The 70,061-nt window shown below is 53.4% G+C and overlaps 2 protein-coding genes, 1 long non-coding RNA gene and 1 pseudogene across 3 annotated transcripts; 1 reads left to right on the forward strand and 3 right to left on the reverse strand.

The window, feature by feature from the left end:
- The first annotated feature begins 6,318 nt into the window (after positions 1 to 6,318).
- Positions 6,319 to 7,423, forward strand: LOC132335050 (olfactory receptor 14J1-like). The gene has a single exon (XM_059861171.1). The coding sequence runs from the start codon at positions 6,334 to 6,336 to the stop codon at positions 7,264 to 7,266; it is 933 nt and encodes a 310-aa protein (XP_059717154.1). The 5' UTR covers positions 6,319 to 6,333; the 3' UTR covers positions 7,267 to 7,423.
- A 19,726-nt stretch (positions 7,424 to 27,149) lies between these two features.
- Positions 27,150 to 30,800, reverse strand: LOC132334578 (olfactory receptor 14J1-like). Its single transcript, XM_059860684.1, has 2 exons — positions 30,652 to 30,800; positions 27,150 to 28,117 (listed from the first exon to the last, which is right to left on the reverse strand). Exon 2 carries the CDS (start codon positions 28,092 to 28,094, stop codon positions 27,150 to 27,152), a length of 945 nt encoding a protein of 314 aa, XP_059716667.1. The 5' UTR covers positions 28,095 to 28,117; positions 30,652 to 30,800.
- A 7,148-nt stretch (positions 30,801 to 37,948) lies between these two features.
- Positions 37,949 to 45,524, reverse strand: LOC132334579 (olfactory receptor 14J1-like; annotated as a pseudogene).
- A 7,574-nt stretch (positions 45,525 to 53,098) lies between these two features.
- LOC132334940 (uncharacterized) lies at positions 53,099 to 53,866 on the reverse strand. The gene is made up of 2 exons (XR_009488572.1): positions 53,714 to 53,866; positions 53,099 to 53,423 (listed from the first exon to the last, which is right to left on the reverse strand). It is a non-coding gene; the product is annotated as an uncharacterized LOC132334940 (long non-coding RNA).
- Positions 53,867 to 70,061: the final 16,195 nt, after the last annotated feature.

Below are 70,061 nucleotides of genomic sequence, written 5' to 3' on the forward strand. Positions count from 1 at the left end.
TACTGTTCTACCTTAAGAAAACATGATGGGCTACCAGGAATTATTAGGGAATGCAAACCTGACTGAATGCAGAGAAAGAATCTCCAGAGCCTGCAGCCAGAAATGGAGAGCTGTGGGATAATCATTCCAAGATGCCTGTGGACATACGGAAAGTGAGCTAGAAGATGAAAATGGGCTGACAGAGGGAGTTTGTCTCAGTGTTCAGTTCAGATGCTTCTACATCTCATGCATTGATATGAATCAAGAGTACAGTCAGTTCATGAAAAGTACCAGAACATGCTGGACCTGTCAGGAGATGACTGGAAGAATTTGAAAAGGAGAAATGCATGGAATGACTTTGCGAACTTTGTCTCTAAGAAGGGTCATTTTTTTCCTAATAATTTCTGATCAATTCCCTCTGCTTTTGTGCTTCCTAACAAGTCCATTTTCATCCCAGATTGCCCATGAAATGGCAGCCTTGAGCTTGTGGAAGTGCCTGAAAGATGCCCTGTTCCTCTGCAGGGACCCTGAGGCTGAAGCAGGAGCCTGAGCCCTCTCTGGGGAAGCCTCCTCCGAGCTGGAATTTGTGCCGTGCTGGGAGAGGAGGAGGAGGGGGAGAGCGCTGGCGCTGTGTGGCAGGAGCAGGAGGTTTGGGCCGCAGGACATTCCGTCTGCGCCGCTGCCCCGCAATGGGCGGCCGTGCCCGGGGCTCTGGGCCTGGCCCCGCGTGCGCTGAGCTCCCGACACTGCGGGAGCTCCCCGGGCTGGGCTCAGCTTCCCGCTGGGACTGGGCAGCAGGCTGGGCTCCAGCTGGGATCAGCAGCAGCTGGAAATACCTCTGCGCATCTCCACTTGCTGCTGCTGCTGCTCAGAAGGAGAAACAATGAAGTGAGTCGAGAAGTTCTGGTTTCTCTTTCTCCTGGTGGATTTTTTCATTTGATTTGACACTTGAGAGGCAATTTCTGTGATTTCATTTCAGCAGCAGCAGCAACAGGGCCGTGTTTGAGCACTGCAAATGTGGTCTGTGTGGCTTTAATTCTCCTTGACTTAGTGCTCAGGGACTTTAGAGGATTTCAAGATCTGCTAATCATGATGCCTGTGACCAAAAGCCTGAGTTCACCTATTGCCGGCCGGGGGTCTATGTACAAAATCACAAACAGGACGGGACTGCTGAGGAATGTGTCTTGAGGTGTTTATTTTCCATCATCAGTCTCATTACATGGTTATGACAATGGGAAGATGCCGGCAGTTTGTCTCCTCGGCAGCAGACAAAGAACTCAATGTTACAACTTACTTTAAAAGTTTTTTGACCAATCACGCAAAGCAAAAGCATATTGACAGTAGTTCTATCCAACCATTATAAGCACACGTACCTTTGGTTAAAACAATGCCTGATTATTTCGAATACAATACCTGCTTGTGAGCCACAATGCTCAGAGCTCATTTATTAAGCTCAGTACTTCCTAATATCAGGCTAGATATACTTTTCTGCAGCTTAGGGAGTTTTTCTAGCCAAGCCTTAGTACACAAACTATTGTTCTATTTGTCCTTACTTTCCCACTTCTTATTTAACTTTTCTGCTGCCGTATCTCATGGTTACAGCTCAGCTCTAATCACAGTTCTGCTGTCTCTGAAGCCTGCCTTTTTCAGCTTTCCCAAAACCCTCTGATTTTAAGAATTCCCACATTCACCATCACGAAAAAAGCACTCTGGGTAGCACTGATCAAAAAAGGCAATTGCAGTTTTACAGATAAATTTCAGGTGGCAAGAGCAGCCATGATCTCCAATTGCCAAGGCAAAGGCAGCAGCAGCCTCCTGCTGTCACCTCAGGGTGAGTAAAGCAGTGCTGAAAACAGCGCTGGAACCCGATCCTTTCTTTCTCTGCGGGCTGGGTCAGGGCAGCACAGGCGGGCCCTGCGCAGTCAGGGCTGTGTGTGGGTGATTGCTGCTCTACTCCAGAACTGAGCTGGAAAAAGCCCTCGGGAGCCGAGGCAGGAGCAGGCGGGAAGGGGCCGGCGCTGCTGCTGCTCCTGGCCGGGAGCCCCGGCTGGGCCGGGCCGGCGCCCCCTGCGCTGCGGCTGCTGCTGCTGCCAGAGCCGGGCGGGACTCGGGGACAGGGAACGGACACGGGGGGACAGCAAAGGCCTGGCGGCTGCAGGGATGGTGGCGCTCGGGCCAGCGCCAGCACAGAGCTTCAGCCCGCAATGAACCCCGAGGGAAACGCTGGGGAAAGGCTCCATTTCAGCCTTTCTTCACTCGTGGCTGTGAGGGGACTGAAATAAAAGGAGAACAAGCAGGGCCCGACCCCTTCTCCTTTGGGAGGAGCCCCAGGCCTGGGGCTGAGAGGGGCCGTGAGGGGCTGTGAGGGGCTGAGAGGGGCCGTGAGGGGGAGAAGGGTCTCTGAGAGGCTGTGGGAGGCCTGGCACCTCATGGAACCAAGGGTTGGTTATGACACTGCAGAACCAAGGTGATTCCTGCTGACAGTTCAGAACCTCATGGAACCAAGGGGCAATTCTGGACAGCAGGGCCATGGAACCAAGGAGTCCATTGGGACATTACAGAACCTCATGGAATCAAGGTGTCCATCTCACTCTACTGAACCTCATGGAACAAAGGGTCCCTTGTGACACTGTGGAGCCAAGGACACTGCTGTTGGCTGTACGAAAGCTCATGGAACCAAAAGTCCATTGTGACATTCTGGGGCCTCGTGGAACCATGGAGACCATTATGACACTTCAGGACTCACGGGAACCAAGGGGCCATTTAACCTAAGGGTCATTGTAGCACGGCGGGGCCTCATGGAATCAAGGGGATCTTAGTGGGGCTCCGTGAGACCACCGAGAGATTCTGACTCTGTGGAACCAAGGAGACCATTGTGACACTACAGGGTGTGGTGGAACTAAGAACTCGTGTGACAGGGAGGAGCCCAATGGAATCAAGGGGCCATTCCCTATTTCAGGGTTTCATGGAGCCAAGGTGTCCTTGTGACACTGTGGGTCATCATGGAGTCCTGGAGACCATTCTGGCACTTTGAGGCCTTGTTGAATCAAGGAGCTCTGCAGGGCCTTGAGGAACCAAGGAGCTCTTTGTGACACTGCAGGGACTCATGGAAGCAATGAGACCATTCTGGCACTCTGAGTCCCCATGGCACCAAGGGGCCATTGTGACACTATGGGTCCCCATGGAAGCAAGGGGCCAGTGTGACACTATGGGTCCCCATGGCACCAAGGGGCCAGTGTGACACAGCCATGCCTGTGGAACCAAGGGTCCATTGTGATTTTGGGGAGCTCAATAGAACCAAGGGGCCATTGTGGCACTCTGCACAGTTCCATGGAACCAAGGAAACCATTTTGGCACAGCATGGCCTCATGGAAGCAAGGGGCCATTGTGCCACTGCAGAGCCAAGGAGACCACTGTGGTATCGCTGGGCCTTCTGGAAACAAAGTTCTGCTGCAGGGCCCCCAGGATCCAAGAACATGGAACAAGTCTTGCTGGCTTAGCCTGACTGGTCCGGCTGACCTTGGCATGTGGAGGGTTGCTATTCATCCGGCCCTGAAGCCATGGAGCTCCATGTTTTCCTTCCTCTGGGAAAGAACTCTCCTTCTCCTCCAGGGGTTCAGGGCTGAAATTGGGATTCTACCTCCATATTTGATTATATCAAAGGATTTTTCCTATATGAAATCTGCCAGAACAGACAGCTCTAGATGGTCTTGGCATCTGGGGGGGCAACCTCTCATCTGCCGTCAAAACACTGGGGGGGCTGTGCTTTTCTTTCCATGGAAAGAAACATCTCTCATGTGCAGGCATCCATAGCCAAAACTGGGAATCTGCCTCCAAAATTCCTTATATCCAAGAGAGCTCCCAGATAAAAGCTGCCAGGACTGTCTAGGTTCCCTTGGATTCCTGAAGACCAGCTCTCATCTGCCTGTGAAACACTGGGGCTCTGCCCTTTCCTTCCTGTGCAGAAGAGCTGTCATTCTGCTCCAGGCACCCATGGCTATAGAAATACACTGCTACATATGGCTGAAATGGAATTGCACCTCCAAAACTCCCCAAATATCCAAGGGTTGCTTTCAGACAAAAGCTGCAAGGACAGACAGGTCTGGCTTACCTTGGCCTCCAGTGCCTGCCTCTCATCTGCCTTCAAAACCCTGGGGCTCTGTGGTTTCCTTCCTGTAGAAAAGAACCGTCCTTCTTGTCCAGGCGCCCATGTCCTCAAGCACATGAGCACTGTATAGGGACAGAGGAGCTCTGTGCTCAGTGGGGTGCAGACTGAGGACAGAAGGGGAGAGCCCTGGGAGGGACTGAAGGGTGGATTCAGAGATGGTGGATCCTTTTGACATCGTAGAGTACAGCCAGAGAAAGAAAGAGTTAATGCAAAGGGCAGCTTGGGAGGCCCAGACTGGGAAAAAAGAGCAAGGAATTTCCCTGCCAGGGCAGGGCTGAGGTGCAACACATCCCTCAGAAGGAGCCTGGGTCAGCCCAAGGCTTTGTGTGGGCAGGCAGAGGCAGGCAGGAGGCAGAGCTGTCAGCAAAGGAAGGGGCCAGCCAGGTGGGGCAGCCGGGGGATGAGCACAGCCTGCAGGGACAGAGGCGCAGGGCAGGGACACCGTAGCACAGCCTGGGCTGCACAGGGCACAGGCATGGGCAGCAGCTGCCAGGCCCTGACAGAGCCACCTTGGGCAGCACTTTGGCCATGGCTGCTGGGCCTGGGCCTGAGCCAGGAGCAGGAGACAAGTGACCCTTGCAGGCCTGGGGCCTCATGGCCTCCTTGTCCCTGCTCAGCAGCCTGGCAGGGGCCGCCCCATGCTCCTGCCCTTGGCACTGCACATCCCCACATGCCAGTGCCCATCCCGGGAAGAGCCCTGAGCAAGGAGGGAGGGACAGGATCTGCCTGGCCAGGGGTTGGGGCTCAGGCCTTGGCCCTTTGCATTCCTGAAACACATCCAGCTTTGCTCAGCACCAGAGACACCTTTGCCTTGTTTGTCCCCAGCTGTCATCACTGCCTCCAGTGTTCTGCTCTAACTGGAACCTGGGGACGCTTTCTCAATTGTGTCCCTCAGTGGGACCCATTAAATCTTCAAGAAACTTTGGAGATTGATTGTGACTTTGAATTCTTGAGATATTTCTTCTACTCCCTCTCAGGGAGTGATGTTCAGGGCCTGAGCACCCAACCCACAAGAGAAGTCCTTGTGCTGTGTCTGTTCTGCTGAGCTGGGCTGGGCTCCTGGAACAGAAGGAACTCCTGGCAATCAAGAAGATCTTCAAAATAACACATCCTCAGGAGCAGCTCCTCTCCCAACCCAGCAGGGCTGAGGGCACTGTCTGCGGCCACCCTGGGCACAGCACAGAGACAGAGATATTTTCAATCAGTCAGGGCTGTGAAGATGCTGAGAAGTGACTGGGGGAGAATCACTGCCAGCCCTTGGCACAGGAACCTCTGACTGCAGGACAAGGCAGCTGCAGCTCCTGGAGCCATCTCCTAAAGCTGGAACATCCCAATGCCTCCAGACGCTGTGAGTACATTCTCTGATTGTCTCTTGTGCAGAGCAGCCAGGGGTGCCCAGGGCTGTCCTGCAGAGCAGGGTCCTGCAGCCCAGGGCACTTTGCTGGGGCAGGGACTCTGCTGCCTGCCAGGGACAGCTCTCAGCCAGCCCTGGCAGCTGCTCCAAGCACTGTGGGACCAGATCTGGGTGGGAGGAGACAGCTGGTAAGGCTTGGAAGAGTTTCTGTTGTGTGGTGAGGATGCTGCATTGTTAAGGGATGCTCCCAGCATGACACTGATCTCCAGGGTATTTCCTGGTAGATTAAATGATAAGCACAGCAAGGCAGGGTCTGCATAAAACAAAAAAATCCTGCTTTATTAATCCATTTCTCTGGGATGCCTGGATAGAAAAATGCACTTAGATATTCCTGACTCACTTTCGACAGAGAAAAATTATTTAAAAAAAAAAAAAATTCTCTGAGATCTGAATATACCAGGCAGTGCCAGAAATCAGCACAGGGTTCCTTAGGGCAGCATCAGCATCGCTTTTCCAGTCCTTTTCAGGATTGCTCTGACATTCCCATCAGAGCCTGCAGAGCCAGAGCTGCCCTTGGGCAGTGCCAGAGCTGGGAGGGGTCTGCAGGGCAGAGCTGAGCCCCCAGGGCTGAGCTGCGCTCAGGCAGCACTGACATGGCCCAGTCCTGGGCACAGGGAGCAGCTGCTGGCAGGGACAGCTCCAGGTAGCAGAGCCCTGGGCAGGCAGTGGAGGGAAAGTGCCCCCAGGCTGTGCTGGGATATTTGAAATTCTCCACAAACTGAAGTATTGCATGATTACTTATTCTACAGACCCCCATGCCAAGACAGAGCAAATGTCCAACAGCAGCTCCATCAGCCACTTCCTCCTGCTGGCACTGGCAGACACGCGGCAGCTGCAGCTCCTGCACTTCTGCCTCTTGCTGGGCATCTCCCTGGCTGCCCTCCTGGGCAACGGCCTCATCATCAGCGCCGTAGCCTGCGGCCACCACCTGCACACGCCCATGTTCTTCTTCCTGCTCAACCTGGCCCTCAGCGACTTGGGCTCCATCTGCACCACTGTGCCCAAAGCCATGCACAATTCCCTCTGGGACACCAGGACCATCTCCTACTCAGGATGTGCTGCACAGGTGTTTCTGTTTGTCCTTTTCTATTCAGCAGAAATTTCCCTGCTGACCATCATGTGCTACGACCGCTACGTGTCCATCTGCAAACCCCTGCACTACGGGACCCTCCTGGGCAGCAGAGCTTGTGCCCACATGGCAGCAGCTGCCTGGGCCAGTGCCTTTCTCAATGCTCTGCTGCACACAGCCAATACATTTCCCCTGCCCCTGTGCCACGGCAATGCCCTGGGCCAGTTCTTCTGTGAAATCCCATACATCCTCAAGCTCTCCATCTCACACTCCCAGCTCAGGGAACTTGGATTTCTTGCTATTGGTTCCTGTTTAGCATTTGGTTCTTTTGTGTTCATTGTTTTCTCCTATGTGCAGATCTTTAGGACTGTGCTGAGGATCCCCTCTGAGCAGGGATGGCACAAAGCCTTTTCCACCTGCCTCCCTCACCTGGCTGTGGTCTCCCTGTTCCTCAGCACTGTCATTTTTGCCTACCTGAAGCCCCCCTCCATCTCCTCCCCATCCCTGGATCTGGCAGTGTCAGTTCTGTACTCGGTGGTGCCTCCAGCCCTGAACCCCCTCATCTACAGCCTGAGGAACCAGGAGGTCAGGAATAGCCTGAAGAAAATGATATCAATTGGTTTTCAGAAGCAATAAACTCTCATTCTTCTGCATATCTCTTATGATGTTACTCTTTAATTCTCACTCTGTGTCCTGTATTTTTTGCCGTTTACATAGGCGTTAAACTTTTGTGAATTTGTTCACAGAACAATGTTTGACTCCAGTATTTTTATTTTAATATTTATCTTTCTTTTTGCACCCAGATACTGGAAAACCAGCATATGTATACTACATATATGCTAACACAAAATAAAGAACTCTGTATTGCCATGTGTGCCTGACATCTTTCCTCCCTGATTTCTAGAGCTGCAGGGTCCGTGCCTCTGGGCAGAGCTGGAGGAGAAAAAGGAACCCCAGTGTTCCTCACTTCCAGGGAGCCCCAGGGCTTCTCCTCCATAGCCTCCCCTGCCTTCACTGCCACACTCCCCTTCAGAACCCCTGTGCTGGTTTAGGGCCTCAGGGCTCTGCCAGCTCAGTCCCTGTCATGCTGTGTGCCTGTCAAGGGAATGCAGGCAGGGACAGGTTGTGGGCACTGCTGGGACAGAGCTGGGCTCTGCAGCAGCATTTCCATCATGCAAGGGCATCTCCCCAGTGCAGGGCCTGAAAGCTTCAATCTCCTTCCCAGTTACTCTCAGGGATGTGCCCAGCACAGTGGCCTGGAGAGGAAACCAGCAGTGACCAGCAGAAGTGTGGCAGTGATCAGGGTGGGGGCTGTCCCAGCAGTGCAAAGCCAGCACTGCTACAGCAGTGGCCTCTCACCCCAGGTCACAGAGGTTCTTCTTCTCTCCATGGAGGGACATCAAGTGCCCGGGTCAGGAGTCTGTGTCTGCAGTGCACGGACACTCCACAGCCCTGAACATCCTGTGTGTGTGAGGGGACATAAACCCAGTGAGCACAAACTCCTTCAGCTGCTCCTGGACTTTCCAGAGAGTAACATCCCCTGGGAACCCCTGAGTGCAGGGCTGGGACGAGCTCCTGAGCACAGAGCTCCCTGTGTCCATCCCTCTGGCCGTGGGGCACCTCAGGCAGGGCAGAGCAGGGCAGGGTGACACCCGCAGGGCTGAGGTCCCTGCCAGGCTCTGGCAGTGGCAGCAGAGCCCAGGGAGCCCCTGCCCGTGCTGCAATGAACTCTGTGTGTGTGTGCAAGGGAAGGACTCGTGTCCCTGGGCAGCCCTGGGGCTGGGAGGAGGGCATGAGCCCAGCTCAGGGGTGGGCACCTGGCAGAGCCCTGACGTTTCTGGCTGTGTCCATAAGAGAAAAGTTGGGCAGGGTGACTGTGGTTAAACCCCTCTGGCCATCAAGTGACAACCAGGTGTCTCTGTCACTGTCCCTCCTTCATCAGAAGACAGGAGAAAATAAGGTGAAAACATTGGGGGTCATCATAAAGAGAGATTAATACTGGAGGGACCAAAAAGCAAAGGCCAAATGCAGAAGCAAGGAAAACCATGGGAAAACAAGAGTTCAGCACCTGTAGTGGTTGCTTTGGAAGACAAATGTATTAATACAGAAAATCCAGAGACCTTCTTGTCCCCCTCATTTCCTTGCTGATCTGGACATCACATGGAATGGAAGAGCCCTTGGGTCAGTCCAGCCAAGCTGTCCCATCCCTGCGCCCCCAGGAACACCTGCCCACCCCCAGCCCACTGGGGGAGCAGGTTGCAGAAAAGCCTCATGTGGGGCGAGCCCTGCTCAGGGACAGCCAAAGCCTTGGGCTGGGACCAGCCCTGCTGCAGCCACAAGAGCCAAGCACAGCAGGACAGGGGTGCTCTGGGCAAAGGGAACTCCATCCCAGCCACACCCAGGCCAAGGGGGCTCAGGGGGCTCTTCCCACCTCTGCTATTCCACAATTGAATGAATCTTTTCCTTGGAGAGCTCTTTGAAGAGACAATTGCCAGAGAGGCAGAAGCAGAGCTATAAAATGCTCCAGTACAAACACAGCAGCTCCTGTGAGGAATGAACCCTCCCAGGGCAGTGCTGTGGCAGGAGCAGCACCCAGAAGGAGGGGGATGAGCTCAGTGCATGTATGTGTGTCCCCAGACACAGAGGGTGAGGGTGGGCAGAGGTCAGGGCAGGGCTGGCAGTGGCAGGGCAGAGCCTGGAGCAGTGAGATCGGAGTGTGCAGCCTGCAGGGACACAGCAGCAGCTGTGGGACAGCGCAGGACAAGCTGTGCTGGACATGGCCAAGGGCCCTGGCGGGGCTTGCAGTGCCCAGGAGAAGCCACATCTTGGTGCCCTGGGCACAGCAGGGTCTGTGCCACCAAGGGCTGGGAGGAGACACCTTGTCCTGAGGCACTGGGGCCTCCTGGCACAGCCCCAGCCAGGCTGGGCACTGTCAGCCCCTTGTCCTGCCCTCAGCATCCCCCCTGCCCTACATCCCAGTGGCCTCAGGGATCTGCTGGAAGGAGTCCCTGGGGAGCCTTGCTCAGGAATGGCCCTGGGGGCTCCTGAATGCTCCCAGGGACTTTGGGTTTTGCTTTTGCCGGGGAGTCTCTGAGAGGTTTGTGCAATCGTGGCCTCCGGTTCTCTTCTCTAAAGAGTCCAGAAAGAGCCTGTGTTGGTGATGGACCTCACTGGACTGACACTGAAACTGCATGAAAAACAGAAACTCCAACAACACCTTACAGAATTTAGGCATTACTTTATTCTTGCCAGGATGTCATTGCGGCCATCACATGCAACAGAAATTATTCCATCCACACGTGTCCGGATTCCACAGTGAAAATCATTCCATCACACATTGTTCTTTACTACGCTTCTCACATATTTATACAGAAAAAACCCAAAGAAATTAATGTTCTTTGCTCTTAAATTATCCAATTCTTAGTATTCCATCTGCTATTGCTGATTGATCCGTTCGCCTTTGATGTCAATTAAGTCCTCATTCTTTGATTCCCTTCTCAATCTTTTCCCAGACCAGGTGTCTCTGCACACTGGGGGTGATGTTCATTAATGTTCATTTACCTCCTGTTCATCTTCTGGCCACTCCCAATCTGTAGATGTTAAGCTCATCAGGCCTCACCCAGCCTTGGTGAGCAGAGTCTTTTGAAGAGAAACTTCAATTCCCCTCTACCTGGGCAAACAAACCCCTGACTGAAGTTACGTTAAAAGAAACCAGAAGTTGTATCGTTTCTGATAATTCCATTAGGTTCCATAGTGTCACAGTGCTCTCCTTGGCTCCATGAAGCCACGCAGTGTCACATTGAACCTGGGTTCCACCAAGCCCTGTGGTGTCACCCTTGACCCTTGGTTCCATGAGGCCACACAGTGTCACCGTGGCTCCTTGGTTCCATGAGGCCCCACAGTGTCACCGTGGCTCCTTGGTTCCATGCGGCCCCACAGTGTCACCATGGCTCCTTGGTTCCATGAGGCCCCACAGTGTCACCGTGGCTCCTTGGTTCCATGAGGCCCCACAGTGTCACTGTGGCTCCTTGGTTCCAGTGGTCCCACAGTGTCACCATGGCCCCTTGGTTCCATGAGGCCCCACAGTGTCACTGTGGCTCCTTGGTTCCATGAGGCCCCACAGTGCCACCCTTGCCCCTTGGTTCCATGTGGCCCCACAGTGTCACTGTGGCTCCTTGGTTCCATGAGGCCCCACAGTGTCACAATGGCTCCTTGGTTCCATGAGGCCCCACAGTGTCACCCTTGCCCCTTGGTTCCATGAGGCCCCACAGTGTCACAATGGCTCCTTGGTTCCAGTGGCCCCACAGTGTCACCATGGCTCCTTGGTTCCATGAGGCCCCACAGTGTCACCGTGGCTCCTTGGTTCCAGTGGCCCCACAGTGTCACCGTGGCTCCTTGGTTCCATGAGGCCCCACAGTGCCACCCTTGCCCCTTGGTTCCATGTGGGCCCCCAGAGTCACAACAGCCCCTTGGTACCATGGCCTAGTTTTTGGCAGTGGTGGGGCACAGGGATGGCTCCTGTGAGAAGCTGCTGGAAGCTTCCACCGTGCCTGGCACAGCCAATCCCTGATGGCTTCAAGGATGAACCTGCTGCTGGCCAAGGCTGGGCCAGTTACAAACGGTGGTAGCGCCTCAGTGATAAAAGATTTAAAAAGAAACTAAAATAGAGATTGTTGTGCAGTTTTAATTCCAGTCAGAAAAGAGCAGAGGGAAGACATGTGAGAAGAACAACTCTGCAGACATCAAGGTCAGTGCAGAAGGAGGGGGAGGAGGTGTTTCAGGCACTGGAGACCCAGACACCCTGTAGGAGAGCCATGGAGAGAGGGCCCCTGCTCCCAGGCTGGAGCAGCTTGTCCTTGGAGGAATGCACCCCATGGAAGAGTGACCCATGCTGCAGCAGTTTGGGAAGGACTGCTGTCCCTGGGATGGACTCACACTGCAGCAGTTTGCAGAGGGCTGTTGCCCCTGAAATGGACTCACATTGGAGAAGTTCCTGCAGAACTGCCTCCCTCGGGAGGGACCCACAGTGCAGCAGGGGAACCCCCCCTCTCCGTGAGCAAGGGCAGAAGCCATGGGTGATGAACTGACCATAACCCCCTTTCCCTGTCTCCCTGCACTGCTGGGGTAGGAGGTAGAGCTGGAAGGAGGGAGGAGAGGGGCTTATTTTATTTCCCCTTTTCCTGTTCTGAGTTTGTTAGTAATAAATGAATTTCATATCTCTAAGCTAAGCCTGTTTTTCCCAGGACAGTATTTGATGAGTGATCTCTCCCAGTCCTTATCTCAACCCATGAGCCCTTTATTAAATTTTCTCTGTCCTGCAGAGGGGAGTGAGCGAGCAGCTCTCATGGATGCCTGGCATCTGGCCTGGGTCAACCCACGACACCTTGGTACCACAGGGTCACAATGGACCCTTGGTTCTAAGGGGTCTCACTGGTTCCATGAGGACCTGCAGGGCCACTTAATTCAACAAGGCCTCAAAGTTTCACAGTGGTCTCCAGGATTCCATGAGGCCCTGCAATGTCAAACTGGACCTTTGGATCCATGGGGGCCCACAGTGTCACAATGGGGCCTTTTGGTTCTACAGCATCACAATGTCCCCTCGATTCCATGTGTCCTGCACTGTTCCATGGATCCTTAGTGCCATGGGTTCCTGTAGTGTCACAAGGGTCTCCTTGGTTTCATGGTGCCACTTATTGCCATAATTTCCATGGTATCACAACTGCCCCTGGGCCCCAAGAGGCCCCATAGTGTGACAGTGGCCCCTTGCTTCCATGATGCCTTGTAGTGTCACAATGGTGTCCAAGATTTCATCAGGCCCTGCAGTGTCACCATGGACAGCTGGTTCAATGACGCTCCCCAATGTCACCGTGGCCCCTTGGTTCCACAGAGCCCCACTGTGTCACTATGGTCCCTTTGGTTCCAAGGCTCAGAAGTGCCAGAATGACCCTTTGCTTCCATCAGGCCTTGAAGTTTCAAAATGGTCTCCATGGTTTCATGAGTACCCCCCGTGTCACAAGCGACTCTTGGTTCCCTGAAGTTCTTCAGTGTCACAATGGGCCCTTGGTTCCATGAGGTTTGGTAGAGTCGCAGTTGACTCTTGGTTCCATGAAGCCTTGCTGTGTCACAATGCCCACGGTTCCATGAGTTTCCATGGTGTCACCACGGTCTCTTGGATCCCCAGTATCACCGTGGTCTCCTTGGTACCATCCAGGCCTTGTAACAAGAGACAGTGAGCCATTTTGTGCCTTGCTAATGAAAGGCTGCAGAACTCATGGTTGTGAGGCTGTTTCACTGATAAGAAACAATGAATACCTGAGTCTGAAATATCATCTCAAGTACCTTCAATCCCAACCTCAACAGAGGCAGAAAATACAAACACAGATTCCACAGTAAATCAAAAACAGGGACCATATTTTGAATGCAGGCAAAATGCATTCAAGTGCATTCAAATGCACTCGATATGATGGGGAGCTGATATTCCCCTATTCCAAGAGTGAACTTAATAAGGGCTGACTAATTAAGGAATTACAGAGAACCACAGTATGAGAAAAGCAGGTGGCATAGGTAATTCTGGGATAGGGAGACCGGAAAGCAAGACCAGATGAACCACTGTAGCCGCCACCAAGAAGATCACGTTCACGTGCTGTGGGCAGCAACCCCATCAGGCCGTGTCACGATCCGCTGGGACAAGGGGGGTCCTGATGGTTCGTTTTACCGATCTCAGAGTGCAAACACACAGCAGGGGACTTTCAGTATTAACCAAAACAAATGCACCTTTTATTGAGTGCCCAGAGCAGATGTGATAGAAGGATTAGAAAGGAGATAAAGGACAGAGAGAGAGAGAAAGGGGGGGGAGGTGAATAGCTACCAATATAGACACGAAATCCTCGTGGTCCGGCCAACAGATCCATCTTGAAACCTCGGGGAGAATCTCAAAGTCTTTGGTTAACTTGGGGTCTTTTATAATCTACCGCCGGGAGGGGAGCAGGACGGCACATCGAGGGAACAGGTACAGGACAGTGGAGAATGAGTCCCTTGAGAACAGGTTGTCACGATCCGTCCCTATGAATGGGTTTCATGATGGTTCGTAAGGGATCTCAGGGTGCAAAAAGAACCAACACGGTACAGGGGGGTGTTGCAGCAATAATCCAAACAAATGCACCTTTATTGAATGACCACAGCAAAATGCGATGGAGGGATTAAGGGAGAGAAAGACAGAGAAAGAGAGAGAGAAAGAAAAAGGGGAATATAGCTACCAAACGTAGAGACAAAGTCCTTAGGTCCAGGCCAGGTGAGGATCTGCCTGTTACGTTGGGGAGATCTCCGAGATGCAGTCCATCTGGACTCCAATTATACACTTTTTGTTGAGGGGGGAGGGGGATTATTTCAAAACTGAATCTATTGTATCATCTGGTAAAATAATGGTATTTGGAAAAGGGGTACACACAGTTTATATCAGTGGGCAAGGGCCATTGTTTTCGTGGTCCAATGCCCACACCTGCAACATCCATCTTGCTTTGGTCAGCTCGCCTCCCCCGCGCACCTCCCCGGGCTGGGGGCTTCAGTCCCAGTCCTTGGGGAGTGTAGGAGCGGCCTTTCTCACGTGGGGATTTCTCAGGTTTTTCTCTGGTGGAGAGGCTTCTGTCATCTCAGCTTGTCTGTCACAGTGCTTGCAGATGAACGAGAGGGGTCTTCTGTGGGAGACCACTCAAAAGCTCAGGAGAAGTTCAGCCAGGCCAAGAGGTGGGACAGCTTCCAAGGCTATTGTTGCAAAAAGGGCTCAGTGCCCCCTTCTTCTCATTGGGCTCAGTGTAGCATGCAGAAAAATGCACCTGTGGAAACAGTAACTTAGCAATTCCTTCAGGTCTTAGAGCCCCTGGCTTGGCGGGGAACTTTCCACTGTAGGGCCAGGAATGGGACAAAGGGGGGCTTCTGAGCGATCTCTCAGTGACAGTTGTGAGGCAGATTGGAGGATATTTCAGACAGACTCTCTCACAGGTACAGACAGTCCAGTTCTGAACAGGACAAACCGGTGCCAGCAGTGAGCGGGGCCCGTTGTTTCAGGACTGGTTCCTATGGGAAACATCCCGCTCCCAATGGCAGACATCCCGCTTCAGTCAGCCCAGCCCCCCTGTTAGAATTTTAAGGATCTCAGTCTCAGTTCTTGGGAAGGGCTTCAATCTCCGTCCTCGATGGTGGTTGTGAGGCAAATGAGGGATCTTTGGACTCTCTTACAGACTGACATCCCAAAGCATAAAAAAATTATACATTTTGCCTTAAAAAAATGCATTGAATTACTAAAATTATAATTATTTTTTATTTATATTAGTATTATTCTATGTCTCTATTACCAAATTTCAATATTTATATTTAAAAATCCATACATTTTTAGCAACCAAAAATTTATTGGTCATTGTGTGGTGGAACCTGGTATGTTTTGTTCATGTTCTGTTCACTAAAGTGCTAAAGATAGAGGGAATAAAACACTTAGACCTAAAACCACGTGTAACCAAAACCGCATACAATCACAAGTATATTTTTGCTTAATAAATGCTTGCTTAAAATATTTTTTGCTTAATAAATGCTCAATAAACCATAACTTCTAGAATTTTAGGTATGACCACTAGATGAGGAGGAGTCGACCGGAGGACGACCGAGGAAGACTAGCAGCCTTCATCAGACAACGACCAGCAGAGGAGGACCCCTTAGCACAAAGAAGACACGTGCGCAGAGAACTTTCTGGACACGTCCCCAGTGAGAAGAGATACAGTATAAAAGTTAGACTGTATCAAACAGTGGGTACGGCAGTCCTTGGCGAGCGGAGGCTCCCTGGTCACCCAGCGCTGATTTTGCTTATGCCTTGCTTGCTGTAATTAATAAATTCCAATTGGACTAAGCTTATTGGAGTTTGCTTCAATTCATAACAATTGTTTATAAGTAACACAATTTCTTTAATTAATTCATGTCTATTGGCTATATATTTCTTCCTCTTTATGGAAACTAGTAATATTTGTAGTCCTTTTGGCATCATTTTTATCATCTTTTTCTCTGATAGTGTCAAGGGGAGGAACTTTGGGGTGCCTGGAGACATTTCTGGGGCACATTTGGGGCTGTTTTAAGTCTGGGGAGGGAATTCAGAGAGAACTTGAGGGTCTGGAGGACACTTGGGGGAGCCGGGTGAGAACTTGGAGGGGCACTCAGGGATTCTGAGGGACACTTTGGGGTGCGGGGCAGCACTTGGGGGTCCAGGGGAGCCCTTGGAGGTCAGGGAGGAGAATTTGGGGCCCTTCGGGGTCCGGGCGGGCCCTTGGGGAGCTCGAACGGGGCTCTCTGGGGCGCGGGGGGTGATGGGAGTTGTAGGCGTGGGTATCATTCGGTTTAATGGGGCCGCGGAGCATCACGGGAGTTCGAGACGCAGCTGCAATGGCTCTCGCCGGGGCACGGTGCATGACGGGAGATAAAGTCCCTGCTGGGCAGGTGGAGCATGACGGGAGCTGTAGTCCCGGAAGTGGTCCGGGAAGGCTCTTGGGGGACACTTTTGCGTCCGAGCCGCGACTTGAGGTCCTCGGGGGAGCTTAAGCGGCTCGGGACCTCTTGGGGGGGAGCTCAGGGAGCTCTATCCGTGCTCCTATGGGCGCGGCGCGCGGCAGGAGTTTTAGCCGCGGGACTGTGTTCTGAGGGGCTCTGGGGCCGCGGGAGATGAGATGAGATGAATTCCCAGAAATGGCTGTGCCGGGCATCTGTGGGTGCGAGTGCACTCAGGGGGTCCGGTGACGCTTTCGGGGCGTCCCGAATGGGCGCTGAGGGGGCAGTGAGGGATCCTGGAGTGTCTGGGGGACACTTACGGGACAGATGGGGGCGGACCCCGGGGTGGGGTGGGGGGGGGGGGGGGGGTATGTCTTTGGAGCGCGGGGCATGACAGGCGTTGTAGTCCCGGCTCCAATGGGGCTCAATTGAGCCGCGCGGCATGACGGGAGTGGTAGTTAGAAATAGAAGACGGCGGCCATGCTAGGCACCGCCCCCGAGACACCGATCTCTGGTGCTGATTGGCTGCGCGAGGTGATAGGCGGGAGCCTCGGCAAATGGGAGGCGGTGGAGGCGGGAAGAGCCCATTCACCCCCTCCAGTCCCTCCCACTACAACCCAGTTCACCCCCAGTACAGACCAGTACAACCTCATTACAGACCAGTTCATCCCAAGCAGAACCCAGTACAACCCCAGTGCCCCTCCAGTCCTTCCCAATACACCTGAGTTTATTCCCAGTCCCTTCCAGTTCCCCCCCTGTGTCATCCACAGGATGCCCCAGTGTCCCCAGTCTTCCCCACAGTGTTCCCAGTGTCCCCAGTTTGTCCCAGTCCTCCCCAGCGTCACTCCCAGTATGTCCCAGTGTCACCCACAGCTCAAGGCACAGCTTCTGTGATCAGGCCAGAGCTCCTGAGGAGAGACCCTGGGTCAATATCAGTCACAGAATGCTGCAATCACCACTGCTCTAAAGAGAAATAAAATTAAATACATCCTTTAAAATAGGAATGTGTATTTCTTACAAGGTCTTTAAAATCTTTCTCCATAACTGGACTGGGAAAACTTTAATGACCCTCTCATGGCTTTGGTGTTGTTTACAACAGACTCAGTCCCTGAGAGAGTCTTCAAAAAGCTACTCAACAACTCAAAGTTAAATTGAAACTCTGAAGTTTCTTGAAGTTTTAATGGGTCCCACTGAGGGACACGACTGAGAAAGCGTCCCCAGGTTCCAGGTAGAGCAGAACACTGGAGGCAGTGACGACAGCTGGGGACAGACAAGGCCAAGGTGTCTCTGGGGCTGAACAAAGCTGGATGTGTTTCAGGAATGCAAAGGGCCAAGGCCTGAGCCCCAGCCCCTGGCCAGGCAGATCCTGTCCCTCCCTCCTTGCTCAGGGCTCTTCCCGGGATGGGCACTGGCATGTGGGAATGTGCAGTGCCAAGGGCAGGAGCATGGGGCGGCCCCTGCCAGGCTGCTGAGCAGGGACAAGGAGGCCATGAGGCCCCAGGCCTGCAAGGGTCACTTGTCTCCTGCTCCTGGCTCAGGCCCAGGCCCAGCAGCCATGGCCAAAGTGCTGCCCAAGTTGGCTCTGTCAGGGCCTGGCAGCTGCTGCCCATGCCTGTGCCCTGTGCAGCCCAGGCTGTGCTACGGTGTCCCTGCCCTGCGCCTCTGTCCCTGCAGGCTGTGCTCATCCCCCGGCTGCCCCACCTGGCTGGCCCCTTCCTTTGCTGACAGCTCTGCCTCCTGCCTGCCTCTGCCTGCCCACACAAAGCCTTGGGCTGACCCAGGCTCCTTCTGGGGGATGTGTTGCACCACAGCCCTGCTCTGGTGCCTGGTTCCTCTCTTCTGTCCTCTCTGGGCCTCCCCAGCTGCATTTGTGGTATCATTTCTCTATTTGGCTCTTTCCCACTATGGAGAAAAAGCTCCACCACTTCTGAATCCACCCTTCAAGCCCTGCCAGGCCACTCCTGTTCTGTCCTCAGTCTCTTCTCAACTGGGACCAGGCACATCAACCTCCATGGGTTATGTTCTTGAGGCCTGCAAACCCCAGCTTGGGAGATCTTTGGGCCCTCTCCAATGTGTTTGCAAATGAAAACATTCTGCTCATAGTCTAAGAACAGCACCAGAGGCCAAGGCCAGGCAGAGGTGTCTGTCTTGGCAGCTTTTGTCTGGGAGTAATCCTGGGATAGATGGAATTTTGGCAACCAAATTCCAATTTCTGCAATGGCCCCAGGACAAGAAGGCTGGTTCTTTTCTATAGGAAGGAAGGCACAGAGCCCTGTCGCTTCTGCAGCAGATGAGATGTGACCACCAGAGGCCAAGGCCAGACAGAGGTGACAGGTTTTTGTCTGCAACAGGAAATTTTTGTCTGCATACAGGAAATTTTTTAGGGCGAGTACCAATTTTCTCCATGGGTGTCTGAGAAGAGAGGAAATTCTTTTACACAGGAAGGAAAGCATGGAACCCCAGTGGTTCATGGGCAGATGAGAGGCAGCCCTTGACATTCCAAGATCAGCCAGACCTGTCAGGTGGCCCCTGGGAGGCCAAATCAGCCAGAGCTGTTCCATGTTCCCCTGATTCCACAGGGCCCCACAATGTCCCAGTGGTGCCCTTGCTTCCATGAGGCCCTGAGGTGTCACAGTGGCCCCTTGGTGACACAAGGCCCTGAAGGGTCTTAATGGTCTCCATGGTTCCATGAGGCCCCACAGTGTCACGGTGGTCTCTTGGTTCCGTGAAGCCCCACGGTGTCACCATGGTCCCAAAGTGTCACAATGGTGTCCATGGTTCCACGTGGTCCTCACAGTGTCACAGTGGTCTCCAGAGGAAGGAAACAACCGAGCCCCAGTGTTCCAGGGGCAGATGAGGGGCATCCACCAGAGGCCATGGGCAGCCAGATTAGACAGAAGCTTTTTTCTGGGAGCAATTTCTGGATATAGGGAATTTTAGAGGTGGAATACCAGTTTCAGCCATGGATGCCTGGAGGAGAAGGACGGTTCTTTTCCATAGGAAGGAAAGCATGGAACACCAGTGTTTCAGGGCCAGATGAAAGGCAGCAATCACAGGCCAAGGGCAGCCAAACCTCTCTGTCCTGGCAACTTTTGTCTGAAAGCAGCCCTTGGATACAGGGAATTTTGCAGATGGAATCCAAATTTTGGCCATTTCTGCGTTGATAAGGACAATTCTTTTCCATAGGTAGCAAAGCACAGAGCCCAAGAGTTTCAGGGGCTGAAGTGGTGAGAGAAGGCTCCTGAGAGGCCAAACCAGCCAGACCTGTTTGTCCTGGCAGCTTTTGTCACGGAGGAATCCTTGGACATATGGAATTTGGGAGGTGGAATCTCAGTTTTGACCATGGGCACCTGGTCAAGCTGGATGGTTTTTCCCATAGGAAAGAAAAGTGCAAAGTCCAAGTTTCTTGGAAAAATATGAGAGGTGACCACCCACGGTCTAAGAGAGCCAGACCTGTGTCTCCTGGCAGCTTTCATCTGGGGGAAATTTTTGGACATAGTGAATTTTGGAGGTGGAATCTCAGTTTTTGTTGTGGGCACCTGGCCAGGAAGGAGAGTTCTTTTCATTAGGAAGGAAAGCACAGAGCCCCAGTGTTTCAAAGGCAGAGGAGAGCCAGGTCTTCAGAAACCAAGGCCAGCCAGACCTGTCTCTCCTGGCAGCTTTTGTCTGGGAGAAATCCCTGGATATAGGGAATTCTGGAGGTGGATTCCTAACTTTGGCCATGAGTGCCTGGATGTGAAAGGTGCTTTTTCCCCATAAGAAAGAGAAGCATTTGGTCCCAGTGTTTCAAAGGCAGATGAGAGGTGGCCCCTAGGTGGCCAAGCCAGCCAGATCTGTCTGTTCTTGCAGATTTCATCTGGGAACAATCTTTGCATATATGGAAAGTTGGAGGAAGGATCCTGATTTTGGCCATGGACACCTGGAGGAGAAGGAGAGTTCTTTCCACAGGAAGGAGAGCCCAGAGCCCCAGTGTTCCAGGGGCTGATGAGCAGCAGCCCTTGACATGCCAGGCTCAGCTAGACCTGTCAAGTGGCCCCAGGTGGCCCAGCCAGCCAGGCCTTGATGCCTTGAGAGGCTGCCTAGAACAGAGGTTGGGCAGTGTTACAGGAATAAAGTAGGGATTTATTAAAAAGGCCTTCAAAGGGTACACCTGGGGCAGTACAAGAGCCCAGCTGAGGGTACACCCAAGATGGATGATGGGTCACACATTTTCACACTTTTATAAGTTTTGGTCCATTTACATATTGGGGTAAGTTGTCCAATTACAGCTTCAGGTTATGAAGTCCCATCCTCCTGGTCTGCTCTCCTCTGTTTCCTGTTTGCACTTTTTGGGCCTGAAGTTGCCACAGTGTCCTTGGCTCTCCCAGGTTTCTAGGTTTCCTACTCCAGTTATGGAGAAATATTTCAAAGAGCTTCTAAAAAATATGTGCTCCTGTTTTAAAAGGTGTATTTTATTACTCTTCTCTTTGGAGCAGAGACCATTGCAGCATTCTGTGATTGATATTGACCCAGGATCAGGATCAGCTGCTCCCCTCAGCAGCTCTGGCCTGCTCACAGAAGCTGTACCTTGAGCTCTGACCCAGTGTGGACAACCTTGCTCCACATTCCCCAGCACATCCTGTCTGTCCTCACTCCCCTGGAACCTGCTGTGCTTGGAGAGCTGGCTGCACCCAGGCTAAGAGGGGTTTTCATTTTTTGTAGTTTTTGAAGCAATCTAAAACTCCTGAGTTTCCCCACTGAAAACAGGCACACTGCTCAGGTGTGTGCCGAGACCAAGCTGCCACCAATAATGTTCCCCTTACCCAAGGCAGAACTGTGCAGGAAATGTCTTAGACCTTTGGACTCCATGGTTCCAAGGGCCTTGCTCTTTGTCAATGGACTTTTGGTTCCATGAGGTTCTGTACTCCACAGTGGTATTCTTAGTTCCAAGTGTCACCATGGCCCCTTGGTTCCATGGGGCCCACTGTGTCACAATGGGCTCCATGATTCCATGATTAATGCAAAAGCTTTCCATGAACAATGAACAACACCATGGTCTCCTTGGGTCCACATTGTTGCAATGAACAATGGGTTCCATGAGATCCCAAACTGTCATAAGGGATATTTGGCTCCATGTTGGCCCCTCTGTGTCACAAAGGACCCTTGGTTCCATCAGGCCCCACAGTGCCACAGGGGTTTCCTTGGTTCCATGTGCCCCAAAATGTCACAGGGTTTTCCCTTTTCCTGCAGCAACCAGCAGCAAACCCCCGTGCCAGGGTCAAATGTCTGGCAAGAAGGAGCAAGGGGGAACATTTGGAGTGATGGATTTTGCCTTCCCAGGTCACAGTGAGGTGGGATGGGGCCCTGCTGTCCTGGAGATGGCTGAACACCAGCCTGCCCATGGCAGGGGGTAAGAGACAACAGCCTCTGTCCATGGAACTGCAACAGCAGAGAGGTCAGGAGAAGGCGGGGTCTAAAAGACTCTCACCAGCACAGGAAACCTCAACCTAGGACATTTTATTGGAAGCTGACATTTTAGAGCATTCTTTTATACAGACATGCACCACCAAATACCAAGTTAAACTGTTTTGGCTTTCTCTCTGCCCTGAGACCAGGTGGAATCTTTTCCGCAGTCTGTGCTGTTCCAACCCTTGCTTAGGGCGAGGATGTCAGATCCTTCAGCAGCCTCTGCTCTCCTGGGAGGCTTCTCTTCACAGGCAGGCTCTAAAAGCCGAATAAAACAAAACAGGGTGTAAGGCACAGCACAGGGGAAGCACCAGGCTGATCAACACCACCCTTGCAGTGACATTTCCTGAGTGCTCCTCAGTGTGAAATACAAAGCTGTGTTTCGTGTCAGGTACATAGAGGCAACGTGTGTATTTGTGATTGTGATATGTGTGGAGGCCAACAATGGGACAGTTGCGAATTTTAATAATAACTGAGGAAAGTAAAGCAGGGAAGAAGGCCTTTGAACCTATCTTGTGTTTGCAATTAACCTTGGTTGATTTAGGAGCATTTGAATTAAAGCATTAAGGATGTTGCTCTTTGCTTGTAGTTAGGCCTTAAAGAGTGCTGCAAAAATAACCCTTTTGAAGTATAATTTTAGAATATTGCTTGTATCCTTGAAACTAGAGCTTTGGAATCTATATAAAGGAAATATGCTTATCTCACGCCTTAACAAAACAGAGAAAAACAGCTTGAGAAAGGAAGATGAGCATCATCTCAAGGATTTATAATTTTGACCAAGGGAAGCTGGACATCACTGTTATGAGATTTATAGTCATTGCAATTAAAAAGGTGGAGCCACATCTGGGGAGCTGGACTTCACCAGATGGGATTCGTCTTTATTCTTGTGGAAACCAGGACCAGTATTTTGGAAACTACTACTGCTGTCTGGGGGCTACTCTTGTTTGGGATGCATCCTGAGAAAAACTAAGTCACAATAGTGTATAGAATTGTGATGTAAAAATTGGAAAATAGAAACTGCTGATGAGTAAAATTTGGAATAGAAACTGCTGAGAAAGCTTATGAGTACCCCTATAAATACCTGTAAGCCCCAACTATTGGCGTGCAGTTGGAGGGAAACTGCCCCCACTGTACCCAGCGCTGTGTTGCTCATTCTTTTACCATAATTATTAAGAAATTGATTGCTGCTTGAATATTGGCATAGTCAAGCTTCTTATTTATAACAGATTTGGTGCATTGGCTGGGAATTTCCAAATCCATTGAGGGAGACTCCTGATCTCAGGGAGGCGCCCCACCTTGGAGGCTTCTGCCTCAGGTGGCCCTGAGTGACTGGGGAATCTCTCAGGGAAGAGGAAATCCTTAAGGTAATTTATGAGCAAAGAATTTTGAGCTCCCGGAGTAGACTGCAGTAAATTCAACTGTAATAACTCGTGTACGAAGACCCAGCCGAGAAAAGGAGGCTGTAAGTATTGCTTGGTTAGGTGGGATAAGAACGGGTGTAGGTGTGTAAGAGTGTGAGTGGTGTGTGTGAGACATGACCCAGTCACAAAGCGATCGTGGAGTTCTTCTAACCTCGGTTTCGTCTCCCTGTGAGGGGAATGGCAGGTGAAGGAACAAAGCGAGTGAAGTAGGATTTCCTGTATATAGAAGGTTGAGGGTGAGAAGAAATAATAGTTAAGGGGGATTTATTTTTCTTAGGAATTGGAGGCGGGTAGCGGTACTGGTAGAAGGGACTTTTTATCAGAAAAATCCTTGACAAAAAGGGACCAAGGTCTGAACAAGTGTGGTCGAGGCGAGTGAGGGAACACCTGTTAGGATAAAATGGGTAAATGCCAAAGCAAAAACCCAAGAGCTGGTATACACCAGCAAGAAAATAGAGGTACTGAAGGTACTGGAAAAAGAGGGAGCATTTTACCAGAGATACCCCAGGACAGCCCCCTTGGGGTAATGTTAAAATTGTGGAATAAATGTGAAACCAGGAGAGGAAAAAGCAGAGAGAATATAATACAATATTGTATGGTAGAATGGATTAAGGAAATGATGTGACCTGATAATTTATATTGGCCAAATGTACGGGTCATCTGAAGGGTGGATCTGTCAGGCCTTGAATGCCTGTGTAAATAAAAAGGACCTTATTAACCAAGAAGAAAGCGATAATGCAGCTTGATGGCACGGGTCCTGGCCTACTCCCCTGTATGCATTTAAAACTAAAAAGGAAAAGAATCAGTGGGACCCCTTAGATAACGTTCAGCCCCCTTCTCTACCACAGCCAGCTGCTCTGCCAGAGGTGCCTCATCCAGTACCCAATCCACCCCTTGCACCTAATCCTGCACCCTTTGCACCTAATCCTGCACCCCTTGCACCTAATCCTGCACCCTTTGCACCTAATCCTGCACCCCTTGCACCACAAGCTCCGATGGCTCCACTCCCGGTACCAGATTCACCACCAGCACACAGAACTAGGAGCCAGGAAAAGGCACGAGCAGAAAGCAGTGGGGATAGCAATAAAGAAGTGAAGGGGGCCACTTGTACCCATTAAGGGAAGTACCATTAGTAGGAAATCAAGGGAGACCAGTCATTGGGTATGTGTCATCCCCCCTGAGCACTGGGGATGTGAGAGCTTTTTTAAAAAAAGGGGAGGGTTACTTGAAGATCCGCTGGGGGTGTCTGAAAGGTTAGATCAGTTCCTAGGACCCAGCATTTACACCTGGAGCTGGACTCCACCAGATGGGATTCGTCTTTATTCTTGCGGAAACCAGGACCAGTATTTTGGAAACTACTACTACCATCTGGGGGTTACTCCTTTTTGGGATGCATCCTGAGAAAAACTAAATCACAATAGTGTATAGAATTGTGATATAAAAACTGGAAAATAAAAGCTGCTGATGAGTAAAAATTGGAATAGAAAATGCTGAGAAAGCTTATGAGTACCCCTATAAATACCTGTAAGCCCCAACTATAGGTGTACAGTTGGAGGGAAAACTTTCCCTGCTGAACTCAGCGCTGTGTTGCTCATAGTTTACCATATTAATTAATAAATTGATTGCTACTTGAATATTGGCATAGTCAAGCTTCTTATTTGCAACAAAAGGCTGCCCAGGGAGTGCTGAGAGCAGATCCTTGAGGCCAGGAGTGCAGGGAGCCCAAGGCTCTGGGCAGGGAACTGCAATGCTGAGCAAGGCCTGGCTTGGCTGCAGGAAGCAGAAAGGCCAAGCCCTGAGCCCAGCCTGGGCCAGCAGGGCCTGTCCCTCACGGCTGGCTCGGGGCTCTTTGTGGGGCAGGGGGATGTGAGGGGCAGCAAGGACAAACGCCATCCACCTGCAGCCCCTGCCAGCCTCCCCAGGAGGCCGAGGGAGAACCAAAGTGCAGCCCCTGCCAGGAAAGTTCCTCCTGTGGGGCCTCCGGAGGCGCTGCCCGAGCCCAGGGCACAAAGGCCTGGGTGCCTGTGGCCCTGCCAGCCCTGCCCAGCCTTTGGCCGTCTGTCCTGCAGGCTGTGCCCCCTGGGCGTGCTGCTCCTCTGCCCTGGCCGGCTGCACTCGCCCATCTCGCTGTGCCCCAGCATTTCTCACCCAGCATTTCTGGGCCCTCCCTGGGCTCCCTGCACCCAGCGCTGCCGGCTCCTGGCACACAGAGCCCGGCCATGGCCCAGCCTCACGCTGGGACACCTCCAGCACCAACATTCTGCCCTGGGAGGGACTTTTCTTTCTCCTCAGCTCCAGGCTGAGCCTTCCAAGCTGCTCTTTGAGGAGGTTTCCTGCAATTCCCATTGCCAAGGAAAGCTCTGTCTCCTGCTGGTCACAAACAGAGAAGGGCTGGAGGGAGATGTGGTGGTCAGAGGCTGTTTGGGGCACAGTGACCATGAAATTATTGAGTCTTTAAACATTCTGTGAAGGGAGGACATCAACAAGTCTTCTGCAATAGACTTCTAAGAGGAGAGTTTGGCCTATTTGCAGATTTGGCAAGTGCCAAATCAGGTAATGATTTATTAAAGGGAATCAGCACCTAAAACAAAGGATACCAGGAAGGATGGACACCCTTCAAGAAAGAAATTTTGAAGGAGCAGCAACAGCCTGTTCCTCTGTGCCCAAAAGTGACCTAGGAAGGAAAACAACTGGTCTGGCAAGGCATGAAGGTTTTTCCAGGAACTCAGGGGAAAAATTAGGGTGCATGACCTTTGGACAGAGGGGCAGGAAACTCAGGACATGTTTAAGAATGTTATTAGGTCATGCAGAAAGAAAATTAGAGAGGTGAAAGCTCAATTAGGATTTAACCTGGCCACTTCTTTGAAGGATAATAAAAATGATTTAATAAATAAATTAATGGCAAAAGGAGTGGAAAGGAGAACCTCCATTCCTTATTGGGGGGGATATGGTTCCTCAAAGACAAGGAAAAGGCTGAGGTACTGAACCCCTTCTTAGCTTCACTTTTCAAGAGGAAGTCAAGTTGTCTTGACTTACCTGAGCTGGTAGATGGGCACAGGGAGCAGAACAGCCCCCCTGTAATCCAGGAGGAAGCAGCTGGTGACCTGCTGAGGCACTCCAATGCTCACAGGTGTCTCTGGGATCAGATGGGATCCATCCCAGGGGAATGAGGGAGCTGGTGGACGAGCTCCCCAAGCTGCTCTCCATCATTTACTATCAGTCCTGGCTCAGCAGGGAGGTCCCAGAGGACTGGAGGTGCCAATGTGAGCCCCTCCCCAAGAAGGGCTGGAAAGAGGAGCTGGGGAGCTCCAGGCCTGTCAGCCTGACCTGAGTGCCTGGCAAGGTTATGGAACAGATCACCCTGAGTGCCATCCCAGGGCACCCACAGGATGGCCGAGGGATCAGAGCCAGCCAGCGTGGATTTCAATATCTGCATTGATGATCTGCATGAGGGGACTGAGTCCAGCATCAGCAAATCTGCAGATGACACCAAGCTGGGTGTGAGTGTGGATCTGCTGGAGGGTAGGAGGGCTCTGCAGAGGGACCTGGACAGGCTGGATCCAGGGCCCAAATCCAACAAGGTGAGGTTGAACAAGACCAAGGGCTGAGTCCTGCACTTTGGCCACAACAACCCCTGCAGTGCTACAGGCTGGGGACAGAGTGGCTGGACAGTGACCAGGCAGAAAGGGGCCTGGGGGTACTGATGGACAGCAGGCTGGACATGAGCCAGCAGTGTGCCCAGGTGGGCAAGGAGGCCAATGGTACCTGGCTTGGATCAGGAATGGTGTGGCCAGCAGGAGCGGAGCTGCTGTGCTGCCCCTAACCTGCCCCCAGCTCTGCACACAGACATTGCTGCTGCAGCTCCATAGAAGGCAACAAAAGTGGGATCTCCAGTGGAAACTCTGCTGGGAGATCCTTTAGTTCATTTAAAGACACTGAGAGCACAGCTCCTCACTGACTCAGTCTGTGGCCACAGTAAAGGTGGAGAGAAACAAAATGAGAAATGGCAGAAACAGTGGCATTTCATTGTGGACAATATTAAAAAACTAAAACAAAGGAATGAAAAGAACAAACCATCAAACCCAAGTACTATCAAAGATGACTTTTATTACAAGTGACTTCCAGAACCTACCAAGCAGCTTGATGTTTCTGAAACCATCCAGTCATCAATGTCCGCACTGCAGCCTTGAGCTCCTGGTTCCTCAGGCTGTAGATGAGGAGGTTCAGGGCTGGAGGCACCACCGAGTACAGAACTGACAGGGCCAGATCCAGGGATGGGGAGGAGATGGAGGGGGGCTTCAGGTGAGCAAACATGATAGTGCTGAGGAACAGGGAGACCACGGCCAGGTGAGGGAGGCAGGTGGAAAAGGCTTTGTGCCGTCCCTGCTCAGAGGGGATCCTCAGCACGGCCCTGAAGATCTGCATATAGGAGAAAACAATGAACACAAAACAACCAAAAGCTATACAGACAGTGAAAACAGAAACCTTAAGATCCCTGAGGTAGGATTTGGAGCAGGAGAACTTGAGGATCTGAGGAATTTCACAGAAGAACTGGCCCAGGGCATTGCCGTGGCACAGGGGCAGGGAAAATGTATTGGCTGTGTGCAGCAGAGCATTGAGAAAGGCACTGGCCCAGGCAGCTGCTGCCGTGTGGGCACAAGCTCTGCTGCCCAGGAGGGTCCCGTGGTGCAGGGGTTTGCAGATGGACACGTAGCGGTTGTAGCACATGATGGTCAGGAGGGAAGACTCTGCTGAAATGAAGAAGAGGAACAGAAAGAGCTGTGCTGCACATCCTGAGTAGGAGATGGTCCTGGTGTCCCAGAGGGAATAGTGCATGGCTTTGGGGACAGTGGTGCAGATGGAGCCCAGGTCGCTGAGGGCCAGGTTGAGCAGGAAGAAGAACATGGGCGTGTGCAGGTGGTGGCCGCAGGCTACGGTGCTGATGATGAGGCCGTTGCCCAGGAGGGCAGCCAGGGAGATGGCCAGCAAGAGGCAGAAGTGCAGGAGCTGCAGCTGCCGCGTGTCTGCCAGTGCCAGCAGGAGGAAGTGGCTGATGGAGCTGCTGTTGGACATTTCTTCACTCTGGGCATGGTGGACTGTTGAAAGAAGACATTGACAAAGTGCAACCAATTTCTTTGAGTCAATCCTATGTATTTTATGTGGAATCTCAGCAAAATCACTTCTCTTCCTGTGAGTGAAATTTTGCTAGACTCTTTTTGATTTTGAGTTTGTGCTGCTGAGGCCCTGCCTCATCTTTACCAATTCTCACAGCCTGAACACTGGGGAGGCCTGAGGGAAAACAGATCTCTCTGTGCCCCAATGCAGTTGATGCTAGTCCCAACACAGGAGCCCTTTGAATATTACAATTCCTCTGTTTCATGGTGCCAGCACTTTAACATTTCTTGAAAAATAAAGCAGACATTCTGAACTCTACGGTTTAAAAATAATTTTCTCCAAACCCTTCTCTCTTTCCCTGTGCAGCTGGACAGGAAGGAATACAAAGGGTTGGTCTGGTTCTCTGCTGCCTGGAGTTGAGCCTACTGGGCACTCTCTATCCAAGCCTTGTTCCTGCCAGTGCTGCCAGAGCCCAGCCCAGCCCTGGGGGCTCAGCTCTGCCCTGCAGACCCCTCCCAGCACAGGGCACTGCCCAGGGGCATCTCCCTGGCAGCAGGGCCTTAAAGGCAGGGCAGACAAACAGACATGCTGCAAGCCAAGGTGCTGCTGCTGCTGTCTGTAGGGAGAGGAGGCTGAGGAGGCACTTTCTGAGGGAGATCTGGGGCACATCTGCTAATGCCCAGGGTGACAGTGCAGGAGTCTCAGTGACACAGCCAAAGCTGACAGCCCCTTTCCCTTCCCTTTAGGAGAAAGGTGAGAGCAGCCCTGGCCATGCAGCACCATCTCCACAGCAGAAAGAATCTGCCCTGATGGGGGTCGCTCCTTCCACCTCCAACTTCTCCCCTGCACCATCCATGGGGAGGTGCCAGGCAGGCTGAGAGCTGCCCCTGGCAGGTGGCACATGCCCTGGGCTGGCCAGGAGCCCTGAGGGCTGCAGGACCTGCTCTGCAGGACAGCCCTGGGCAGCCCTGGCTGCAGCCCCAGCTTCACCCCCTGCAGCCATCCCTGGCAGCAGGAGCCGTCCTGCCCTGTCCCTCTGACAGTGCCCAGGGCAGCCCTGCTCTGCAGCACATCCTCCCCCAAAGCAGAAACATCAGCAGAGCCATCCTTACAGTCACATCAGTCCTGTCCTGGGTCAGCTTCAGGAGATCCCTGCAGCCAGAGACTGACTGTGTCAGAAGTGCTGAAGATTTCTCCATGAATGAGCTCAGAATTGTCCTTCCAGCTGCTTTGAGCCTCTGTCTGCTTCACTGCTGACAGGTACTTGCAGGCAGTGCCCTCAGCCCTGCTGGGCTGGGAGAGGAGCTGCTCCTCAGGAGAAATGTCTTTTTGAAGCTCTTCTTGTTTTCCCACGAGCTATCTCTGTGCCAGGAGCCTGGCCCAGCTCAGCAGCACAGACAGAGCACAAGGACTTCAATGACCCTCTCTAATTTTTTGGTGTTGTTTACATAAGACTCAGTCCCTGAGGGAGTCTTCAAAAAACTTCTCAACAACTCAAATTTAAAGTCCAAAGTTTCGTTAAGTTTAATAAGTCCCTCTGAGAAAGTGTCCCCAGGTTCCAGTTAGAGCAGAACACTGGAGGCAGTGATGACAGCTGGGGACAGTAGAAGGCAAAGGTGTCTCTGGGGCTGAGCAAAGCTAGATGTGTTTCAGGAATTCAAAGGGCCAAGGCCTGAGCCCCAGCCCCTGGCCAGGCAGATCCTGTCCCTCCCTCCTTGCTCAGGGCTCTTCCCGGGATGGGCACTGGCATGTGGGGATGTGCAGTGCCAAGGGCAGGAGCATGGTGCGGCCCCTGCCAGGCTGCTGAGCAGGGACAAGGAGGCCATGAGGCCCCAGGCCTGCAAGGGTCACTTGTCTCCTGCTCCTGGCTCAGGCCCAGGCCCAGCAGCCATGGCCAAAGTGCTGCCCAAGTTGGCTCTGTCAGGGCCTGGCAGCTGCTGCCCATGCCTGTGCCCTGTGCAGCCCAGGCTGTGCTACGGTGTCCCTGCCCTGCGCCTCTGTCCCTGCAGGCTGTGCTCATCCCCCGGCTGCCCCACCTGGCTGGCCCCTTCCTTTGCTGACAGCTCTGCCTCCTGCCTGCCTCTGCCTGCCCACACAAAGCCTTGGGCTGATACCAAAAGGGTTCATTCCATTTTTACCCTGCCTGGGAACTTTGAGCACAGGAACAAGGCATGCAGGGGCTGCTTTCCCAGCAAGGATGATTGGAAGAGAAGAAGAAGACATCTGGCTCAAGGGTGCAGGGATAGAGAAAACAAGCACTGAATCTGGGAACTTGGGGTGGTTTCTTGGTTTGGAAAGACAGGTGCCTGCTAAAGAACGCAGAAGCCTCCCCTGAAATGGAGAATGCAAACCCTCCCCACCCCTCCTAATTACTATGAATTTTAAATTAAGGGGCTCTCTGGGAAAAGCATAGAGGAGCAGGAAATAACCGTTCTTTAATAGGGAAGGAAAAAAAAAAAGAATAAAAGAAAACAACGCAATACACTAGAACAACACTGACAGAGTCAGAACCCACCCTGACACCCTGTCTGTCAGGGTGTTGGTAGCAGTCCAATTGGAAAAGTGGCTGCAGTTCTCCTGAAGTGTCAGGTGTGGTTCTGTTGGAGCAGGGGGGGTCCTGTAGCAAAAGGGTGTATTCTTCCTCTGCAGTTCTGTGGAAGTAGAAGCAACTGCTGCTCCTCTGGAGAATCCAGTGGGAAGCTGTTCTGGTGTGTCAGAACTTCCAGATTATATCTGGGTAGCAATGCTTGGCTCCTCCCTCTGGGCGGAGCATCTTACAATGGGAAGTTATAGCTCTTATCAGCCATGCAGTGACATTCAATAGCCTGTTATCAGCACATGTCCTGGGGTGACTGTTACCCCCGTTTGTGTGTGTGAAATTTATGCTGGATATTATGTTCTGTGCCTTTAAGACTGGCAGAGTGAAAGTTTTGTTTTGGGCCTCTTAGCCACCCGGCGGGACATCCAGATAGCACCAGTACATACTGCTGCTTTTTTGCTTTTTGCCCTGCTTTTTGCCTTTGCTCTTGCTTCTGCTTCGCCTCTGCTTTGCTTGCTCTTGCTTTTTCCCCCCTTCTCATTAGTTAATTTAGCTAAACAGTCCAAATTCCTTCCTGGACTGTCTCCCCTTCCTGTTTGGACCTGCCAACCTGCTCCGGACTGGGACCTGGGAAACACCGAGAGAGAGTTTGCATCTTGTGGCTGCAGCAGCTGCCCCACTGCCGGAGGGACTGATAACAGCGACCACCCCCAGGAGAGACTTTCTGAATTTGTCATCTTTTTCAGAGCAGTGAAAGAGCGGTGTCATCCGGTATTGTTCATTTTGGGTGTTGGGGGTGCAGTGCTTGTCAAATAAACAGGAGCTTTCCACTTCTCTCCGAGGAATTCTTCCTGAACCGGTTGTGGGGAGGGGCCGTGTGGGTTTGTTTTTTGGAGAAGCCCTTTTGGGGATTCTCTCCCAAATTTGCCCTAAACCAGGACAGTGTGTCAGAACCTCCAGATTATACCTGGGTAGCAATGCTTGGCTCCTCCCTCTGGGCGGAGCATCTCACAATGGGATGTTATAGTTCTTATCAGCCTTGCAGTGACATACAATAGCCTGTTATCAGCACATGTCCCCTGCCAAGGGAGGAGTGATTATGATCACTCAGGGAGAGAGATAGGAAGAATTCCCCACTTGGCACCAGACAACTGCCATACAGATGGTAATAGAATATATCTTGCCTTGCAATCTGGAACAGGTGGGTTTTATGGAAATGAGTAAATTATAATTCACATTTAGTGACTGTATATAAGCAACACACTGGTAGAGTCACGTGTCCATGTAAGGTTAGAAGTTATCCCATGTTGGACCTTAGGCCTGAATAAGTGATGCTTTCTTACACACCAAATTAGTTTTAAGGTGTCTTATTCTGATATTTTGGACATTTGGTGACAGCAGAGGCTCACAAAACCAAGGAGTCAGCTGTGACACTGTGGAACCCCATGGAACCAAAAGTCCATTGTATCAGAGCAAGGCCTCAGGAAACCAAGGAGACCATTGCTGACAGTGTGGAAGCTTATGGAGCCATGGGGTCATTGTGACACACTATGGGGCTGCATGGAACCAACGGTCCATTGGGACACTGCAGAACCTTCTGGAATCAAGGGGATTGTTTTATGCTATAGAACCTCATGGAACAAAGGATCCATGGTGACACTGCAGTGCTCAGACCATTGGTGACAGTGTGAAAGCTCCTGGAACCAAAAGTCGATTGTGACACAGCAAGGCCTCCTGGAACCAAGGGTCCGTTGTGGCTCTGTAGGGCTTCCCAGAACCAAGCAGACCATTTGGACACTGTGGGGCCTCATGGAACCACCTGGCACTGTGACACAGCAGGGCCACATGGAGCCAAGGGGCCACTGAGACCCTGAGGAACCTCATGGAACCAAAGGTCCATTGTTCCACTGCGGGGCCCTGTGGAACCAATGGGACCATGGTGACACCGTGGTGCTCCATGGAACCAAGGGGCCATCATGGTTCTGCTTTGCCTCATGGAGCCAAGGGGCCACTAGGACCCTGCAGGGCCTGGTGGAACTAAGGCAGCCTTGTGATACTGCCGGGCCCTTGGAACCAAGGGTCCATTGGGAGATTGCAGGGCCTGATGGAACCATGGAGACCATTATGGCCCTTCAGAACCCACTGGAACCAAGGGGCCATTGTGACACTGCAGGGCCTCGTGGAATCAAGGGGACCCCAGTGACACTGTGGGGCTCCATGGGACAAAGGGGGCATTGTGACACCGTGGAACCAAGGAGATCATTGCGCTGCTATGGGACATCATGGAACCAAGGAGGCCATTGTGACACAGCAAGGCCTCATGGAACCATGGAGACCATCATGGACCTTCAGAACCCAAGGGAACCAAGGGGCCATTGTGACACTGCAGGGCCTTGTGGAATCAAGGGGACCCCAGTGACACTGTGGGGTTCCATGGGACAGAGGGGCCATTCTGACACCATGGAACCAAGGAGGCCATTGTGACACATGGGGCCTCGTGGAACCATGGAGACCATTATGACACATGGGGCCTCATGGAACCAAAGGAGCATTGTGACATTGCAAGTCCTTATGGAACCAAGGGCACCACAGAGACACTGTGGGGCTGTGAGTGACCAAGGAGAGATTCTAATAGTGCAGAATCAATGAGACCATTGTGACATTCTCGGGCATCATGGAACCACAGGTGACATTGTGACACAGCATAGCTGCATGAAACCATGGAGGCCATTTTCACACTTGGAGGCCCTGTGAAACCAAAGGGCCATTGTGGCACTTTGTGTCCCCATGGAACCAAGGAGTCCATTGTGACACTATGAGGCCCTGTTGGGCCAAAGGGCAATTGTGGCACTGTGTGGCACCAGGGAACCAAGGGACCATTGTGACACTGCAGGGCCCCATGGAACTAAGGATTCATGGATCAGTGTGGGACTCATGGAACCAAAGGCCCATTGTGACCTTGAGGGGCCTCATGGAACTAAGGGGGGACAATTGTGACACTGTGGGGCCCCATGGAAGCAAGGGGCTGGTGTGACACAGCTGGGCCTCATGCAGCCAAGGGGCCACTGTGATCCTGAGGAGCCCAAAAGAACCAAGGGGCCATTTTGACACTCTGCAGCTGTGGAGACCCTGAGAGGCATTCCCTGGGTTAGGGAGACACAAGAAGCTTCCCTCAAAAGCTGTTTGACCCCATTGGCTCCTTCCCCTTGTCCTATGTCCCTCAGCCACTCCCTCCATATTCCCCCCTTGTCCCCCATCTTTGTACTGCCCCGATGGCACTGATCAGCCCCCACCTCTGGAGATACAGGAACCTGGACTCCCCCCAGGAGCCCTGCCTTGTGACCCGGAACATCTCACCGCACGGCTGAATTGAACATCTGTGGATGCCATGCAAAGGCCCTTTTTGCTTCCCTATCCTGGCCTTTATTAGCAGCTATTTCAGCTGCAACAATGGTGCATTCCGGCAGTGTGGACCCAAGGAGACCATGGTGACACTATAGGAAATCATGGATCCAAGGGGCCATTGTGACACTGGAGAACTTCATGGAACCCAGGGTCCATTGTGACACAGCAGGGCCTCATTGGAACAAAGGAACCATTGCTGACAGTACAGAAACTCATGGAACCAAGGGGCCGTGGTGACACAGCAGGGCCACAAGGAACCCAGGAGACCAGTGACATTTAGGGACCTCATGGAACCGAGGGTCCATTATGACACTGCAGAAACAAGGAGGCCATTGTTGGTGCTATGGAAGCTCATGGAACCAAGCAGCCATTGTGACACTCCAGGGCCTCGTTGAACCAGGCAGAGCATTGTGACACCACAGAACCTCATGGCACTAAGGGTTTATTGGGACACAGCAGGGCCCATGGAGCCAATTGTCCATTGTGACAATGTGGATCTGAGGAGACCATGGTGACACCATGGCAGCTCATGGAGCCATGGTTCCATTGTGACACAGCAAGGCCTTGAGGAACCAGAGACCATTGTGACATCATGGAACCTCATGAACCAAGGGATACATTGTCACAGTCCAGCACCAAGGAGACCATTGTGACAAGTACAGAACCTCACGGGACCAAGATTCCATTGTTATGCAGTGGGGCTTCATGGAACCAAGGAACCACTGTGACACAGCAGGGACAGATGAAACCAATGGTCCATAGAGATACTGCGGATCCAAGGAGACCATGGTGATGCTGTGGAACCTCGTGGAACCAAGGGGCCGTTGTGACACTGTGGGGCCCCATGGAACCAAATATTCATGGTGACACAGCAGGGCTGCTTGTGACCAATTGTCCATTGTGACACTGCAGATCCAAGAGACCAGGGTGACACTCTGGCAGTTCATGGAACCAAGGGGCTGTTGTGACACACCAAGGCCCTGTGGAACCAAGGAGAGCATTGTGGCACTGCAGAACCAAGGAGGCCATTTTGACAGAACAGAACCCAAGGGAACCAAGGGTCCATCGTTATACAGCAGGGCCTCATGGAACCAAGGGGCCATTGTGAAACTGTGGGGCATAATGGAGTCAAGGACACCACTGATACTGAAATCTGCTGGATACAAACTTCTGAACAGAGTTTTGAGTATTTGAAAGCAGGTATTCTTTATTACAACGTGGTGGTCACTTGGGCCATCCTTCCTCCATTCAGGTGCACTGAGCCTCAAATGCCCAGAGTTTTTGTCACACACACTGATTATCCATTAGTTATCCCCACTTCATTTAAGTTTCTTTGACATAGTTGCATCCCTTATCACAAATCCTTCCATGGTTCTTTGGGTTTTGTCTGCAACATCCAGTGTCCTTTTTAGGTGGCTGTTCTTTGACCCCCCCTTTTGAGTAAGAGCAGTATTGTTGTTCTGCATAACTTCTGTTTTGTCAGCCTTGCAGAGCTGAGCGTGCATCCTGCTTGCATTTTGTGTCACTTCTGTTTGCCAGAGGTACATCCTTAATCAGTTTCTCCAAGGCTGTGCTGTTCTGTTCTGCTGTCCTTGACAAGAGTAAATGTTGTTCTGTTCTCCTGTCCTTGTCTCAGTGCTCGCCCCGCATGAGGCATCTGCAACCCCCCAACCCATGGGCCTGGGGTGGGCAAGTGTTCCTGGGGAACAGGGATGGGACAGCTGAGCTGGACTGACCCAAGGGATGTTCCATTCCATGTCACACCATGATCAGCAATCCACTGAGAGAAGTGGGGGGAGAAGGGGGGTAGGGGATTCATTTCTTTTTTAAGACATTTTTCTTTCAAAACAGCACCTACACATACAGAACCCTCTCCTGCCACAAGGTGGTCAAACATTTTCTGCTGGTAGGAGATTTCCTGTGGATTTGCTTTTCTTCTGTTTGTGACCTTTTCTTTTTGTGGTTTGTTTTTTTGGTGGGGGTTTTGTGCTGTTGTGGGTGGGTGTTGCTGTGGGTTTTTTGATTGGATTTTATTTGGGTTTTTTTTTTTTTTTTTTTTTTTTGATTGGGTTTGGGTTTTTCCCTATTGAACTGCCTTTCCTCTGATGCATAAGTTTTTTCTGCCCTTTCTTGTGGCTTGCTTGGCACCTGATGGCAAGACAAATTTACCCAACCCAGTCATCTTGCCGAATTATGTTTTGCAGTCACCATTAACCAGATGAGTTCAATCAGAGACTCCCTGCAATTTGGCAGCATCCACAAAGGAATTGAAAGTGCATTTCATGCCGTTGTAGACATAATAGAAATATTCCACAGTGGTGGTCAAGAGCTGGTCACTGAGGGCTGTCACCAGGGCCTGGCTGCCAAGAGGACTCTGTACCATGGATGACATTTGACCCTCATTGTTCAGCCAAATTCCCACCCACCCCATGTTCCACTCCTTCAGCCCAGCTCTCTCCAGTCTGGCTCTGAGGAGACCACAGCAGACCCTGTCCCTGGCCTGGCTGAAGTCTGGGCACACAACATCCCCTTCTTTTCCCTCCCACGGGGGTTCTGCAGTCCCTGCCCTGTCCTGCCAGTGCCTGGAATGGCTGCAGGAGGATTTGCCACATCCCCTTCCCTGCTGAGCCTGACCAGGCTGTGGCTCTCCCAGTCCCCCTCCCTGCCCTGTCTGCAGACTGGTCCCATGTCTGACCTTCCCAAGGGCCCAGGACCCTCTGGCATGGCTCTGGCCTTTCCAAGGGGTCTGAGATAGGTCCCACAGTGACAGTGCCCAGCCTTCTCAACAGCCCTGACACCAGAGGCCTTTTCCACATCCCTCAGTTCCAGGTCAGTGCCCAGAACACAGCACAGCCCTGTCCAGGTCCTCAGGGTGGTTCAAAAGGGAGGCAGCTCTGGTTTCTTCCCACTGACCCAGCCTCCAGTGGTGTCTCTGTGCAGTCATTGGCTGCCCTGATGTCCTGATTTAGGTCAAGTTTAGGGAGGAAACCTCCAAAGGGGTCCCTCTAGAAAACAAATTCAAGCAGCCCCTCCCCCCACTTGTTGAGGAGACAAAAATCTCCTTTGAGAAAAGTGGAAAAAACTGTTTATTTAACAAGCAAAGTACTCACAAACATGAAAAAAAATGAATAATATTAAAAAAATTAAATCTCTCGCTTTTCTGAAGAGATGGCAAATTCAGAAAGTCCTTCTGGGGTTCACAGAGCCCTTCCCTGGGCTGTGGTTTGGCTCCCTCAGTCTCTGTCAGTCCCTCTGGCACTGGAATGTCGCCTCCCCGGCCCTGGACGGCCACAGGCGTGAGCTCCCAGGGTTCTTCTGGGTTTTCGGTCCAGACCATGGCTGAACAGTTCCAAGGAAAGGAAAAACCACAGTCCAGAGACTTTCTCTGCCGCAGCTAGCTAAAATAAACTAACTAAAAGCAAAGGAGAGCTCTTTCCTGCTTGCTGCCTGTGCTGCAGATCAACACACAGAGAGAGAAAGAATTCCAGGGCAGGGAAAATGAAGCTTCTGCACACACAAACTGCACACTGTGACTTCCCTGCCTTTGTTCTTGGGACCAGTCTTAAAGGTGCAGAACTTATTTCTGGGCTAAACAGACACATGGGGATACAATTCAGCATCATAAAGCCACCCCAGGACACCTGAGCACTTTCTCTGGAGCCTCCCTGCCCTGAATATTTCTCTCTATGCAATCCTCACCACAACCCAGCAAAGAATTCAGGTGTTTTCCCAGAGGACGTTACTCTCAGAGTGAAATGGCCTCAAGGCACTGTTTGTGCCACTGGAATTGTGCCACCCCCGGGTGCTGCTGATGGTGTCTGTGCTCACTGGGGTTCATCTCCCCACACACACACGATGCACTGCTGAGATCTCCTCAGTACAGAGCAGACATGGCCAGCTGGCCTGGTCACTTGGTGTCCCTCTGTGCAGGGACAAACAACCTCCTGCAGGTGGGGAGAGGCCAGTGCTGGCAATGGTGGTTGCAGGGGCTGCTGTGGGACAATTGTCCCGGGGCACCTTCCCAGGCTGTCCCCAGAACAAAGACACAGCCCAGGCCCTGCTCTGCTGCTCCCTCAGGTCCATGCCAGGAGCTCTGGCTGTGCCAGGACACTGCTGTCAGCCCCCCCTGCACACTCCCCTCTGCCCCAGGCACTGGGCTTTGCTGTGCCAGGGCATTCCTGGGGCACATTGCTGACAGCAGCTCTGGAGGAGAGCAAAGCCTCCCTGCCCTGCCTCAGGAGATGCCCTTGGCTGATGGAGCTGCTGTGCTGGAGCCCAGCTGTGTCCCAGCAGTGCCCATGGCCTGTCCCTGCCTGTGGCCACAGCAGGGACACACAGCAGGACAGTGACCAAGCTGCCAGAGCACTCCGGCCTTACAGCCACAGCAGGGATGGGAAGGAGAGGCTGGAGTTGGGCAGGGCAGCTCTGAAAGGACCAACCCCTGCTGCTCCCTGGCCGTGCTGCTCTGCTGGGACTCTTTTCCCCTTCTCCCCTCTAACTTCATGCAGGTCTCTGAGCTGGGATCCCAGATAAAACAGGCACTGCAAGGTAGTTTCTTTTCTTCAAATGCAGCGATAGCACAAACCCTGGTTTACAGAGCTTCTGGGTCAAGATCAAGAGGCAATCAGTGAATTTGATGGGGGGATTAAAGAGTTTCATTGAGGATATTTTTATGAGAGAAAAACCCACTGAACATTACCAAAGCCCTCGGAAGGCCTGTTGGGCCTTTCATGAGTTCCATTCTGAAAGCTATGCAGAAGAAAATGGGAAATTGGTTGCTTCAGAAATCATCCAGTCATCATTTTCCTCAGGGCATCCTTGAGCTCCTGGTTCCTCAGGCTGTAGATGAGGGGGTTCAGGGCTGGAGGCACCACCGAGTACAGAACTGACACTCCCCGATCCAGGGATGGGGAAGAGATGGAGGGGGGATTCAGGTAGGCAAAGGCTGCAGTGCTGAGGAACAGGGAGACCACGGCCAGGTGAGTGAGGCAGGTGGAAAAGGCTTTGTGCCATCCCTGCTCAGAGGGGATCCTCAGCACGGCCCTGAAGATCTGCACATAGGAGTAAACCATGAACACAAAACAGGCAAATGATAAGAAGGCACTAACAGAAAGGAGCCCAAGTTCCCTGAGGTAGAAGTGTGAGCAGGAGACTTTGAGGATCTGGGGAATATCACAGAAGAACTGGCCCAGGGCATTGCCATGGCACAGTGGCAGGGAAAATGTATTGTGTGCAGCAGAGCATTGAGAAAGGCACTGGCCCAGGCAGCTGCTGCCATGTGGGCACAAGCTCTGCTGCCCAGGAAGGTCCCGTAGTGCAGGGGTTTGCAGATGGAAACGTAGTGGTTGTAGCACATGATGGTCAGGAGGGAAAATGCGGTAATCCGAGGTTTTCCTGGGCCTTATATGAGTCCAATCCGGCTAGCTTAAGACTCTAGCCCACACGGACCTACATAGACGAAAGTAAAAGACGAGAGGCGCTCTTCTCCACGTGGGTGCAAGTATCTTGTTTATTGGCTTGGTGCAAGACACAGGTGATGGGGCCACCCAGGTAGAAAAAGAGCGCGTGGAACTCTCACACAGGAGATTTTATACCCTAGGGGATGGGGGCGGGGGAGAGAGGACTGGAGCCAATGGGATGCCATTGGGGAGGGGTGAAGTACCTATGGGACAGACCAGGTGTGTATAACAGGGGGTGAGTGTGAGGGGGAGACCATGATGAGGGAGGGGGAAAACCCATCTACTTGACCCAACATGCTCAGTAGAAATTTCCCATCACCAGTGCAACAACAACAACTAAATAAACTATTTAGTGCAATACAACAGGAAAACTCTGTTGAAATGAAAAAGACAAAGAGAAAGATCTGTGCAGCACATCCTGAGTAGGAGATGTCTCTGGTGTCCCAGAGGGAATTGTGCATGGCTTTGGGGACAGTGGTGCAGATGGAGCCCAGGTCGCTGAGGGCCAGGTTGAGCAGGAAGAAGAACATGGGCGTGTGCAGGTGGTGGCCGCAGGCTACAGCGATGATGATGAGGCCGTTGCCCAGGAGGACAGCCAGGGAGATGCCCAGCAAGAGGCAGAAGTGCAGGAGCTGCAGCTGCCGCGTGTCTGCCAGTGCCAGCAGGAGGAAGTGGCTGATGGAGCTGCTGTTGGACATTTGTGGCCTCAGGAAATTATTTTCTCCTGAGAAGGAAAAGGCAGGACAGAGCTGAGACAGACTTAGAGCAAGATATATTGCATATCCCATAGCAATTCAACATTCAGGGTCTCTCTTTTAGGAACACTTCTCTGCATTCCCCTCACCTGGGCTCTGGGTTTTTCAGGCCTTGAGAGTAGGGACTCACACAAATGGGCTCCAGAAGATTCCTTCTTCTTGTGCAGAGAGAGGCAACTGAGAATGCTGGGTGATCACCAATTAAACAGATTAGTGAAACACCAAAAAAGCTTTTCAGCTCTTCTCTTTGCAATTTGCTCGTCTGAAAAACTGAGCTGAGAGAATTCCTTGTATTTGTTCATCCAGCTGCACCTGCCACAGTTAGGAGTGGTTGTGGGTGTCTGAAATCCCTGACATTTCTAAAGCACTGCAGGTGAAATCGTGTGGGGCTGAGAGGAACAGGGATGGTCTCTCAGTGCAGGGACAAGAGAGCAGCTCTGCCCAGCAGGGCTGTTCTCAGCTGACCCTTGCTGGCAGTTTCGAGCTGAAGGAGGGGCACCCAGGGGATTTCCCCTACAGACAAACCGGGCAGTGCTTAGGGCAGGTTTCATATAAGAACAATCTTTGGATATAATCAAATATGGAGGTAAAATCCCAATTTCAGCCATGAACACCAGGAGGAGTAGAAGAGTTCTTTCCCACAGGAAAGAAAGCACAGAACTCCAGAGTTTTAGGGGCAGATGAGAAGCAACCTTCAACATTCCAAGGTCAGCTGGACCAGTCAGGCCAAGCCAACCAGACCTGTTCAATGTTCTTGGATCCTTGGGGCCCTGCAGCATCATAACTGCCCCTTGGTTCCATGAGGCCCCATAGCATCACAACAGATCTTTGTTTCCAGACGGCCCAGCAACATCACAATGGTCTCCGTGGCTCTGCAGTGGCACAATGGCCCTTGCATCCATGAAGTCCTGCAGTGTAAAAATGGTTTTTCTTGGTTGCATGGAACTGTGCAGAGTGCCACAATGGCCTCTTGGTTCTATAGGGCTCTGCAGGATCACAATGGACTCTTGGTTTCTCAGGGCAAGGCTATGGCACACTGGCCCCTTGCTTCCATGGGCACCCATAGTGTCACAATGGCCCCTTGGTTCCATGAGGACTCAGAGTGCCAGAATGGTCTCATTGCTTCCATGAGGCCCTGCAGTGTCACAAAGAGCTCCTTGGTTCCACAAGGCCCTGCAGAGCCCCTTGATTCAACAAGGCCTCAAAGTGCCAGAATGGTCTCCAGGATTCCATGATGCCCCACAGTGTCACAAGGACACCTTGGCTCCATGAAACCCTGAAATAGCGAATGGCCCCTTGATTCCATTGCGCTCCTCCCTGTCACCCAAGTTCTTAGTTCCACCGCACCCTGTAGTGTCACAATGGTCTCCTTGGTTCCACAGAGTCAGAATCCCTCGGTGGTCTCACGGAGCCCCACTAAGATCCCCTTGATTCCATGAGGCCCCGCCGTGCTACAATGACCCTTAGGTTAAATGGCCCCTTGGTTCCAGTGAGTCCTGAAGTGTCATAATGGTCTCCATGGTTCCATGACGCTCCAGAATGTCACAGCGCACTTTTGACTCCATAAGTTTCTATACTGCAAACAACAGTCTCCTTGGTTCCACAGTGTCATAACCAACCCTTGGTTCCATGAGGTGCCTGGCCTCCCACAGCCTCTCAGAGACCCTTCTCCCCCTCAAGGTCCCCGACAGCCCTTCATGGCCTCTCAGAGACTCTCATGGCCCGCTCAAAACTCCTCATGGCCCCTCAGGAGCCCTCACAGCTCATGGCCCCTCATGACCCATCTGAGCCCCTCTCAGCCCCTCTCAGCCCCTCACAGACCCCCACGGCCCCTCACAGCCCCAGGCCTGGGGCTCCTCCCAAAGGAGAAGGGGTCGGGCCCTGCTTGTTCTCCATTTATTTCAGTCCCTTCACAGCCACGAGTGAAGAAAGGCTGAAATGGAGCCTTTCCCCAGCGTTTCCCTCAGGGTTCATTGCGGGCTGAAGCTCTGTGCTGGCGCTGGCCCGAGCGCCACCATCCCTGCAGCCGCCAGGCCTTTGCTGTCCCCCCGTGTCCGTTCCCTGTCCCCGAGTCCCGCCCGGCTCTGGCAGCAGCAGCAGCCGCAGCGCAGGGGGCGCCGGCCCGGCCCAGCCGGGGCTCCCGGCCAGGAGCAGCAGCAGCGCCGGCCCCTTCCCGCCTGCTCCTGCCTCGGCTCCCGAGGGCTTTTTCCAGCTCAGTTCTGGAGTAGAGCAGCAATCACCCACACCCAGCCCTGACTGCGCAGGGCCCGCCTGTGCTGCCCTGACCCAGCCCGCAGAGAAAGAAAGGATCGGGTTCCAGCGCTGTTTTCAGCACTGCTTTACTCACCCTGAGGTGACAGCAGGAGGCTGCTGCTGCCTTTGCCTTGGCAATTGGAGATCATGGCTGCTCTTGCCACTTGAAATTTATCTGTAAAACTGCAATTGCCTTTTTTGATCAGTGCTACCCAGAGTGCTTTCGTGACGGTGAATGTGGGAATCCTTAAAATCAGAGGGTTTTGGGAAAGCTGCAAAAGGCAGGCCTCAGAGAAAGCAGAACTGTGATTAGAGCTGAGCTGTAACCATGAGATAGGGCAGCAGAAAAGTTAAATAAGAAGTGGGAAAGTAAGGACAAATAGAACAATAGTTTGTGTATTAACGCTTGGCTAGAAAAACTGCCTAAGCTGCAGAAAAGTATATCTAGCCTGATATTAGGTAGTACTGAGTTTAATAAATGAGCTCTGAACATTGTGGCTCACAAGCAGGTATTGTATTCGAAATAAGCAGGCATTGTTTTAACCGAAGGTACGTGTGCTTATAATGGTTGGATAGAACTACTGTCAATATGCTTTTGCTTTGTGTGATTGGTCAAAAAACTCTTTAAGTAAGTTGTAACATTGAGTTCTTTGTCTGCTGCCGAGGAGACAAACTGCCGGCATCTTCCCATTGTCATAACCATGTAATGAGACTGATGCTGGAAAATAAACACCTCAAGACACATTCCTCAGCAGTCCCGTCCTGTTTGTGATTTTGTACATAGACCCCCGGCCGGCAATAGGTGAACTCAGGCTTTTGGTCACAGGCATCATGATTAGCAGATCTTGAAATCCTCTAAAGTCCCTGAGCACTAAGTCAAGGAGAATTAAAGCCACACAGACCACATTTGCAGTGCTCAAACACGGCCCTGTTGCTGCTGCTGCTGAAATGAAATCACAGAAATTGCCTCTCAAGTGTCAAATCAAATGAAAAAATCCACCAGGAGGAACAGAAACCAGAACTTCTCGACTCACTTCATTGTTTCTCCTTCTGAGCAGCAGCAGCAGCAGCAAGTGGAGATGCGCAGAGGTATTTCCAGCTGCTGCTGATCCCAGCTGGAGCCCAGCCTGCTGCCCAGTCCCAGCGGGAAGCTGAGCCCAGCCCGGGGAGCTCCCGCAGTGTCGGGAGCTCAGCGCACGCGGGGCCAGGCCCAGAGCCCCGGGCACGGCCGCCCATTGCGGGGCAGCGGCGCAGACGGAATGTCCTGCGGCCCAAACCTCCTGCTGCTGCCACACAGCGCCAGCGCTCTCCCCCTCCTCCTCCTCTCCCAGCACGGCACAAATTCCAGCTCGGAGGAGGCTTCCCCAGAGAGGGCTCAGGCTCCTGCTTCAGCCTCAGGGTCCCTGCAGAGGAACAGGGCATCTTTCAGGCACTTCCACAAGCTCTGGGTTCCCATTTCATGGGCAATCTGGGATGAAAATGGACTTGTTAGGAAGCACAAAAGCAGAGGGAATTGATCAGAAATTATTAGGAAAAAATGACCCTTCTTAGAGAAAAAGTTCGCAAAGTCATTCCCTGCATTTTTCCTTTTCAAATTCTTCCAGTCATCTCCTGACAGGTCCAGCATGTTCTGGTACTTTTCATGAACTGACTGTACTCTTGATTCATATCAATGCATGAGATGTAGAAGCATCTGAACTGAACACTGAAACAAACTCCCTCTGTCAGCCCATTTTCATCTTCTAGATCACTTTCAGTATGTCCATGGGCATGTTGGAATGATTATCCCACAGCTCTCCATTTCTGGCTGCAGGCTCTGGAGATTCTTTCTCTGCATTCAGTCAGGTTTGCATTCCCTAACAATTCCTGGTAGCCCATCATGTTTTCTGAGGGTAGAACAGTAACATTGAAAACCTTACCAATGGCACAACTGCCCAGCCCACAAGGAAAAGAAAGAACAAGCTGTCAAGTTCTTCAAATATTTGTCCTGCTTTGCTGCAAGAGTCGTGCTGCATGCACGGTGTGGAAAGCCAAGAGGAGCTGCAGTTGGTGGCACATCTTGTGACAGAAGCTGCACCTCGTTCTCCAGGAAAGATTCTTGGAAAGAGCAAAGAGGACTGTGGAGCAGATGATGGGAAAACTGAAAGAGCTTTTAAGAAATTCAAAGAAAACAGAAAGAAACCATCTGAGATGTTTTACTCGATTTATTTTTATGCTCCCCTTTTCCATCTTGCACTACTTCTCCTTCCCATTAATTCCAAATGGATCTCACCTCGAAGATCCATGACTTGGCAAGTTGTAGACACTGTCAAATACCATGAGCTACACCCAGTTTGCCTTCCCCTGGTTTTCTTTGGAAAGCAATGCTGGAGAGGTAAGTGCAGTGCCTGGGTCACGTACAAATTCAGCACTCAGGGAATGCGCTCCGATAGTGTTTGACCCTCAGCAGGGACAATGCACAGCAGGGACCGAGGGGATTCCTGTGCCGCTGTGCGGGAGTGCAGACTCTGGGTCTTGGCTGAACAAGGCCAAGTTCCCGTGTTTGGACAGGCTCAGGGGCTGCCCCGGGGAGCACGGGGCTCGGCGCGAGGGCGAGTGGGCAACGGGCAAACGGACACGGGGACAAACGGCCCCGGCGCTTCATTTGCAGCGGCAGCAGCAGCAGCGAAAGCAGCAGCGAAAGCAGCGACTTTGCCGAGTCCCTCTTGCTTGTCCTCTCCCTCTCCCGCAGTCCCGCTTGTCCCGCAGTCCCGCTTGTCTCTCCCTCTCCCGGACTCCCTTTCCCGGGGTCCCCTCCTCTCCCAGTCTCTCTCCCCATGCCCGGTCGGGCCATGCCCCACGCCTGCCCCTGGCCCCGGGCGGGGCTGCATCGTGCCCGGACCCGGGCGTCCCGCCGCGGTCTCGCCTCCGGCCGGCTCTGGTCGTACTGGCGGTGGCGCTGCTGGGCGGGCATCAGTGCCTGGGGCTGGGGCGGCATCGCCTCTCTTTGGCTCCGCCTGGCCCGAGCCCGGCCCCGGGCCCGGCCCCGGCCCCGGCCCCGGCCCCAGCCCCTCCCGGGGGCCGCGGAGGACACAGGCGGCGCGGCCGCTCCCGCCGCCTCCGCTGCCGCTTGCCCGGCCCGAGCTCCGCCGCTCGGCAGCGCGGCCGCCGGCCCCGAGCCGCCGCTGTCCCGCTGCAGGGAGCGAACGCCTGGGGATGGCCGGCCCGGGGCGCTTGAGGGGCGCTCGGGGGCCGTTGCCGGCCCCGGGCCGAGCGCTGACAGCCGCGTCCCGCCGGCAGGGAAGGCGCAGCAGGGCCTGAAGGAGCAGTACCGGCTGGGCTCGCTGCTGGGGCGCGGCGGCTTCGGCAGCGTCTTCGCGGCCACGCGGCTCTCGGACGGCGCCCCGGTGAGCGGCGGGCGCAGGAGGAGGAGGAGGAGGAGGGGGCGGAGGAGGAGGAGGGCGGAGGATGGGGCTGAGCAAGGCGGGCGGCGAACTCAGCCCGCTGCTGCCCTTGGCTTGCAGGTGGCCATCAAAAGGGTGCCACGGGAGCGCGTCCGGCACTGGGGCGAGCTGGTGAGTGAGCGGGGCCAGCGGGAGCAGCCGGGCCGTGCCGGGCGGGGATGAGCCGAGGCCCGACAGTGTGGAAGCCTCCAGGACGCCTCGAGGGAGAGCGGGCGTGGGGCCAGCGCAGGGCACAGAGCATCCCAGGCTGGCTGAGGGCTTCCTGAGCCCCGGCACGGCATCAGCCCCACTGACGGCATCGTGCTCCTCCCGCAGCCCGACGGCACCAGCGCACCCCTGGAGATTGTGCTGCTAGCCAAGGTGTCCACTGGCTTCCCTGGTGTGGTCCAGCTGCTGGAGTGGCTTGAGCTCCCCAACGACGTCTTGATGGTGCTCGAGCGCCCGGAGCGGTGTCAGGACCTGCAGCATTTCATTCGGGCACGGGGCTTCCTGCCCGAGGAGGTGGCACGGGAGCTGTTCCGCCAGGTGCTGGAGGCCGTGCGACACTGCACCAGCTGCGGGGTCCTGCACAGGGACATCAAACCAGAGAACATCCTGGTTGACCTGGACACCGGGCAGGCCAAATTGATTGACTTTGGCTGTGGCACCTACCTGCAGGACACAGCCTACACTCACTTTGCAGGTGAGCCCACACAGGGTGTGCTCCTGGTCCCAGCATCTCATGGCCCAACATCTCAGAGCCCAAGCTGGGTGTGGCAGTGGGGATTCTCCCTTCTGCAGCCCTTCATGGCACTGAGACTTCAGCCAAGCTGCTTTTGAGCAGGGCTGGGTGTGGAGCCAGCTTCCAGCCCTCCTGGCAGCCTTTGCCCACCACTCTGCCCAGGACTGGGGCTGGGGCAGCCAATCCAACAAAAACACCCGTGGGTGGTGGTAGCTGAGAGGGGGGGTCGGAACCAGTGCCCCAGCCAGTTTGGTGTGCGGGTGAGAATGGGCTTGGACTGCTCCACTCGCCTGCTTTGTTTTGGGTTCATAATGTTTTTGGAGCAATGCAGGCAGGGAGGATGCAGGCATGGTTTTTCCCCCAGCACTGAGTGGTTTCTTCCTTGTTATGGTGGGGCCTTGCCAGGGCTTCCACTGCCCTCTTCCAACCCCAGTGGCTTCTTTTCCAACCCCAAGTCTGTACACAAGTCCCAGGTGCTGGTGAGAGGGCAGTGCGTCACACCCCGTGTGCCACTGGAGCAGGGATGCTGGGGCCAGGCTCTGGGAGCAGCAGCATCCCCCTGATGAACTCCATCTGTATTCCATAGGAACACGGTCATACAGCCCCCCGGAATGGACCCACTTTGGCTGGTACTATGGCAGGCCAGCTACCATCTGGTCCCTGGGCATCCTGCTGCACCAGATGGTCTGTGGGGAGCACCCTTTCAGGAGGGGCCAGAACATCAGCTGGGACCATCAGCTCTCGCTGCCACAAGGGCTCTCTCAAGGTGGATCCTCATCTCTGGGCACGGGGGAATACCAGTGCTGGGAGACAGCAGCGGGCTCGTGAGCATCCTGCTCTGGCAGCTGCTGAGGAGGTGGCACATGTCCTGCTCTCCTGCTCTCCTCCAAACCAGGGAATGGATGGGAAAGCTTAGGCCCAGCTCTGAGCACATCCAGCATGGCCTGGGCACGGGATTAGTGGGGCAAAGCCAACAGGAGCCTTCTCCAACTGACCGGCGGTTTGTGGTATCCCTGCCCAGAGTGCCAAGATCTGATCAGGCGGTGTTTATCCATGCTGGACTTGGAAAGGCCCTCATTAGAAGAGCTGCTCTGTCATCCTTGGATGCAGGATATTCATCTGCCCTAGAAGAAGGGAGAGAGCCACAGGCACACTGTGATGCAGGGCCCTGGTAAGTTACAGCTCCACACATGCCTTGGCAGTCAGAAGCAAAGGAAGCCAGACTTTTTTGTCCTGCCTGTGTCACTGCCCAGGGCTCATCAGATGGGAACACACAGCCCTTGTTGTTGAGCTGAGCTGCTCTGCCCAGCACTGGTGGCCACCATCTGAGCTGGTTTTGCTTGTCCTGGTTCCCTGACAGCTGGGGCCTTGGGCAGAACCTGAGAGCCTGGTCTCACCCCAGGGAAGGATAAGGAGCCCCTGGAGAAGCTGTACCAGGTGGGACTGCTGCTGCTGGAGACAGCAAGGATGACATCAAGGATGGCAACCTCTTCCTGGACCTGGCCACAGGCCAGCTGAAGATGATGGACTTTGATTGTGGCACCTTCTTCAAAGCCAGGCTCCACAGCAAATTTACTTATGAGTCCACACCCAGGGGGATGCTCCCAGATTTGGGCATTGCACAGCCTGGCTGGGAACCAAAGGTTCCCCCTTTGCTGGGGCAGATGCAGCTGATCCTTCAGTCGCCTGCCCAGCTGGTTTTGGCAGGGCTGGGGGGATGGGCTGGGCTGGGTACGAAATGGGAGTGGGCTCCTGGCCCTGCCAACAGCCCCCAGCCCCCACCGTGCCCTGGGCTGGGGCTGAGGCAGCCAGCCCGACACAAACAAACCCCATGGTGGGAGCAGAGGTGGGACTCCAGAACCTGTGCTGAGGCTGCTTTGCTGTGCAGGCAAGGAAGGGCTTGGGCTGCTCCACTGCCCTTGTTTGCTTTGGGATCAGCGTTATTGTGGGGGCAGTGCAGGGGGGAAGGGAGAAAGCCTGGGCTTCCCTCACCCGTGTGTGGGTTTTTTCCTTGCATGCAGGGGGTGGTCTTCCTTAAGCCCCACACAGAGAAGATTTTTTTAAATCTTTTCTTGTTTCCCCTTTTTGTCTGTAATCTATTTTCAATAATTTGTTGTTTGTTTTTCTAGTGGAAGTGTTCCAGGTCGGGTCCAGTCTGGATCAGGAAGTGCTTGGGACCAGCTGCAGTGTGGATGGGCCGTGCCCTTGGAGAAGGCTGAGGACATCCTTTGGGACCAGCTTTTCTTCCAGCAGGGGAGGGCGTGAGGTGGGTCCCTGTCTGCCTGGCATGGTGGGATCAGAGCTTCTGGGAGATGGCAGCAAGCACAGGAGCCTCCTGCTCTGGGCAGCTGCTGAGGAGGTGGATGTGCCCTGGCTGGCTGCAGGCTGGGCACACGTCCTGCCCTCCTGCCCTGCTGCCAAAAGCAGCAGTGATGGGCAGCTCTGGGCACCGCTCTGAGCACGGCCAGCATGGCCTGGGCACCGTGGGCAGCTGGGACAAGGGCACAGGAGCCTTCAGCTGACGGGCGGTTTCTGCTTTCTCTCCTTGCAGCCAGGATCTGCAGGTGCTGACTGCATGACTGATAAAATTACATCATCCCATTGGGAGAAGCTCCACCCAGGGGATGGAGCCTAGCATTCCTTCCTGGATGTAATCTGACAGTTGGAACACCACAGCACCTTTCCCACTGGATTCCCAGAGGAAGACCAGACCAATCCACACCACCACTGGATCTTCAAAGGAAAACTCCACCCTTCTACATGGTCACTGCTTTAACAGAACCTCACCTGTCTCTCCAGGAGAACTGCAGCCACCATTTAATGGGATTACTACCAACACCCTGACACACAGGGAGTCAGACCATATTCTGACTCTGCCAGTATTGTTTTGTATTACTGCATTGTTTTTTGGGGTTTTTTTTCCTTCCTACTAAAGAAGTTATTCCTTGTCCCATATCTTTGCCTTAGAGCCCCTTAATTTCAAACTTATAACAATTCAGAGGGAGGGGGTTCACATTTTCCATTTCAGGGGAGGCTCCTGCCTTCCTTAGCAGACACCTGTCTTTTCAAACCCAGACAAACATAAATATCCTTGTTGGCAGTGTTTGATTGGCCAATAAATCCTTAAAAAGGTCTTGTAACTAGGAGTCTTGTGACCTTCTGAGCCTTGCGGTGGAGATGTGAGCCAAACTCATCCTTCCTGTCTATGTAGAAGAAAAAGAAATGGCAACAGCTAAAAAATTCAGAGGTCTGGTCTCTAACTCGTTCCAAACTCCTTCAAGTCCCCCGAAGTGTGATTTAGCTACAAATAAATGACAAGGACTCTTATTGCTGGCTCTTTGACTCCAAACCAGCTGCTTCAGAAACTTTCACATAACCCTGTGTAGTTAGGTGCCAGAAATGTATCATTTGAAGAAACTTTCCCAACTGACTTGAATAGAGGTTTGTTTGTAGGGTATTTGAGGGGAAACCCTCCCAGCAGAGGTTTGGGCTTTGGCCTAGCTGTGTCCCTGCTGGCTGTGAAGTATACCATCAGCTGCAGGGGTTTCTGGGCTAAAAATATAATTGAGTTGCGTTGAATTGCTCTTTTTGGCCTATAAAAGCTGGATCCACTTTCAGGGCAAATTTGGAAACCTCATCTCTGGGTGAATGGATGACCTAGGATTTTCCCAATTGCTGGGAACGGTTCCCCAGGTCCTTGGTGTAAAATGCAGCTCCCCAGCAAGTGCAGATCTGCAAGATGATAAACAATTTAGGCAATTGGTAATGTTTCTTTCAAAATAGCTCTCTCTCTCTCTTATAGTACTTATTTAGGTGCACTATCTTGCTTGTTTTTGCTTGTCACAATAACCGAGCACACATTTTTATTGAATGTATCATCTTACACTGTGGTTCCTTCTTATTGACAGTAAAATAAGGACATTATTTCCAGTGGTGTGTCCATTAAATCACCTCTGTCAATTGTCAGAACACCAGGAGGCCCCTGAGGAGCCAGGGCGGTGGGAAGCCCTGAGCAATTGGGTGTCAGAGGCCATAAGCAGCCCCCAGGCAGCCGCCTTGTCCCTGGCACCCGGCTGCTCTGGCGCTTCCCCAGAGCGTCTCCCAGGCCTGCGGCAGAAGCCCTCGAGGCCGGGCCTCAGCAGGAGGGTGGGGGCACCCCCGAGGTGCCCAGGCTGGGCTGGCTGGGGACAGGGAGGGCAAAGCTCCCCTGCTGGGGCATGGGATGAGGTAGTGGGAAGTCAGAGAACCTGAGGTTTTACCCCCCAAATGTTCTGTCTTTGCCCTAACATTTCCCTCAGGTTTTGTCACAAAATGATCTCTATGTGTCCTCTAGAAATTACTCAGACTTCTTCTCAAAAGTAATTTTGTCCCCTAGAGATGACCTCAAATCTTCCTGCTGAAATGTCCACCCACTACATGTACTCGACAGATGACCTCCAATTTCATTATTCTCACAGTCCAGTGATTATCTCAACTTGAAAGCCCAAATGTTCATTGCGTGCCCTACAGGTGACACCAGGCAATTCCAGTAGCATTCCTGTGCTGTGAAGTTCTCTTGCTCTAAGCTACTGCAGCTTTACCCCTCTCAAAGTGAAACACTCCCTAGTCCTGAGACAACACTGCCCCATCCTCCTCGGTGTGTATGAGCGCAGGGCAGCCCCAGAGCAGCTCCCCCACGGCTTCTGGAAGGCCGCCCGGCGCCTGGCCCCGAGGGGCGGCCACAGCGGGTTGGAGCTCCCGCCCGCGGCTGAGGGGACCGGCGGGGCGGGGCCGCCCGCGCCTGGGCGGGAAACGCTCCCTGCGGCGGGGAGCGGGCGGCGGCGGCTCAGCGGGGACCGGCCCGGCCCTGCCGTGTCCCTCAGGGCGAGCCCACGTCCCCTCAGCGGCCCTGGCGTCTCTTCAGCGAGCGGCACGTGCGCTCGATGACACGTGGCGTGCCTGTGTCCCCTTCAAGGGACGCTTGGGTTCCCTCAGGAACACCGACGTTGTACGCTGAGGGACACGACAGACACCCGCCTCCCCTCAGGGACTCTCATGTGCCCTCAGTGGCATGCTGGGCATCTGCATGCCATTCAGAGACCTTCATGACACCTCGGCCACACATGGGGCATCTGCCTTCCCTTCAGTGACACATAAGGCACCTGCAACCTGCTGGGGAAGCTTCAAGTCTGCTCAGTGACCCATGTGTGCCCTCAGCACTGGGACACCCACCTTTCCCTCAGTGACCCTCACGTCCCGCCAGCAAATCAAGAGGCAGCAGCCATCCTGTAGGTGACTCAGAGCAAGTGCAGTGGGTCATGGTGGCCAGGGCCCAGCAGCAGGCAGAAAGCCATCAGAGCTGGGGGAAAGGCTCTGCTCTGCTTACAGCGTGGGCTGAGGGCCGGGAGAGCTCCATTTCCCCCTTTGAGATGTTGGAGACAGGGCCTTTCCCCCTTCTTATAGGGCTGCCCCTCTCTGCAGGCAGCCAAAGGAGCACGTTGGCAAAAGGCCAAGCACAGCAAAGCAAAGAGCCAGCCCTGCACACACAGGGAGGTGGCCCAGTGCAAAGCCAGCGTGGCACCCTGAAGGTGCCACACTACCATGTGTCCCTGCCCTGGGAATGCCAGGAATGCCCTGTCCAGGCCTTTCTGTGGCCCCTCTGGGCTCAAAGCTGCTGTTCTTCTGGCTCAACGGCACCTAAAGCACAGAGCTCAGCCTCCCCCACAGCAACAGGAACAAGACTCAGCAAGCAGGCAGTGGAGCTCAATGCCTAAGGCTGAGGGGCCTGGGGCTCCAGTCTCGAGCACAGGGAGGGCACACGCCCAGCCCCACAACTCCTGGCCCCACAGCCCTGAAAGGCCGGGACCAGGGTTCCATGCCTGATTCCAGGAGGTCCCTCCAACCGCCCACTGAGGAAGCGCCAGAGCAGCCGGGTGCCAGGAACAAGGCGGCTGCCAGGGGGCTGCTTGTAGCCTCTGGCACACAATTGCTCACGGCTTCCCAGTGCCCCAGCCCCTCAGGGTCTCCCCCAGCCCGGCCAAACTGCCCGGCAGCAGCGCCACAGCCCCACAGCAGCTCCAGAGGAGCCCCATCCAGAGGCACCTCGGAGCCCTCAGCAACGCAGCGAGCAGCACACGGGCAGGAGGACACAGATAGCGGTGCCTGCCTGGGACAGGGCTTGTGGCCATCTCCAGGCACCGCTCTCGCAGGGATCCCCACAGCTCCAACCCCTGCCCAACTGTTCTGCTGGCACCACAAAGGCTTCAGCAGAACCACCAAAGGCCAAAAGGCTTCTGGCCATTTTTCCTGCAGCACTGCACACCTGGGCAGCTCACTGAGCACAAGCACCCTTTTCCCCTCTTCTTCAATGCCCTGCAGGTCCTGGCAGCAAAAGAAAGATCCTGGGTGTCTGTCTATTATAACACATCCTATATTTATATACTAAAGAAAAACAAAAAGAAGAAAAGAACAGTCTTGAACAAACTGAAAATCTCTGCTGGCTCAGGTGGCCCCAGCAGACAGAGCCTCTGGGCTCATCTCTGTGCAGAGCTCCAGCAGCGCAGGCAGCTGAGCCCCAGCAGACGAAGCCTTGTCCTCCATGGCCCACGGAGCTCACCATGCAGATTCCTGAAGGTGGAATATCGAGGTCTGTCTAAAGCCCTGAGGATATGCCAAGTTTGAATTGACAGGCTGCTGACAGAGGGGCTGATGTCATTTGCCATTACTTCCAGGGCTGTAACAGAGAGGAACAGAGCCATGGTCAGATGACACATCTGCAGGGAGCTGAGGAGAGCGCCCTGCCAGGGCCATCCCGGCCTGCACTAGCCATGGCCAGGATGGAGCAGGGTCCAAGGGGATCAGCCCAAAGAGCAGCCATGAATCCCCCACATGGCCCTTAAATCTCAGTGTGCTCCACCCAGGCCAGCCCTCGTCCGCACAATGAGCAGAGCCCTCCACAGACGGGACAGGGCTTGCAGCTTTCCCCTTGCCAGCCCCCGCTGCCAGCCTTCTGCCCTCACTCACCACTGTAGATAAGCTTCAGCTCTTGATACTTCCCCGTCAAGATCCGCCCGGCCATCCCTGGGAACACAGAGCCTGTCACAGCCCCAGCGGCACAGCTCCCTGCCAGCATTGCTGCCGGCACTGTGGCTACACACCCTGCTGGCCCGGCAGGGCTCAGCCCGGCCCCTGCTGCACGCTGCCGCCCCAGGGCACGGCTGCGAGAGGGCGGCAGCAGCGCCGTGGCCAGGCGGGGCTCGATGGCGCCGGGCCCGGGTGGCGCTGCCGTGGCAGCAGGCGGGGCTGGGGCCGAGCTGTGGCGGGCTGGGGAGAGAGCCCGGGCTCGTGGCTCACCTATGAACCTGATGGCCGCCACTCGCAGGGACTCCTGTGGGCTCTGCAGGTAGGGCAGGGCCCGGCGTAGGTGCTCGGCCGCTCTGCCCTCGTCGTCTGCCAGCTGGAGAGAGCAGCAGGAGGGAAGGGTTAGCGTGGGCTCAGCCCCTTGGCCGGGCGCTGCCTGTGCCCAGCCCCAGCCTCCCCTGCCTGCACAGCCCGGAGGCGCGGCCAGCAGCTGCTGGTGCCGGGCTCTGGAAGGTGCAGAGGGCCGGCTGCTGCCCAGGGAGCCGCGGTGCCAGCCCGCCCCACAGCTCCGCTGGGCCAGGGCTGCATCGGAGCCTGGCTCAGGCCCACAGGAGCCTGGAGAAGAGCCCGCACAGCCTCTGGGTGCAGCAGCGGGCAGGGGCACAGCTGCCAGCCCCGCACTCTGAGCACCGCCCTCGGGGGCCTTCTCCAGGCAGAGGCTGGGGCTTGCAGGCTGTCCTTACTAGGCAGTTGGCGAAAATCCAGAGTTTCTCCTTCGTCACCAGTTTTTCTAGATCTTTCCTCTTCAGGAACTTGAGCAAACAATGTAGCGTTTCCTGAGAAGCCTGGAGAGTAGCAGAGACACAGAAATGGCCCCACAGCCCAGGGCGCAGGACTCACGTCCCTGTGCCAAGGCCTGGAGGAGGCTGCAGCCCAGCAGGCGCCAGGGCAGGAGGCAGCCGAGCCCCCTGCCAGGGGGACAGCAGCAGCCCACGAGTCCTCACCTGTGCCACACGCCGATTCCCATCATGGCAGTGGAAGAAAAGTGAGAGCAGGCTGTGGCTCACTTGTGTCTTCAGGGCCTTTATTTTCTTTTCCAGTGGAAGAGTCAGCAATGTTTGGAAGAGCAATATGGAGAGCTGCTGCACCTGGCTATTATTCTGAATGAAGAGAAGAAAAGAAGACCTCAGCATGGGCTGCAAGGGGCTCAGCTGGGTGCAAGCCTGCAAATCCACAGGGCACCAAGTGTCCAGGCAGCACCCAGTGGCTGTGGCTGGGCGCACAGAGCCTTACATGGTCAAAGAGAGGCGGGAGCGCCTCAGCCAGCTGCAGTGCGATCAGGCTGGGTATTGGCGTGTCCTTGTCCAAGATTATAAAGCTGAGTACCATGACCTTTATCTTAACTATCTCTCCATCTTCATCCCACAGGAGCCTCACAAGTCCTTGAGTCAGGCTCCACATTTTTCTGGTCTGTGTGGATCACAAGTTTATGAAATTCCACCCTGCTGGTGCAGGGCCTAGAGGCCAAATGCCTGTCCCAAAGCACTCGGGCAGCTGAAGGGGAGGCAGGAGAGCTGGGAGCAACTGCCCCAGCGCCCAAAGCCCAGCCAAGCCCAAGCGACTGCATTCCCCAGTGCAGCTTCAGCTGCTGCCCCCTTCTCACCATCAAGGGATTGTCAGTGAGCCTGAGGAGGGCCTTGAATGCCAGGAGACGCCTCTCCCTGCACTCGCTCTTCAGGTACCGTGAGAAGATTTGCAGGACTCTGTCAGCATCGCATTCCCTCAAGCCCAGGAACTCGAGGACCTGAAAGGCACAGGGCAGTGACAGGGGACCTGGCCGGCAGGAGCCCAGAACCGCACAGGGCTGGGCCCAGGCAGCAGCACAGGGCACGGGCACCATCCCAGGCAGCTGTGGCTCCGAGAGGGCAGAGAGCTGGGAGGCAGCTGAGCGAGGCAGTGCTGGCCATCAGGCTCACCTCCACAAGGAACGCCAGGGCAGGCAGATCCCAGCGTGGCTCCTGTGTGCTGAGCAGCCGGAGCAGGTAACGAAAAATCCGGGAACAGGAGGGTAGGGAGACACAGCACATCTCCCTGGCAGGAGAAAAAGGAACCAAGACTGTGAGCCAGGGGGACAAATGTTTCCCAGGACTGACTCACAAGGTCTGGTCTTTCCCCAGCATCCTGCAAGTGCACCTGGGATATTTCGGAGGTGGCTCCTTTTGTCCACCCTCCTCTCCCAGCCTTTTCCAGTCTGCTCGGCCGTCCCTCAGTGACAAGGCCCTCTGGGCTACAACCAGAGGGGACTGTGTAGGGCACCCGGGAACAGAGCACAAATGTCAGAGGCAGTGGGGAGAAGGGGTCTCACCTGGCCAGCAGACCCACGGCATAGTGGCTGGTGTCAACAGAGAGCAGCGTGTCCCAGCCACACCTGCGTTCCATTGCCACCACCACATCCTCCTGCTGTGTTCGGCAGAGCAGGGACTTCAGAGTCTGCACTGCAAACCTGTGTGCAGAGCACAGCCCAGGTCACACTGGCAGCACTGTCTCCTTCACTGGCCACGTGGCAGGGACAAGAGGAGTGGGATGAGCACCTGTTGGGGCTGGTGGCAAGGCCATGCTCTTCCTGGCATCCCATCCAGAAGGTATTGACCTCCTCTGGCACATCCAGAGTGCTGAAGAACACTTGGAAGAGCAGATGCACAAAGAGGCGGGGGAAATACACCGTCACCATATGTGGGACACAGGGCTCCTGGAGGATCTTCCACATCACCACGGTTGCCTGAAAGGACAAAGTCCCCCAAGACAGTGCTCAGTGCCGAGGTGTCCGTGTGGCAGGGCCCAAGTGTGGCAGGGAGAGGCCCGGAGAGACGCAGGGGGAGCACCGGGCTTGGTGGGCCTGAAGCTGGGCCAGGTTTCAGGCGAATGCCAGAGGCAGGGAGATACAGTGGGGGAAGGAAGATGGAGAGCTGCTGGAGAGGCAGCCTTGAGGCCAGCAAAGGCCAGTTGCGGAAACTCACAGCCAGGGCAAAGACACCCGTTTTGTCCCCATCCGAGGTGCACGTGCTGTGCTCTGGCCAGCTCCCCAGCACATCCAGGAGTACCAGCTGTGCCAGCTCCGCAGTCCTGGGCGAGCCCATGATGGTCTTCCACATGGCCATGGCAGCTCTGTGGGGTTAGAGCTCTGTCTCAGGGGGGTCTCAGACAAAGCATCAGGGCCTGGGCGTCTCTAGGGGCCCAGGTGGACCGCTGGCTCTGCCTCTGCCCACTGGCCCTTGCCAGCAGCACTCAGGCTCAGGGGCTGACACGCCAGGGCTGGCAAAGGGAGCAGCCAGAGGGCCCTGGAACTCTCTGTTGGTCAGACACCTGCAACAGGCTGTACAGGCTGATGGGCTGGGGAGCCCTGAGCCCTCTGGGCAGGTGGGTCCCATACCTGTCACAGGATGGGGACACACGCAGGAGTGTCATTACTGCATCATTTGGCTGTGCTTCGGTGAGATCCAGCAGGGGCTTGTCCAGCCTGTGCTCCACAGAATCATTGGCCATGATCCGCTGGTGGATGTACCTGACCAGGGCGGGCACCTGGAGAAGGCACAGGGAGACTTGGAAAGTTGCCAGAGGGAGGAATGTCCCCAGCTTCCCCAGAGAAGTGCTGCCCTTCCCACCACACTGCCATGTGGCCTCAAATGCTCACAGGGACCAGCAGACGTGGCTTGAGAGGCCAAGCAATTCTTGGGAGGATCAAACCCTGGCCACAGGCTGCTTACTTGCTTTGGACTGTAAAAAACTTCCTCTACAAGCATACACAGGAGGGCAGCACTGGTCTCATGTTTGAGGACCTCTGAATGCGCTCTAAGGCCCGTGCCCATAGCCCTGGTCTCTTCCTGCCGAATGCTCTTGATGAATTTGCAGATGAACTGTAGGAGAAGGTCAAGAAGCCAGGGGTATTCCACGGAGTGCTGCACACACCATGCTCGGCTGAGCAGGGACAGCAGGCCCAGCCCAGGTAGGGGTGGCTGCAGGTACCTGCGCTGTTCTGTGGAAGCGGCCACGGCTGGATTCCTGCTCTTGTGTGAGCTCCAGGGCTGGATCGGGCAAAGAGCAAGAACAGGCAGAGCTGAGGGCATGCGGGAGGGGCTGGAGAACACAGCCCAGCCCTGCTCCTCCCAGGCAGGGAGAGCCCCGGGATGCTCCAGGGGGATGGAGCACGGCTACTGCAGGATGTCTGCCCAGCCGCTCTTCCGTCCTGTCCATAGGTATGTCCCCAGGGGGTGGCATGGCATGGCATGGCATGGCATGGCATGGCATGGCATGGCATGGCATGGCATGGCATGGCATGGCATGGCATGGCATGGCATGGCATGGCATGGCATGGCATGGCATGGCATGGCATGGCATGGCATGGGGTCAAGCTGGCTGCAGGCACCAGTCCTGTGGCCGAGCTCTGCCACTCACCCTCCTGCTGTGGATGGAATGGCACCACCTCTTCAGTCTCCTCTGCTGGGGCAGCTCCAAGGCCTTCTTCCTCCCCTTCCACCCAGGCCAGCTTGGACACTTTCGGGCGTCTCTGCTCCATGTCAGTGACTGGAGCTACTTGCAGGAGAAATGCCTTGGAAAAGCTCCGCTGCACCAAGTCCCACACTCTGCCCTTGAGGGCAGTGCAGAATAGAAGCTTCGGACGGCCACGGGTCAGCAAGTCCTGCGGTCTGGCCTCGAGGTCAGCTGCAGGAACAATGCCTCGGAAAGGCTCTGGGTCAGACACGATCGAACGCGCTGTGCGGGGGCTCCTCACGGCACCGCTCTGTGCTGTCCTGTCCCGTTGCCTGCTCCGAGCACTGTGGCCTGCTCTTGTCACCACCAGCTCCTATGTCACCACGTGTCACAAAGGGCCCTTGGACACCCGTTCTATGCTGACCATGCTACCCCATGTCACAAAGGGCCCCTGCACACACTGCCCCCTCCCCTGGGGCCGCCCCCAGCCCACCCAAAGTGGCCCAGGCTGGAAGGAATCCCTGGTCCCAGGTTTCTAAGCCAGCCTGACAGGGTCTTAAGGAAGGGCTCAGAGCATCAGCAAACGGTGCCCTGCTCTCTGGGCTCAGGGCAGCAGAAGGAGACCCCAGGGCTGCCGAGGCAGCCGCTCTGGGAAGGGCACGGGGCCTTCCACAGAAGCTGGCACGGCCTCCTTGGGACACGTCCCAGCTGGTGGCCATCCTAAACCTGTGGGTGTGACATGGACAGGGAACGTGTGGGCCAGGGCACGAATGCTGCTCTGATCCCTGGACCTGGGGAGCACTGACATCAGCAGGTGTGGCAGAGTCCCTGCCCAAGCAGACCTGCCACCCCCTGAGCCCTGGCAGCGCTGGTGCCCATCTCCTGTCCCAGAGACCTGTGCCCCCGGGGGGCTTCTGTGCCAGAGGGAGCCAAAGCCCACGTGCATTGGGGGCTGTGCTCCTTCCTGCAGGGGCTGTTGGCAGGAGCACCTGGAGCAAATGCTGGCAACACTTGGTCTCGGTCAGAAGCTCTCACTCCATGCTGAAATTATTTTCTATTGAAGTAATTTCCTTTAGCACAGAAACACCTTAGTGGTGAAGGCACAGAAGAATCTGGCGTTCCAGACTCCTCACTTCAGGAAAGCTTTACTTCCCATTGCTCAACTCAAGGAGTTCCAAAAAGTTGCAAACTTCCCAAATTCATTGGGATGGCCTGAGAAGGTGAAGAGTTGGAATTTTGCTTCCCATCGCAAAGCAGCAACTCATTTGCCCTAATGTGACCCACTGAGAGTCACTTTACAGAACATAACACTACACAGAGGCAAAAAAAAAGGTCATTCTTTGGTTTGCAAATGGTTTTCTATGAAGGCATGATAATATCTTAATTCTCTTAAGGAATAAAAGCTGTCCAGAAATGAAAGTCCATTCAGTGTTACATAAGTAGCCCAAACAAATGAGTAGATGGCAAAAGGGCTAATCCTCCCCCTGGTACAGATATCTAAGTGGCCAGTAAAGTACAGCTCTCCCTTCTTGTTCCCTGCAGGAGAATCAGGACCATGAACAGGAAGAGTCACAGATATTCTTTCTGCCCTCCATAACCAAAGCTGTGCCAAACCACAGATGCTGCCTTCAAACTGACTCAAATTCCAGCCTAGACCTCTCACCTTCCAGACAACTCCTTCCCCAACACTCCACCAATAACAACCTCCCCAAACTCCCACCCAGAAGCCCTCAACATCCCACCAGGACCCCCAGCTGTCCCCGTCCCTCTGCAGAGCTTTCCCACCCTCCTGCAGACACCCTGGTTCACTGCAGGAGCCGTGGGATGGCACTCAGGGGGATCTGCTCCAAGGCCTTCCCCGGTGGCAAGCTCAGGCTGCCAGGCCTGGGGCTCCTGGATCACCCTTCCCAGCGAGCCTTCCTGTGCACGGCTGTTCCATTTGCACCTTTGTGCCCAGCTCGGACTTCTCCACTCAACCAGGGCTGCTGGGAAAGGATCCAGAGCAGCCTGACAAGCTCTTTTCTCCAGCTCCCTCCTAACTCTCTGGGGAGGTAGAACATCCCACAGGAAAGCAACTGGTGCCACAAGGAGCAGGCGGCCTCAGGCACCTTTGGCAATGAAACAAGGATTTGTTTGACATAAGTAAGCACAGGCAATTCACATTAGTCAACAAACACTTAGCACAGACAGACATAAGTACTTAGCACCAGTTAGCATAAGAAAAACCTAACTTGACATGAGAGTGACTTGACCAAAAGCTTTAGACATAGTCTGCCAGAAGAACTAAGGGCAAGTATGGAATCAGCCCTGTGCAGGGAAGCCATGAGGAAGACTTTGTGCTGCTTTGGGGCATCGAGATTGCTCCTGGCCAGTGCCTGGACAACAGCTTCAAGTCTAGGAATCTGACACAATGTATTTCTAACCCCCTGCCTATCGAATCACCTCAGCAGTGTAAAGATGGATGGTACGTTTGATACAATTCCTACATACTGAAATTTCCACTGAAATTTCTAAGTGGCAGAGAAATATTTTAGTGGGGTGCAGACTCCTGCCCTCCTGCCAGGTCAGTAAAAGGGCTTTTGGCAGACAATGCTTTTGTCTGCTGATTTCTCTGAATTAGGGAAAGCCCTCAGGACTGCTATATCCTGAGGGAACACCCTTGGCCTTGACCTGTAGGCACCTGCACAAGATTAAAATCAGCTGTCTCAGCTCCCAGGACCTCTCTTGGCTAGCATCCTGACATGGATGCGGGGCTGCTGCGAGGCACTGCTGGGACCCAGCAGGACAGGACCGGCTGTCTCATGTCCACGTAGCACCCCTGACACAGACAGCGTCATCCCAAAACCCGACAAACGCTCACGTGTCAGCAGAGGGGAGCAAGGAGCACTGGGCTCCTCTCCAGGTATCTCAGCTGGGCTGGCTCCACAACACACCCCCATTTGAAGGCCTGCTGATGTCCAGCTGCCAGAAATGCCTACCTTGTTCTCTCCAAGAGGCACAGGGAGAGCCAATGAGCAGGACGCCTGGAGAGGCAAACTTTCCAAGCCTTTTCTGAGGCCAGGGACACACCAAGATCAGCCAAGGCTCTCCACACTGCCTGGCCCACCCAGCCCAGCTCTGTGCTGGCCCTGGGCCACAGCAGCTTCCACCAAGTAGGAGGCAAATGCATATTGCTAAGAGTTGAAACACAGCAGACAGGGAAGATGTGAAAAGTGTGTCTGTAAAGGCCTTTTAATTCCCAGCTCTCAAAGAGAGCTCTGGGGCTCGTGGCTGGACAGAGATGCCCCTGCTCACACCTCTGTCCAAAGAGGGAGAACACACCCTGCTGCAGGTGTTTGGGTTGGTCTCTGCAGGTCCAGGTGGATGCCAAACCTGCTCCTCACAGCCTTCTCCCTTGCCCTGCCCCTCTGCCAAGTGCAACGGGCCTCAAGGACTGCAAGGAGCACAGAGAGCCAAAGTAGGACACTTGCACCTACCTCACTGGGAGCTCCCTGGGAAGCAATTTCCTTGAGAAGCAAGCCCCTTTCCTCCAAAGGCATTTCCCCAAATGTGTAGCTTTTCTGGGGAACACCAACACACTCTTAAGAAAACCTGGAAAGGCTGAATGACTTCAGGTCCTTTCAGGACAGGTACTCCAGCTCTAGCTCCTATTCCCCCAAGTGTGTTTCCAGGTAGAGGTTCAGAGGTGCAGCCTCAGGCCCTCTACAAACACAAGGTGCCTGCTGCCTCTTCACCTGCCTCAACTCCTGCCTGCGCTCACGGCAGGAAAACCAGGCTGTTCCCAGCCAGAGCCCAGAGCCCTGTCCCCACAGGACGCTCTTGCCAGAACCTTCCAGAACTCTCTGCTGTGCACGCAGCGCTTTTCATGCCTGCTCCCAACAGGCTTTGGAATGCAGAGCACACCCTGGCTGGCTCTGCCACCAGCACGCCCCAAACACAGACGGAGGAAGAAGCAGCAGGGGTTGTTTTGCGGCCATGCCCAAGAGAAACTGGAAAGGTGCCCTCACTCTGGTCTCACTTGGTTGGCTTTCTGACTGGGTCTGAGCCTGGGGCTGCCATTCCTCATTGTGGGGACCAGAACCACACCTGGGATCCCAGCACTGCCAGGCAGCGCTCTGGGCACTGGCACATCTGGGGGATCGGCTGTCTGTCTCTGCCCCCAGACACGCTTAGGATGGTTCTTGCACGCTGGGCTTCAAAGGATGAGACTGGACGCCAGGTTTTTTCGGTCTTCAGTTTGTTTATTATCTCTTATCTAAAAAGTCCTTTCCCTGCCTGAAGGATCTGACCAACACGGCAGCCAAAGGCACTCTGCCCACCCCTAAGGCGGCCGCATCTTTTATAACAAAAACTACGTATATCATATTTACATTTTGTCCCCAATACCTATCATCTTCGTCACTAAGTACACCCTCATCCCAGACCAATCCACAAGTGCCAACACCACCCCAGAAGATGGAAGACAGGAAGAAGAAGGAAAAGCCTGGTGGCACACCCTGATTCCTCCATCTTGTCTCTACCACCCCCCTGTACCGAAACCCCAAAATTTGTAATTCACCCTATAATAATATCTTCCCTTCACCATTTACACCTGAGTGGTTCTCGCATGTTCCATTTCCTCATACATCGGTGGCACATCTCTAGATGGATCAAAATCAAGCCACCAAGTGCTTTTGGCAACATTCCAGGGCTCCCGAGCCCCCCAAGGGTTCTCTCGGTAGCTCTGGACATCAGGAATGATGTGCTGAGCTCCCACATCTCCCCCTTCTGTTTGCACAAAAAGCACTTCCTTTGTAATCGAACGTACAATGCGCCGTACACTCAAAAGGATGCATGGTATGAAGATCATGAGAACTGCAAGAATTAACAAAATATAAAATCCTACCTTCAAAAGCTCTCTCCATATGGGAGAAAGATCAAAAAACTTTACTACATCATCAATCCATGATCCAGTGATCTCACCAAGTTTTTCTATGCTGTCTTTTATCTTTTTGATGTTTTCTGTAATCGATTGTGAATGGTCTGAGAGATTCATGCAACACATCCCTGCAAATTCTTCACATCCATGTCCATGGGCAAGCAACAGATAATCGACCGCTGCCCTGTTTTGTAGAGTTGCCTGTCTTACACTGCTCACGTCTTTCAACATGTCACTCAGTGCAAGAGAGACTGATTGAGCATGTTTGCTCAACCAACAACCCATGTGGTCCAATTGAGTCAAGGCCACCCCCGACGCTGTCTGAGGTGAGAAAATTGCTGTCGCAATTCTCCTTGCCTTGTCCCAAGTGTACACTGTATCATCGCAATTTGTGCTATAATGTTGTAATGTTCTTTTTTCTTTACGTTTTGACTTTTTTAGCATTTTTGAATCTGGTGACAACATTGAAATCTTTCCGATGCTGCATGGACCTCCCATTGCATTCGCAGGAACACCATACCAAATTCTGTCCCCGCAAATCAAAAACAATCCCTTTGGCAATTGCACTGGAACTTGGAGTGACCCTGTAGTTGTTACTGTGTTTTTGCACCAAGCTGATGCATTTTTATAATATTCATGATTCGGTGTGACATCAATGGTCTTATTTTTTGCCACATTTAAGATTCCGAATTGCATGCACAATTCCATTGTCATGGACCCAAAAATCTCCAATTCCTGAGGCTCAGTAGAATCCACAGGAAGAAGGTGCGTCCAAGCATGCCACTCCGTCACAGGATCTTTAGCAACCTGTGAGATTTTGACTGGAGCGTGCCCTGGAATTGGCCATTCGTCCACCGGCATCCCAATCATGCATGCCGAAAATGGACTCCCTGGTCTGGAGTGAGTTAGACAAATACTATCTAAATTCGCTGCCTGAGCTAAAGCTTCCCAGACATTCTTTTTTGGTTGTTTAACTGGCAAATTTGCTTCGTCATTTGAAGCAATTGATGACAAAATGGAACACATGAGAATCACAAACCTTATGATCCCATTCCCGTAACATAACATTGCCATTTTTTCCTCCCAAACCTTTTTTCTCCCCAAAGAAAGAAAAATCCCCAAAGTCTTTTTATTCTTTTGTCCTCTCCGAACTGCTGTTTGTAACTTCAACTTCCTCTTCTGTCTGAGTACTCGTCTCTCTGCTTCCGGAACTGGTGCTTTCCTGCTCTTGCGTCCGGAACGGTTTCACGTGCCGCGCTGACACCCACTTCGGACCTCGCCCTGTGGAAACACAAGCAAAACCCTTGCCCCAAGTGATTAGTCTGAAAGGACCCTCTATTTGTCCTGACTCGGGGTTTCTGACCAAGACTAAAGGATTCTCCCTTAATCTTGCCTGAGAACTGTTCGAAAAATGTCTCAAGATGGGTGGATTGGGCTCTGAGGATGAACTATTAAGAAAGTTCAACACATACAATGCTTTGTTTAACTTCATGTGAGGCGTGGCCTCTGGCTCACCCCTTTTCTGTCTGTCCAAAAGGGATTTCAGGGTATGATGTGTTCTTTCAATGATTGCCTGACCTGGGGGTGAATGTGGAATACCAAACGTGTGTTTGACACCCCACCTTTTCAAGAACTTGTCAAGCACCCTGCCTGTATATGTTGGACCATTATCTGTTTTTATCTCCTGAGGCACGCCTAACGATGCAAACGCTTGCAGGAAATGCCGACAAGCATGATCTGCTGTTTCCCCTGCATATGCTGAAGCGAAAACTGCTCCCGAGAATGTATCTACCGAAACGTGAACATTTTTGAGCCTCCCAAATGATGGATATTTTGTGACATCTGCCTGCCATAGTTGAAGACTCTGCAGCCCTCGTGGATTGACTGCCCCTGTTGAAGCTGGCGGCTGCACAAGTTGACAGTCTGGACAAGCACTGATGATCTCCCTCGCCTGAGTTTTTGTGAGACGGAAGGATTCCATCAGCGCTTGTGCATTTTGATGAAAAAATGCATGACTTAATTTTGCCTGCTCAAAAATGTCTGGGAGTGTCTGTGAAATGGGCATCGTCAACCTGTCTGCTCGAGCGTTCCCTTCCGCTAGAAATCCCGGAAGTGTTGTGTGAGCCCTGATGTGAGTGATGAAGTATTTATGTTCCCTGCTCTCTAGCAATGTTTTCATGCTTGCTAAGTATGAATATAAAACTTCATTGTTGGCTTCTTTCAAAAGCGAACCCTCCAATCGCCTGACCACACCCGCAACATATGCGGAATCTGTGACCAAGTTGAGGGGTTGCTTGAACAACTGAAACGCTCGAACGACTGCTGCCAATTCCACAATTTGCGGAGAGCCCTGAACCATCTTCACATTTGAGTCCCAGTCCCCTGTCTCTGAGTTCATCCAGGTGATTACTGACTTGTGTGTCTTTCCTGAGCCGTCTGTGAACACCGTGATCCCGTCCAGAGGTTCTTCGCTTATTCTTGGCTTCGCTCTGTAACATATTTGTGACTGCAGCACCCTGTGTTGTGGGAAATGAATTGTGCAAGTCCCTGGAAAGGCTAACAATGCAATTAACAAGTCTTTTGATCTCTGCATCGCCCACTCGAAGTAGTCTTTCTTCAGAGGTAGATGAATGATTGAAAATTCTCTTCCTGTCATTGTCAGCAACCTTGTCCTTCCCTTCATGACGATCTGTGCTGCCATTTCTAAGTCTGTAAGAATTGTTTTTGAAGGCCTGTGAGGTAGAAAAATCCATTCTATGATTATCAAAGAGTCTTTCTGCGATGGATCCCATTGGAAGATTAAACCATGGAACTGTGTCTCCTTTCCCAGCACTGCTAACTCAAAAGGCAACGATTCAACGAATCGATGCGCTTGTCTCTTCTGAATGGCATCTGTGATTTTCTCCAACTCCCTTTTTGCTTCTCGTGTGAGTGTCCTGGGAGATCGAATGTCTGTGTCTCCTCTCAGGAGACCGAGCAAAGCTGGGATGTCACTGTTCGTGATTCCTAGAATCGGTCTCATCCAGTTGATTTCTCCTAGAAGTTGTTGCAAATCGTGTAGATTGTTGACCCTTGTGCTGACCTCCATTTTCTGGGGTCTTATTGTTCTCTCTGAGATCTTCCACCCTAGATACTTCCAAGGTGCGACCTCTTGGATCTTCGAAACACTAATTTCCAGACCTGCCTTCTGCACTTCTGCAATCACGCACTCACGAGCCTTTTGCAGCTCCTGTTGAGTTGACGCTGCAATGAGCAAATCATCCATATAATGAATGATCTTCACCTTTGGGAATTTCTTCCGCACCGGTGACAAAGCTCGTGCCACGTACCATTGACAGATTGTCGGCGAGTTCTTCAGGCCCTGTGGAAGTACCACCCAATGGTATCGTTGCAGAGGTGCTTCCTTGTTGACACTTGGAACAGAAAAGGCAAGTCTCTTTGCGTCATCTGGATGGAGCGGAATGCTGAAGAAGCAATCTTTGAGGTCAATGACCACGAGTGGCCAGTCTCTGGGAATCATCGAAACTGATGGAAGTCCCAATTGGAGAGGTCCCATGTCCTCGACGACCTCATTGATCTTCCTGAGATCATGCAACAGCCTCCATTTTCCTGATAATTTCTTCTTGATGACGAACACTGGAGAATTCCAAGGGCTGTTTGTTGGCTTGATGTATCCCTTCTGCAATTGTTCTTGGACCAGGTTTCTCAGCGCACTCAATTTTTCTCGCCCAAGGGGCCACTGATCCACCCAAACTGGATCATCTGTTCTCCACGTCAGTTTCAGTGTGGTGAGTGCCGCAGTGACCCCGACTAAAAATCCACTTCGATCTTCGTGCCCCATTGTGCCAAAAGATCTCTTCCCCAAACGGTGATTGGCTTTTGCACAACAAAAGGACGAATGATCGCCGTCTTGTCTCCTGGTCTGGTGACAACGATGGAATTTTCACTTTGCAGACAAAGAGAAGCTCCCCCTATGCCTGAGAGAGTTCCCAAGGGTGCAATCAAGCTCCAATCACGGGGCCAAAAGATGTAGGATATTACTGTGACGTCTGCTCCGGTGTCCAACATTCCTCTGACCTCTATCGTTCTGTCTCCACAAGTCAGTTGACAAGTGAGCGTGGGTCGATCTCGGCCTATGTGCTTTATCCATGTAGCATGTATCTCAACATGTTCCTTCAGTGGAAACCCTTCCTCGTCGAAAATCGACATGACCTGTTTGATGGCGTGTGGTGGCAAGGCGAAAGCCCTTGCGACTTGGGTGTTTTCCGCCACGGTCAATGGTGGACGGAGAGCTTTTGCCAAAACTGTCAGTTCCGTGTTTTTGTCTGCTGAGACAACAGACGGATAAACAATGAGTCCAAGGGTACTACTTCTGTCCAACCCCACTATCAAAAAATCTTGCTTCTTGTGTGAATCCCCGCAGATACCTGTGGGTATCTCTGCGTGACTCTCGTCCAAGAGACACACTAATTTGGAAGCTGCCAATGTGCACTGTGCCCCTGGTGGGAGGAGGTCTGGGTCGCTGGGGAATCGGCTGAGGACTTTGCTGAGTGCATTTGCCTGGCGTTCTCCGATGATTGCCCTGTCTGCTCTTGGGCCATCGCCATCACTTGTGTCGTAGCGCGTTGGCGATTGTTCGCGCTGATTCTGGCGTTTCCCGGACGCGGTAGAGGATTTCCGTCCACGTCCATCTGGGAGTAACATTCATTCACAGCATGTCTTCCTTTTCTGCACCGTGCGCAGATTGGTTTTTGCAGCTTTGGTGCTTGCACTTGTATGTTCGCTTGTGGACAATTCTTCCTCATGTGCCCAAATGCTCCACACCTGTAACACTGTCCTCCCAATGGGTTGTTCTTTTTGATGACTGCATGAATTTCGTTCATTATTTCGCTCTTCTGTTGTTGGAGCATCTTTTCCAGCGTCTTCTCCTCTGACTGTTTTGCTAGATGTCCTTCCAGCTGTCTCTTTATCTGTTCTTCCCACTCTCCTTTCAACTCGTCCCTCACGATCGACGCAACATGCTGTGGCGTTCCCACTTTGCTGCAAGCCTCCACCATCTCTGCCAAGGATGGCCGTCCTGGCATTGCTGAGATGACCCGTTGGCAATCCGGGTTGGCACCGCCGTAGGCTAAACTTTCCATGAGTGGCTGCTTTACCTGTTCATCTACCACCTGTCGATCCACAGCTTGTGAGAGTCGATCTATATATGATGAAAATGATTCTGTGGGACCTTGCTTGATGGATGCGAATGGGGTATCTGGAACTCCTGCTGGTGGAATCTGCAGGATTGCTCTTCGCGCTGCTTCTTTGATGTCATTCAGCACTTGCCTCGGAAGTCGTGCTGCTTGTTCCGCTGGATTGTCATTTGGAGGATCCCCTGCCAACTGTGCTACAGTGAGGTTCGCATTTGGTCCACCTTGATAACTGTTCCTCAATCCTTCGAGGTATCGTCGCCATCTTCTGTCCCAGATGAGATTCTCCGTGTCCGTGAGGATAATTGACACAAGGCTTCGGATGTCGTAAGGTGTAAATTCATAATTGTCGAATGTCCCCTTCAGCAGTTGTTTGAAGTACCGCGAGTTCAACCCGTTGCTTTGAATGGCCTTTGCTAAATCTTTGACCACGTCGTGACCCAGCCTTTCCCACCTTGGGTTCTGTCCCTGTGCATCATACGTCACTGGCATAGTCAGATCTCCTGATCCTCTTAACAAACCCTTCTCCTTGGACAACTTTCTGATATTTTTCCAATCTATTGGTCTCTTCGGTTGCCTTTCTTCTTCCTCTGGGAATTCCTCTTCTGGTAGTTCTGATGGCAACAGGTTGCACAGTGGAACCCTGGAAGTCATTGGTGATTCCTCGGTCCACATCCTTCGACTTGAGGTTTTTGGCCTCGCTCCCAAATCCGGAAAAGGAATTTCAAATTCTCGTGACTTCTTCTTCTTTTTCTTCACTGTATCAAATGATTGCAGAAAGCCTTTTGCTGCTTCTGCCATTGTAAACATCCATGCTGGAGTTCCCTCTGAAGCTGTGATTTGTATCATGTCTTCTCCTTCTTCTTCTTCTTCTTCCGCTTCTGATGATGTGTCTTCTAATCCTTGAAGCTCTAAAGTTGACTGAAAATCTGTTTGCTGCGTTGCTTTTTCCTTCTTTGTCGCTGTTTTCTTTTTGTATGTTGTTGGGAAAAACTGCTGCATTGTTATCGTTTTGCCACGAGATGGCGCTGTGACGCGACCGACCGGGTCTGGCATGTCCTGTACTGTGGAGTTCCCGCCACTAGGTGGCGCTGTGGTCCGCCTGGACGGCCGTAATGGCGTCCCGGACTCGATCGGCTCCTCAGCCGCTTCGGCCGAATGCAGCGTTTCTGACTTTTGGAACCGAGCTCGCACGGGTTTTGAATGAGCCAACAATGAAGCCTGAACACATGAACGTCCCTCAGGAATGGGAGAGGTTTGAATCGCAGGGTTTGGGGTCGGGGAAGCCGGAACCGGAGAGAGGGTGGAGCCCCGGGATGTGGAACCCCGCGCGCGGCCCCTCCTCGCCCGCAACGTCACAGGGGATCGGGCTCGCCCCCGACCGCGCTCCTTCCGCACTCTCTGCGCATGCGCGGGTTCGGGAATGCCCCCTGTCTCTCCTGAACTGACGTCACTGTCCTCGTCCCGCTCCGCCTCTGATGACTCCTCCCCTGTATCTGTCCCTGACTCCCTCTCCTCCTCCTCTGACGCTGTATTCACGCCCCCTGCTCGCGCGTACAACCCCTGCCCCGCCTGTGCCTGCGTGCGCAGCGCAATCCGAGCGGACCGCCGCGGCTCGACTTCCGGGTCCTGCATCATCACGCGTATCCTACGTCTACCTACGGGTGCCGCTTGGAGCTCTGCAGTTGCTCCT

Source organism: Haemorhous mexicanus, chromosome 16 (assembly GCF_027477595.1).
Source record: "Haemorhous mexicanus isolate bHaeMex1 chromosome 16, bHaeMex1.pri, whole genome shotgun sequence".
NCBI lineage: Eukaryota > Metazoa > Chordata > Aves > Passeriformes > Fringillidae > Haemorhous > Haemorhous mexicanus.

Excerpts from the sequence above, each read along its gene's own strand:
- LOC132335050 (XM_059861171.1), top strand. The coding sequence starts at position 6,334 with ATGTCCAACAGCAGCTCCATCAGCCACTTCCTCCTGCTGGCACTGGCA.
- LOC132334578 (XM_059860684.1), bottom strand. The coding sequence starts at position 28,094 with ATGTCCAACAGCAGCTCCATCAGCCACTTCCTCCTGCTGGCACTGGCA.